General features: G+C 36.0%; 6 protein-coding genes and 1 pseudogene across 6 annotated transcripts; 4 read left to right on the top strand and 3 right to left on the bottom strand.

Moving 5' to 3' along the window:
• Positions 1-2,964: 2,964 nt before the first annotated feature.
• LOC132932498 (uncharacterized) lies at positions 2,965-4,780 on the top strand. The gene is made up of 3 exons (XM_060998886.1): positions 2,965-3,474; positions 3,552-4,096; positions 4,183-4,780. The coding sequence occupies exons 1-3, from the start codon at positions 2,965-2,967 to the stop codon at positions 4,778-4,780; spliced, it is 1,653 nt and encodes a 550-aa protein (XP_060854869.1).
• Positions 4,781-11,559: 6,779 nt separating this feature from the next.
• On the top strand, positions 11,560-15,264 carry LOC132932496 (uncharacterized; annotated as a pseudogene).
• Positions 15,265-19,942: 4,678 nt separating this feature from the next.
• On the bottom strand, positions 19,943-21,081 carry LOC132937389 (uncharacterized). The gene has a single exon (XM_061004208.1). The coding sequence runs from the start codon at positions 21,063-21,065 to the stop codon at positions 19,992-19,994; it is 1,074 nt and encodes a 357-aa protein (XP_060860191.1). The 5' UTR covers positions 21,066-21,081; the 3' UTR covers positions 19,943-19,991.
• Positions 21,082-30,668: 9,587 nt separating this feature from the next.
• Positions 30,669-31,598, bottom strand: LOC132932494 (uncharacterized). Its single transcript, XM_060998884.1, has one exon. The coding sequence runs from the start codon at positions 31,596-31,598 to the stop codon at positions 30,669-30,671; it is 930 nt and encodes a 309-aa protein (XP_060854867.1).
• Positions 31,595-34,290, bottom strand: LOC132932493 (uncharacterized). The gene is made up of 3 exons (XM_060998883.1): positions 34,248-34,290; positions 32,385-33,222; positions 31,595-32,315 (listed from the first exon to the last, which is right to left on the bottom strand). Exons 1-3 carry the CDS (start codon positions 34,288-34,290, stop codon positions 31,595-31,597), a joined length of 1,602 nt encoding a protein of 533 aa, XP_060854866.1.
• Positions 34,291-42,699: 8,409 nt separating this feature from the next.
• LOC132932492 (proteoglycan 4-like) lies at positions 42,700-43,428 on the top strand. Its single transcript, XM_060998882.1, has one exon. It carries the CDS (start codon positions 42,700-42,702, stop codon positions 43,426-43,428), a length of 729 nt encoding a protein of 242 aa, XP_060854865.1.
• A 3,153-nt stretch (positions 43,429-46,581) lies between these two features.
• Positions 46,582-47,385, top strand: LOC132932491 (zinc finger MYM-type protein 1-like). The gene has a single exon (XM_060998881.1). The coding sequence runs from the start codon at positions 46,582-46,584 to the stop codon at positions 47,383-47,385; it is 804 nt and encodes a 267-aa protein (XP_060854864.1).
• The last annotated feature ends 15,163 nt before the right edge of the window (positions 47,386-62,548 follow it).

The following is a 62,548-nucleotide window of genomic DNA, read 5'->3' as shown; positions in this document are numbered from 1 at the left end:
TTGCTGTACTTTAATATCTAGATACTACAATAGCATTACAAAATAAATTTAATGTATACAAGTATTGTTCATAGATACCTAACCTACCTATTATAACATAAGTATACTGTGTATAAAGCTTCGTCGGTTTGATGTTTTTTTCTTGATTGTCCATTATAATTTTAATATTAATTATGTAATGATTGATGAAAAAATAACAATTAAGAATGTACGTTCGGAGTTTAAACACAGAATAACAAATAAATTATGTGGTTTAAGTATACACAATAGATAATATTTCATATTTCTGCGGTTTCAGATTACACCATAGATTATATTATAATAACCTATTAAGTTTGTTCGTTTTGAAAAAAAAAAAGTGTACCCTAATTTTAGTGTAGGGTAAAGGGTGTGATCAGAAATCTGTTTTCGAAACAAACGTTTTTGGTGTAGATTAATCAGCTGAATTTATTACGGAATCAACTATTCACTGATAAGAAATGATAACGATCACCCACACCGGCTATACCTGCTCTTGGGTCAGTGTGAAAAAAGTGTACACTGATGTAACACGTTTTTAAAACAAACAGCGTGTACGAATGATAAGCACTTGTCCGGAAATGATAAGAATGTGTCACCGGTGTATGCTCAGCTGGTATACTTCTAGGCACGATTAAAGATATACCCTTAGATCATATACAATGGATGGAGCCATGTGTGTATTTCTCGTATACCGAGCTGTGTCCAACATATTCCCCCACTACCTATTTAATTTCAAGGTACAACGAGTTATTGCGCATGCGTTGCGCCTATGCCGCTTTACATTCCATCTCCACCATCCATTTGATTTCAAGGTACAACGAGTTATTACGCATGCGTTTCGCCAACAATCACTATAAAATAACTAATAAGCGAGGGGTTATGTTGGACACAGCAAATGATTAAAGTAGCGCCATCCATTGTATATGATCTAAGGATATACCTAAATATCTTTAATATATCTTTAATCGTGCTTCGAGGTATAATCCATCTTATCATTTTTCGGACAACCAACTCGGCGTGCACGACTACACCACAGAATTCTGTGACTACACCATAGATAATATAATATATATTCTTATATTATCTATGAACTACACTATTTATAACGGACATACGAGATATTACGTACCTATTATATACAATATTATCTATTTTTAAATTATGACTTATGCTATAGTTTCTACTTTCTTTGCGGCTCCTTAAGTTACCAAAGAATATAAAATAATATTATAATAATAATACATCAATGTATAAAAAATAATATTTCTGGAAATCTATTATTTTTTAAACCCTATAGTTTGTAGTAAATATGTAGGTACGCACCTTCGTACCTAGGTGATTTTTCCAATGCATTTTAAAATGCTATGAAAATCAAATTAAAACAAATAAATATGTAACAATAATACAATCATAGTATTAAATAGTATTCAATTTTTATTTGATATTATGTTTTAAAAAAAATCTACTGTGATATTTATTAAATATATTGTATAAATAATATGTAATATTATGCTGTTGTTTTATACATAAAGATCATTTTGAGTTTGTTAGTTTGTTTAGGTACCTACCTTCCTACTTTCTAAACTCTGGAACTACTTTTCCTAATTTGGGTGTGTTTAGATCATTTTTTTAACGTGAATATGTAGCTAATTACTATAGGTAGCGTGGCTCAAACATGAATTTCGTTTTAGATCACGAAAATCTAATACTATTTTGTTAACGTATATGGTATACATGTATTTATTAGGTAGGTTAGGTTAGGTTGCTACTTGCTATTGGTTAAGGTACTATACAGGGTGTCCCACTGAGATCTGACAGATGAAATAACTTTTGTTCTAATTAATAAAGAAAAAAGATTACATTTTAAATGTTGTTTTGTGTATTAAATATTTAAATATAATAATACACTATAAAAGTTTCATATATACACGAGTAATATTTTTAAATTACATCTAAATAACTAAAATCGTTATTCTTAGTTTTAATATGTAATTTCATAGAAATTTGAATTTGAAATGTCTCTAAAAAATAATTGTGTTTTTATGTCTTTTATATATTACATTTGGTTTTAGCATGAACTATTATTAGGATCTTTGTTTTAAATTTTCAATACTTAGCTATAAAAATTGAATATTTTATATTTTTTTAATTGGGTACAATAATGGTTATTGTCAAAATTCAAAGTTTAAATACTTATAAAAAAAATTGTGCTTATGCATTAGCATTTTTAATGTTTTTCTGTTGATATTGTAACAATATATCAGGAATCTTGTATTAAATTTTCAAGCTTTTTAACCCAACGAATAAAATTTTATGGACATAATATTATATAGAAAAAAAACTAAAGAAATTGAAAACTGAAGATGTCCGTAAACAGCCCAAAACAAGTTAGAATATTTTGAAAATGTATAGTGTATAGAAAATGATAATATAAACATTGAGTGAAAATGTCATGTATCTGTAATTTACGGTAAAACAAAGAGTTACACCAAAAAACAAAATCAATTTTGCGTAGAAATTTTCATTTTTCCTTAAATTTTATTTTGTTTTTTCCTGCGCTGTTTAAAACTATTGGAAATTTTCAATTTCAACCCCTTGATTTATACCAACTATAGATTTACTTTTCATCGATCAAGATACTGTTGAAGAAAATCGAAACAGTTTTACGCCCTAAGCCCCAGTGGCGCCAAACACGAGTATCAACTGAGAAAAATTCTCCAGAACTATTTATGAGTGGGCTAGATGAGTGGGTGGTCCCCCCCGACGGGACCCACCTTGTCGTGGTGGGGGGGGCTCACGGGCTAACGCCCGTGCCAAGAGGTTCCATCCTGGGGTTCGCCCCCGGACTACATCGACTTATCCCTGGGCTTGGCTGACTGGGGATAAGAGGCCTGAGCATGCCTTTCGCAATGAAAAACCGGCTCCCTCAACCCCCAAACCGTGATGGGGGTGTCACTTGGCACAGAGGTAGTTGTGTCGGCGTGGAAACACTGCCGCACCCAACAGTATATAGGCTTACCACTGCACCGGGCTCTGCAGTGGTGGACGACCCTTTCCTGTGTTTGCGTGGGACCAAATATGGAGGACAACAAACAGAACCCAGATGCACCAGCTGGCCAATTGGTGCAAAACAGCGGAACACCCACCGGTCAAAGGGTGAATACCTCAGAGGTGAAGAACAAGGAAATAGGAAATGCTGGAGAAATTAAGACTGCAGGGAATCTGGTGACGAAGTTGTTGGCCTCGTCAACTTCAAGTCAAACAAGCCAGAACGACGTAAATATGGAAGAGGCAAATGCACGTTTTTTCAAGTACCTCCAGCAAACATACTCGGTGGCTAAGAGCCTGGATGATGAAGTTGCTATTGCCACCAACATCAAGAGAGAGATAAAAACCCTCATAGTCCAGCTATCGACCAACGTCAAAGGGCGATACAGTGGGGAAGGCTCACGGGTAAAGTGAACGTCAGTACCTCGAGTAGAGGAAACCAAACTGACCTTGGACCCTCTGTACTTCAACCCACAAACGAGGTGCCTCCTGAGCCAAAGACGACAGGAGTACCGTCAGGTCTCCAACCACGGTCGACCCCTGCAGGCAAGATCCCCTCTCCGGATCGCACACGCTTTGAGCTCCTTGCTGCCATCGAGGGACTCCGACAACAGCTGAAAACTCAGGGGGAAGCTGTTGGGAAGCTAACAGAGCAGGTAGAGAGGTTACAGAACCAAAATCAACGACAGGAACTGCCACAACAAAAGTCGCCGAAGCAGCAGCAGCAGCAGCAGCAGCGAGAGCCACAGATGCAAAGAAATCTACAATTTCAACAAAAACAGCGGACAGACGACTCTCAGGACCGCAGCAGTGATACCGGAAACTGGGAAACGGTTGAGAACCGGCGAAAGAATAGGCGTAGGGTCAAGCCACCGCACCAGCGACCATCAAATAGTGAGGCGTTGGAACCACATAGCGACCCCCCGCGAAGACAGCAACGAGACAAACGCCAAGTCGAAACAGGAAACGAGAACGAGAACGGCGAACGAAGGGGAGGTAACGGTAGCTCAGCGGGAAAAATGGCCAGGTAAATCTAAGGAAAAAACTGCCCAAAAACGAAGCAATCATCCTTAATGCACCAACGACCGGGTCAACCTACGCTGATGTCATCAGGAAGGCGAAAGAAGCTGTACCAAACCTAAAAGAGCTCGGCATCGAAGTGGTCGGGACTAGAAGAACAGCAGCAGGTGACATTCTCCTAGAGGTTGGCAGCAAAGAGGAGGCTGAACTCTTTGCTAAAAAACTAAAGGAGAAGCTCGGGAATGAGGTAAGCGTAAGAAGGGCCATGAGAACGGCACCAGTGCTCATCTCAGGACTTGACGAGTCAACAACCATAGAAGAGCTGAGGGCAGTTCTTGCTGAAAGAGACCCAGAGCTAGCAGACATCAAACCCTTCACCATCCGAACAGCAGCCAACGGCTGGAGCACTGCAAAGATCGAGACCTCGATACAGCCGGCATTGCGGCTAGCTGCTGATCCCAAATTGAGGATTGGATGGAGCAACTGCAGGATAAAGCTGCTCGGGGAAAAGAAAAGGGTTTGTTTCCGATGCCTAGAAACCGGGCATGTAGCAGCAGGATGCCAGGGGGAAGATCGTTCCAACCGCTGCATCAAATGTAGGAAGGATGGTCATGTGGCCAAGAATTGCGAAACGCGAGCCACGACTGGGTCAATGCCGCGTAATGAGGCCGGAAGGACCAGGAGGCAATGATTAATCTTCTACAGATTAATCTCAACCACTGTCGAACGGCTCAAAACCTGGTGGAGCAAACAGTGGTTGAAAGAAACATCGACGTGGTTATCGCATGCGACCCCTACGGGATCACAGACGGCAACGGAGGATGGCTAACAAGCAGCGGTACAAATAGGGCCGCAATTAAAGTGTTTGGGAAAAACGCCACGATAGCGAAAATCGAGACCGATGACGAGTTTGTACTGGTAAGGGTAAACGGAGTATTCATTCGCGGAAGCAATGCGTAAGCAGTTCCCGCGGCGTCGTCGGCTCAAAACTGGAAAAAAAAAAAAAAACGGAGTATTCATATATAGTTGCTACGTGTCACCAAACTCCACAATAGCAGCATACCGGGAATTCCTACTACGGCTAGAAAGGAGCGCACAACTGCTAGGACGCCAGGAGAGAATTATCATCGCCGGGGATTTTAACGCGAGATCAGCCGCATGGGGCGACTGGCAGAGTAACACCAGAGGAGAAGAACTCCTAGAGCTCTCTGAAGCAGTGGCGGTTCTGGCATTAAAATTTTGAGGAGGCAACAATTTTGTTCCTACCCATCTGGACTTATTAAAGCGAATCGCACAGTCCTAAAAACTCATTTATTTTGTTTAAATACAATTTTTTTCTTTAAAAATCTGTCAGAGAACGGTTTCATTTTCACTATAACACATAATTAAATGCTAACTACTAAGTTACAATTTGGCAATAAAATGCATGGCCAACAGAATAACCTCTGTAAATAAAAACTTCCACATACCCAAGGATGTTTAGTATAAACGTTGGAATTGAAAGACCTACAAAATACTTTTGAGCCATTTTTGTCTGCAGACAAATACGTCAGAGAAGGAGTTGATTTACCTTGCCTAAGTAAATCGTTTTTGTCACATGTACTCCAACGTCTGTAAGGATGTTCTAAAAGCAATACAATCGGATCATAAATTGGATTCATTTTTAAAAAATATGAAAAAACAACTTGAAACAAAAAAATACTGATCACTTTAATAACTTTAATTTGAAATTAGAATGCTTTATTTTGTTCTCAGAAGACACAACCCACAGTACGAACTTATAATAACTTGATAATAACTCATTTAGTGATAACGTGGAATAAAGTAGGGATTAAATAATATAACTTGTACCCAAAAGTTATAATAATAATTATCGGTCAGCCGCTGTGAGTCACAGCCTGTGACGTTTTCTGACGGAGGCAACGGTAGTGTGCAGCTCCGCGGAGAATCGCGCATGCGCTATTAGCATATTTTATGTGCGTTTGTGTGTGTAAATTTGTGTACACATGTAACGTATCTATAACTGTGGCTGCGATTGCCTCCTGAGAAAGTGGGGAACCACCGACACGGGATGTATGGAGGGGCAGCCGTAGCCTAGTTTATTGTATAGTAATACAGTATGTCAAATTATTACTATATTACTATAAACAATATTATATTCGTCTGTTGTGCACGCGGCAGTGCGGCACGCCGCACAGGCACTTGGGCATTCTCTTACCCATGACTCAAGAGCTGATTAGCACCACGGACTTGAAAGATCGAGACCATGCACGGTATACTCCATAGTCCATAGTTCGTTCAATACATAATTTAAATTTATATTTATATTTATTTTTATTAATTTCCCTTTTATTAAAGTGTCTATGCTTGAAATTATAAGCAAAACATATTTAATAATTTAAATAACATTAACCGTGTAGTTTCTTTTACTTTCAAGGGAGGCACTGCCTCCCTTGCCTCCCCGGGAAAACCGCCACTGCTCTGAAGGACTAGGTCTGGTCATAATCAACACGGGACGAGAGCCCACATTTCATGGTATAGGAGCAGGCTCAACTGTCGACGTCACGTTTGCATCAGAAGGATTTTCCCGCAACATCAGAGATTAGACAGTACTAGACGAAGAAAATTACTCAGACCACCATTACATAACGTACACAGTACAAACGGACGCAAGCTCTAGCAGAGGAAATGACACTCCGCGCAACGATAGGAGCTGGATCACATCCAAGGGCATCTGCGTTGAGGAATTCAAAGCAGGCCTTATGCTAGCGGATTGGATTTCCCCACGGCAAGCTGACATGGGGGAGTACAATTTAGCTGATGCCTTCGAAAAAAGGATGACCGTCGCATGCGATTTTGCACTCCAGACGAACCCGAAATGCGATGTGGCAAAAAAGCCCCAGCACTGGTGGAACCCGGAGATAGCTCAACTCCGCTCCAGCTGCACTGCAGCAAGAAGAGCATTAAAAAGAGCAGTGACCAGGCGGACCAGGAACGGCGGAGAAACAGCGGCGACAGAAGACCTGCTGGAGAACCTTAAATCCCGCAAAAAGTCCCTCAGGACGGAGATAGCAAAGAGCAAAGAACGCGCGTGGAAAGAACTACTCGAAACCGTAGAAAACGACATATGGGGCAAGCCGTATAAGCTGGTATTGAGGAAACTGCAAGGCCCACCAGCGACGGCGAACATGGAGCCCACGATGCTAAAGGAAATCGTCGCGACGCTCTTTCCAACGAAGCCACCACCTAGCCAAATAGAGTACAGCCGTGACACCCCCATCCCATTCTTCACGCAGGACGAGGTCTGTGAGGCCTTCAAACGTATGGCCCCCAGGAGGAAAGCGCCCGGCCCGGATGGACTTACCAACTGCATACTCACAGCAGCCCACAGAGCAGAACCAACCCTCTTCAGGGGAATGTTCAACGAGTGCCTGCGAGTAGGTGACTTCACCACGAGATGGAAAAACTCAAGGTTAGTGCTACTCCGCAAGGGACAAAAACCAGTAAACGAACCATCGTCATACAGACCCTTATGTTTGCTGAACGATGTTGGAAAGCTCTATGAGCTACTCCTAGTGCAGAGGCTCGAAAGACACTTGGAAAGCACACAAGGCCTCGCGGACGAACAGTATGGTTTCCGGAAGGGTCGCTCGACCGAGGACGCAATAAGCACACTGGAGTCGACCGCAAATGCGGCACTCGGAAAATACGAACTTTGCGTCGCCGTAAGCCTCGACATTAGAAATGCGTTCAATTCCATTGGCTGGGACCACATAAAGACAGCGCTGCAAAAGTGTGATGTCCCCAAGTACCTGCTGCAGACATTCCAAGCCTACTTCAAGGAGAGATCCGCAACGTTGGCACATTCCCACTCCGCTACTGGTCAACTAGAGATTAACATAACATGCGGCGTGCCGCAGGGTTCGGTAGTCGGTCCGACGCTGTGGAATGTAGCGTACGACAGAGTATTAAGAGCCCGGTGCCCGGAATCCACAAAGATATATAAGAGGATTTAGGATTCACCAACGATACGCTCGTCATGGCTTGGGGCAAAACAACCGAAGATGTGGAAAGGCGAATAAACGAGGCGTTAGAAGTGGTAGCAGAAGAGATCAGCATATTCGGACTGTCATTAGCGATGGAGAAGTCCGAAGCCGTATTATTCAAAAGGCAATACAAAAAAAGGAAACCCACCATCAGACTGAACGGCGCGGATGTACCAATAACGAAGACAATGAGGTATCTTGGACTGACAATAGACGAGAAGCTGATGTTTAGAGAACATATAAAGGAAGCAGCTAAAAAGGGACAGCGGGTGCTGACGTCACTCAAGAGACTAATGCCGAACATAGGCGGACCCACGGAACCACGCAGACGACTGCTGGTAAGTGTTGTCCAGTCGGTGATGCTGTACGGTGCCCCGATATGGGCAACCTCGCTGGAGTACTCCAAGGTCATCAGAGGAGAACTGCTAAAGGTACAACGGCAAGCGGCACTTCGCAGTATCTGTGGGTACCGCACAATATCATACGACGCGACATACATTTTAGCGTCGACCCCTCCAATTGACCTCATAGCAATGGAGAGGAGGAAGCTGTTCCAAATCAGAAGAGGGTTGACGAGGAAAACAGTTCAAGAGGCAAAATGTGACACAATGGTGGAATGGTTGCAGAGGACGGAAGACGCCAAAAAAGGGGAATGGACGCGGACACTAATTCATGACGTACGAGGCTGGGTGATGAGGAGACATGGGAGCATGGACTTCCATCTCACTCAAGTATTATCTGGGCATGGCTGCTTCAGTTATTACACCCACCGAATAGGGAAAAAAGAGGAGCCAAACTGTAGGCACTGTCCATCAACACTAGACAATGCGCACCACACGCTGGTTGAATGTAGGGCATGGGCAGCTGAAAGAGAGGAGTTAGAAGCAGAGATCGGCCAGCTGGACATCGGCACTCTGATCGGGAAGATGCTCAGCAACACTCAGGCTTGGGAAGCAGTGTCCGCATTCGCGAAACGGACGATGAAGCAGAAGGAGGCGTTGAAGCGTGCCTAGCAGCTGGAAGAGAGGAACATGACAAACTAGCTAGTTAAGTTATACCTTTGTGGGTCAAAGACCAAAATAGGGTGGTTAGAGGCCCCCATAAAATGTAATAATCAATAAATGTATTGTGTTTTTAACTAATATTTCCACAATAAACGATGGGTGACGGGGAGAAGTAATACCTTAGGGTTAAGTTCCTCCCCCCCACTCGATAAAAAAAAAAAAAAAAAAAAAGGTGGGTGGTGATAATAAGTCATCAGTTATTACTTATTAGTGGTAATTAATACTTAAAGGCAGTATATAGTGATTTTAATGCACTATTTGAGAGTTGCTAAACTTTTTTTAAGTAGGTAGGTCTAACACCAGTATTTTTTCCTCATATCATGAAATTAATAGAGATCAGCGCCACTGCTTAGCCCCCAACGGTGATGACAGACACAAAAATTAAAAACTAAAAATACATACATCAAATGTTAAATAGTATTTCTATGACAAATAATTATGTATGCTACTAGATAGCGCTCATGTCGCTTTAGCAAATTCCGGATATTTACGGTCCGTGATATTTCAGAGCACGTATTTTTGCTTTCCGGGATTGAACGGTCCGGTAATTTAAAGTCCAGGACATTACAGTCCGTGATATTATGGTTCAATATTTTTGAATTCCGTAAATTTACGGTCCGTATATTTACTATCCGCGGGATTTTTTTTCCGGATTTTTACGGTCCACCTTATTATTTTCCGAACATTTACGGTGCCCCATATTTCTTACTGTGGTTTCACCTCTTAAAAAGTAATATGATAATGCTCTCATAGAAGAGTCACCAGCATAATATCTGAAATTGTATATGTATAATCGGTAATTCTATAATATATACCAAAATTATTTATAATTAATTTTACAATCATGTTTCCAAAAAAATTTTTATTTTAAAAATGTATACTCAAAAAGGGGTCAAGTGGATGTCGCTTCGCTGTACAGTAGGTTACAAGTGAGTTACTGTAATGGATTGTATTAAATTTGAATCCAATGATATAGTATCCAACTGACTCTGGAGACAAATACCATAGATAATTGATACATTTTTTTAGTGTAACTTCAGATAACTTTTCATATATTGTCTTATAATCATAAAGATCACGCAAAAATTGTAAATCTTGGCGTGGTGCAAAACAAGCATTTGGGGCATTGAACCACGCATTAACATAGCAACGAACAATAAATATACAAATATCACGAACTGAATCGTATTCTCTTTTGTTTAATTTATATTCTTGACGATGTATAAATATTTTTAAACAATATATGGCCTTCGACATCCAGCGAGCATGATGAATTGCTCCTGGAACTCGAAAAAAGATTCCACGAGCAGGAGTACCATTTAAAAATATAACAGTTAGTTCAAGAAATTCTCGGTAATCTTCCCTACATTGAATCTTAGTTAATTCAGTCATGCAAAATTTTAAAATACATTCAGTCAAATTATTTAAATGTTGACTAACTTCAATGTCTTGGAGTCCAGGTTTGAAGTTGTTAAGATTAAGTTTTGGCCACGCTGATTGAAACCGTTGAAATAAAGGGACGTTTGGCCCAGATGTTGAACCGAATTTATGATCAAAAACACTTCTCAAAATTATCTCATAAATGTGATGACGACAGGGTAAATACAATAAACTTCTTTCCAACCATTGTTCAAGTAAAACACATGTACCACCGTTCGGCCTAAGCATACAAATTTAAATGCTTGAATTATTAAAATAAATATGTTATGATAAAATTGTGTATTTCTATACTAACTCGTGTTTGACGCAGTAGTATCAAAGCACATTGCTTTTACGTGATCCATTAATCCCCACTCAGCTAGGTATTGGTAAATAGCTTGTGCTTGAGCTTTTGAAGTGCCTTGTAATAACTTAGGTACACCTAATAGTTGTTCACTACCATTATTAGTTATAACAATTGGCAATCTATCAACAGTTTGTTTTCCAGTTAAATCAGGGAGCAATTTACCATCCCAGTGTAAGACTATTGCATTTAATTCAGATGTTAAAAATGTTTTACGAATATTGTTTGCTAAAACAATACGCGATTGCTCGCGATACCGTTTTATGGAAGATCTGTTCACAACTAAATCGCTAACTTCAACTTTAAGGCCAAGCGCACACGGTGCAACTGTTCTGGGACAAAAGTTGCAGATCAGTTGCAAACGCAACTGTTTTGTGACCTTGGTATCGTACAGCTTTGGCGTCCGCACACGAGGCGATAAAACTAAAATTAGTTTGCAATCAGTTTACAATCAGTTGTACACAATCGTTTCCCGCGGTTGCAGTTGCGTTGTTAATATAATTAACCACGTGTAGTATTCGTGCTAATATACCTAATATATTCAATTTGTTGTTTACGTTTCTTACGATTTCTGAAAATGAGTGACCAGGAACTTAACTTAAAATTTGTCAAGGAGGTTGAGAAGCATGAGAAGCTGTATAATTATAGACTTCCTGCGTATTTCCAGGAAAGATTTGACGGAGAAAGCATGGCAAGATGTGGCTGCCCAAGTTAATATGCCAGGTATGAAAAGTTCAGTAATTTATTACTATTTAAAATGTATTGTATTTGCAGGGCCGGATCTTAGCTTTTTAACACCCGGGGAAAATAAAAAAAATACGCCCATTTCAGGGAGATAACCAAAATTAGTATTTTTTTATATGAAAAATCAAGCACACACACAGTATTGTGAGGACCAACCATTTACAAAGCCTTTTGCAATATACTTGACCAATAAATTATTGGTCACACATATATCTCTAGGACCTCTCAAAAAAAAAAATGCAAATGCTAGAAGTTATGAGCCCTAATAATAATATTAAATAATATATAATGTGCAAGAAAACGATGTCATTTACCAAACTTTATTATATCATTAATCGGAGAGTAGGTACCTACATTAATCTATGATAAACCATAGGCGTGTACCTACCCAGGGCATGTACCAGTTGCCCCCAAAAGTACCTTTTTTTATACCGATTCCCCCAAATTACTAAGAGCAAAATGTACCAGTTGCCCTCATATGTAAATATATAAACGATTAAAATATATAGCCCGTAAAATAGGGGAGGTTTATATACAAATAATAATTAAATATAATTATTATAACAAAAACATAGTACATAATATTATATCTAATTTATTTACTATTTTTTTTTCGACAAATTATCACATTGAATATGCCGCTTTTCATTTATAATTATATTATTTATTATGAATTTTTTCTATCATTTTAATACTATTTTTTTGTGAAAAATTATTACATTGAATGGCACATAATTATAATATTTTTATTTTATTGACTATTGTATTCATATTATTTGTTAGTGGGGTTAGATCATTCACTGTAGTGAGTCCCTCCCGGGCTGGCGATGGCTGACGCGACCCGTTCTATCATTTTATGCTATTTTAAATAATTTTATTTATTATTTGTATATTTACCTCCCCTATTTTACTGGCTATATATTGTAATCGTGTATATAGTATATATTAACGCTGCCGTGGGGGGCAACTAGTCAACACCCCCTACACACCCGCTGACTGTTGCAGACGGGGATTTTGTCCTTTTTAATTTGTTAACCAATGTTATTAGTTATTATTTATTAATTATCTCGTATAAAAATAAAATAATTTTATTTTTTAAAATATTACACAATATGTCCTTTAAAATATTATTTTGTAGTTTTGACTTTTGTTTTAAAGTCCACTTTCAATTTTTAATTTTCAAATTTAAAACCTTAAAAATACGCCCACGAAAATTATACGACCGGGGATAAATCCCCGACTTCTCCCCCCCCCCCCCCCCTTAGATCCGGCCCTGTGTATTTGTATTTTGTAAACGTGAAGAAAATTTGCATTAAAATATTACCTATATAGTTACAAGACTGCATTGTGGTATAAATATTGTATATCGTATATACATATTACATAATATTTATACGAAATTTCAACTACAAAATTATTTGCAAATTTACTATGGTCAATAATAAATATTGTAGATGGCAAAAATAAGATTTATATTTTTGATATTACGCTTATATTTTAAAATAATCTTTAAAAATAAAAAATGTAGAGTAGGTAGGTTATACGATTAATTAAAAATGAATGAATTATAATATTTTTTTATGCTAGTGAAATACTCGCATTTAATTAGATTATGTTAAGAATGTTTTAAAAAATTAAGTCATAACTGTACAATTATTCTGGATTCCCTTCTGGTACTGCGAATTCCCACTGCCAGGGTAGACTTGCACTTGGAGAAAGGAAATAGTTTGCCAAATAATTTCTCAAAGTAGTCGCTGAAGAACCTTCGTGTATCGATATATCTCGTACTCGTATGTTGGTCGGTACTTCCGCTGTCTCGTTCATTTGTGCCGTGTCGTGGGGTCTGTACTCAATTCCTTCTCGTTTCCGTACAAAATTGTGAAGGAAGCAGGCAGATTTTATTATATTATTCACTGTCGTTGGATCACGACATCGTATGGGCCCATTCAACACTGCAAACTTTTCTGCTGCCATACCAAACACACATTCAATAGATTTTCTTCCACGGCTCAATCTATAATTAAATATTCTCTTCGTATTATCGAGGGTTCTACTTGAATAGGGTCTCAATAAGTTTCGAGACAGTGGAAACGCTTCATCTCCGACAAAGTAGTAAGGAAATGGAGTGTTCCTTTCATCATGTCGTAATGGGGAGGGTGAAGGGATGTTAAAACCTCCATGGGTTATCCAGTAGTTCATTGCACATGCTTTAAAAATTCCTCCGTCACTGTTACGTCCGGCAAAACCCGGTTCAATAACGGTGAAAAGGCCATCTGCGTCACAACATGCCATAAGTACTGTAGAGTGGAAGTGCTTATAGTTGAAATTTTCAGAACCTGTGTGTGGAAATTTCTCAATTCGGATGTGCTTCCCGTCCAATGCACCAATGCAATTGGGAAGGTTCCATAGCAGCTCAAAACGATCAGCAATGTGTTTAAATTGATCTTGTGTTGGTACAGGCATATGAATATCTTTCAGTACATTCCAAATGATCTCTGTAGTTTCCTTGATAATTTTTCTGACTGTGCTTTCACCTCTTGCAAAATATAACGAAAGCGCAACAAATGTTCCACCAGTAGCCAAGTACCTGTAATAATACGAATTTCAATACAAAGTTCTACAACTTTATCGATGATAAATATTTATTTATTTTCCTACATATCATATATTATTTCGTAGGCCATATTCTAGAACATTATATTTGGCATCACCTATGCATGGTATAACTTTTGAAAGATAAGGAGATTAGAACTTAAACTAAAACCAAAAATTTTTGAGATAGTAAAAATTTAAAAATTTAAAAATTCAAGCGTAAGGTTAGGTTATATTATATATTATAGTGACCTACTCTATGACCGAGGTCCACTTCACCCCAACTGTACAGCAGAGCAAGTTTTCGATTTCTTTTTTTGATTTCAGCTGCTGAATGCAAAGAGAAGTGGCGAAATCTACGTACAGTTTTTATGCGTAAAATTAAACCACCACCAAGTGGAGCTGGAGCAAAAAAAAAGGCATACTATTTGGAAAACGCCATGCATTTTTGTTTGCCATTTATAAAAACATCCGCTCCTCTATCAACCGGAAATTTGCCACCAGTACCACTCAACTCGCCTAGTGAAGATGTCGAAAATACGGAAATATTTCAAGATAGTGGATCCCAAATGGATTTATCTCAAGCATTTGTACATACCCAAACATTATTCCCTAACTCTCCAGTACATTCACCGTCTCATCTTAGTAATTCAACCGAAAATTTAACACCATCTCAACAAACAATTGATCCACCGGTACAGTTTTCATCGTCCAATCAAGCAAAGAAAAAATTGACTTTGAAAAAAAAACATCAGCAGCAGATGCAGATCATTCTGTAGCTGAATATTTTAAGGCAAAACGAGCAAGGTTGCAGATAAATGAGGCAGAGAATGGCTCTCAAAAAATTGATAGACAACAGGGTATCAAAATGTTTCTACTCAGTCTAATACCAGAATTGGAAGATCTAAGTGATTCTCAAATCAAATTATTCAAGCGGCGTGTTTAACCAGCCACAGGCATCAACATTCCACACAATGATCCCATCAGTGTCTGATTCCTCTCACGTGTCGCAAACAGCAGATTTTTACAACGATTTTTCACATGGTCTACAAGATTCAGATATATAAATTGTATTTTTAAAAAAAAAAACCGTTTCTCTAATTGTAAATTTAAATAAAATTGATTTGCTTACCTATTTTTTTTTTTGTATATCTAATAATTTGAAATATTTTGTAGAATAAAATTAAAAATGAACTTACCGCAATGTGATCAATATTCTTTCACCAGCAGGCACACATTCCCTCATATTTGTGTTCATTTTCTCCAGGAAAGGGCCAACCATCCTAGCTAATTCCTGATAAGTTTCTTTCGACATTCTGTAGAAAGAAATAAACTTTCTATCCGTCTGAGATAATTCCTGTGCTGCTACAAATAGCCTTAAGTTCGCATTTTCTTTTATGTATGGATGTACCCAATGCTCCCTCTGTATTCTGCGTAGCTTGCGGTATTGATAATAATCAATGATGTCTTCTTCATTTGAATCTGAATTTGACATAGCAAAAAACCGAAAAAACAACTGCACTGTTCGAATAGATTAACACCAACTGATCTAAAATCAGTCATGTCCATGTGCGGACACCAGTTTTGTACTGGTTTCAAACTGGTTGTAAACTCAACTGATCTGCAACTTTTGTCCCAGAACAGTTGCACCATGTGCGCTTGGCCTAAGTGCTTCAGCTACTGCAATTATTATGTGCATTGCATCTCTGTCACTAATTTTACAACGGTCAAGGGCTGAAGATAATTTTGCCGTCATGATTTCTTTTCTACCTCGTGTTTTGATAGTGATTTGAGTTTGTGAAATATCCATTATATTAGAATTAGATTCTGTAGAAGGCCCTGGTAAACAGTCAATTTCAGTAGTATTTGGAACTTCGTTGGAAAAATCGTCATCACTGAAATCAGTAGATTCTACAAAATTAAGTAAAAAAAAAAAATAAACAATTTAATAATTTATTAAAAATAAAGGTATAATTAAAGAAAATGACAAACTTACGTTTATTAAAAGTAGCAGCACATTGTTCGTAATGACGTTTTTTTCTAGCATTTAGTTTCTCTTGTCTTTCTTCTTTATCTTTAACCTTTCTCATAAATGCGTAATCTACACCAGATAAATAACCAGGCCTTCCCTTTTGGCGTTGTAAAGTCAAAAACCTTTAGTCTTCCTCCAAACTAATCATCTGCATAGCATTGGCATGAGCTATATCAAATAAATCTTCTAATTGATCTGTAAACTGTTATTCCTTATTTATTTGGTTTTCATTCTTTCTTGTTGCATGTTTCTGTAAATTTCTCCATTCATTATACATTTTTTCTAATTTGTCAACACAACGTGGAAAATCTCTTGTTGGTATTCGCGCTTTTTCCCAAAATACAATTGTTTCTTTTAAAACTAAAGAGCAACTCTTTCTCACATTAAGCTTAACTTTTCTGAGATTATAAAACAAAACCTTTAACACTTGCATGTTTGATGGTAACTTACTACCTATAACTTGATTTGCATCGTCTCCGATCAAATATATTTTTGTTTGATCACGAAGTTCGTATGCTAGTGACATTATAACAACTATTTTATAAATGTACTTTGTAGTAACGACACCAGTGACTTTACAATGACTAATGACAAATACGAACATTCACAGTCACCGAGATTATAATTCACATTAGATATCAAACGTAATTAAGATAAAAACGGACTATGTACGATTAAAATATAAACCGTATCGGTGAGGTATTTTTCTATTTACATCCATGACTACGGTATATTATAGTAGCAACTTTAAGGGCTTTGGGGCACGGGTTAAATTTATCCGATTATATTAAAATGTTGTATACATAATTTTTATACACATTGGAACCTTTTTGGAGGCATCGGTCATAAATAATCAAAAAAAAAAAAAATCCCTGTAAATAAGAACCACCCTAATCCACATTGACAGATGATATATTTTAACCTTACTAAAAGTAAAAACAATGAAGTTAATTTACTAAAATGTATTTATGTCTTTAAGCTAAGGTAATTTTTATAAGATAAGGTATTACTACTTACGCTACAAAATGATGTTCCAATACACTGCCTACTTAATAAAATGTTAAAAAGTGGCAATACTTTTTCCTAGTTTTTAAATATCCATAATTATGTTGATTATGATTGAACATTTAAGTATGAGCTTCACGAAATAGATTATAGAATTTAGATTTTATAGATTAATTTCACATTTTAAGCTTGTTGGATATCAAAAGACTTCAATTTGAATGATTGTTTTGTGCCTGAAACTAAATATAAAAATTGAGACAACTTAGGCCCAGTTGCACACAAATCATCCAATATTTATTTTATTGGCCCAATAATATATTGGCTCCATAAGTTTTATTGGTTATAGGTACTATAGATACCTAGTTAAATATTAAAAATCGTTGCACAAACCATTATTTAAATTATTATTATATTGATAATATAAATGTGTTGATAACAGAAGATATTTGACATTAATTAGTTTTATTTTATCGAACCAGAAACTCTCAACAGTCATTGTAATTACATGCAAGTTTTGGGTAAGATAATAGCAATATCCATGTTGGCAGATAATATTTTACATTTCTGAAAGTAAAAACGAATTTAAATTTAAAAATAATGAAATAAATTTACTAAAATGTATTCAATCCAGTTGTTTTTATAAAATGTTGTATACTAACTTACCATTCAAAATAATTTTGCAGGTAGGTCGTCTAGGTACTCTAAAAAAAATGTTAATGAATACATCTAACAATTGTTTCTAGTTTTCGCATAGTTGTAAAATTATTTGAACATATCCAAATTTTGACACGTTATTGAAATAACTCAAGTTAAGTTGAAACGTTAGTTTATCATATTGTGTTAGTTATTAATGAATGACTTTTAAGCAACCGGGCAAAAGACTGTACATAAAACACAGTAGTATTCATCACAAAATAATATAATATCCATAACATTATATTTCATCATGGTAATATTTAATATCTATAAATTATAATCAATAAAAAATTTATAAAACCTAACCGTCTCTATTGACTTCTGATAAGGACAAATAAAAATTGTCTACATATTGCACATTACTAGCAAATTTGAGGTGTAGCGCTTGAGAGCTTCAAGCGGAAATATTCTAAAGAAATATAGTTCTAAATGTTAAAATATTAGCGCTAGTAGTTTTTTTTACAGCTGTTTTATATCACTGTTTACAATCAATATTTGTCCTGTATAATATTTTTAGGGCCGTTCTTACAATATTCGGTAAAGTGTCAGTTAATTACTTCATGATATAAATAATTGGAGTTACTAATTTGTAGGTGTCTTGCAGTCTTGAAAAGAATACTTTTATTTTGTATTCGGAATACATATCCGAATAAATGTATTCAGAATACGTATTCGAATACTTTAAAAAGTATTTGAATACTATTAGAATACTTTCACAACTAGTTTTATGTTAGTTTTTGAATGGTTGATAAAACATAGTAATATGATACGGTCGATATGGGCCATATAGGACAAATGGACGGAGTTCATGTAAAGGGGGACAAGTCAATTTTTGACATTTTCGGTTTATATGTTAAAATTATAGGAAATTTCACCCCGGATCTGATGGTCAAACTGTCGTTTGCATGTGACCATTTGTTATCAAATTATTTCCAAATGCGTCAAAACATCGTTACATGCATCAGGACAAGTCAAAACATCGTTATGCGGAAGGGGACAAGTCATATTATAAATTATTATTTTCCATAAATAGCGTTTGTTAACATTGTTATTAATAATAATTATTATATTCAACTATCATTGTTCCAAAAGCATACGACTAAACGACTTGACATGATTAATAATTTGTGAAGTAAAAAGTATTATTATTTTAAAAAAAGCTTTTATTTACGTTGATTATACACAATATTCATACTATGTCAAAAAGAATTCAACGAATGATGAATCTGGCCAGTGGTAAGTGCTATTTTATTACTTATTACTCATATTAATATATTGACATAAAAAATGAAACAATATGAAGTAGGTAAATAAATTATACTAAACAATTATAATTCATTTTCACTTTCATTTGACTTTAGATATAAATAGATTTCAACCAGTTAAGAGGAAACTGCTGTTTACAAAAAATGTAAATCCTACAAAAAAACATGTACAGGTAATAAATAGTTTTTTATAATTATTATATTGTATTAAGTAGTGTATTTAAAACTCCTAAAAATGTATGAAGTCTTATGAATTATTTTTATTATTCATAATATTATACCTATTAATACCCATTAAATTTACCAATGATTTATTATATAAAAATATTTATATGTTTTGTATTTATGTTTCTAAAGGAATGGGTGAATAATAGTGATCCATCCTATATTTTAAATGAAAATAATCATGAAGTTGATCCATGTTATAATAATGTATGTAGTATGTTATATTATCAATTGATAAAATAATTAAATAGGTACTTTCATTATTTTAGATTAAATAATAAAATATATTGTTTTAATTTTGTTATTTAGGGTATAGACGAGTGTATAGATAATAGTGTAGTGAACATCAATGGTGAAGATTTTTTTTTTTTTTTTTTTATTAATGATAAGGCTTCAACAACTAAGGTTATTAGCCTGCAGAAGGTTATAACAATGAAAAATTATAAATATTTACAACTTATTGTTTAAATGTGTATAATAAAAAAATTTGTATATAGCTTCTGTGTTTTCTTCGCTGAGGGCAAGTCGGAGAGAAGATGAATTTTTGAATATTTTCCGAGCTACGGCGTATTTTGGACATCTAGTGACAATGTGGTCGATCGACAGGTCCACGTTGCATGCGTCACATTGTGGAGCAGGTTCCTTGGTGATGAGGAATGAGTGGGTGAGATGAGTGTGGCCTATTCTGGCGCGGGTTATAATGACCTCATCCCTTCTTTTGAGGTTACAGGAGAAGTTCCATTTTTTTATAGAGGGCTTGATATTTCTCAGTTTATTTGAAAGAGGGACGCTGGTCCATTTTGTTTGCCATGTGTCAGAGATTTTGGTGTTAATAATGTCGAGCAACTCTGAGGATGTAGTTAGGTTTATTTTTAAGGCATTATGAGGAAGTGTGGCTTCATTTGCGGATTTATCTGCTCTTTCATTGCCAGAAATGCCGACGTGAGAGGGGACCCACATGAAAGAGAAAGTTTTGTTAGAGATAGATATCAGTTTTTGGATGTGTTGTACTAGTTCATTCTTGGAGTATGGATTCGAGATAGATATTAAAGCACTCAGAGAGTCACCTATGATTGTGAAAGAATCCGAACTTGAGGAGGAGGCGATTTTCAGTGCTTCAAAGATGGCGTAAGTTTCTGCTGTGTAGATATTAGTGCTAGGAGGGAGAGAGAATTTATGATTTTCATGACCTATGATTGTTGCAAAGCCCACTCCATTAGAATTTTTGGATGCATCAGTGTATATGTGTGTGCTGCTGGAGTATTGTTGGGACATTATTTCCGAGAAGAGATTGCGGATGATAGTGCTGTCAGTGGAGTGTTTGCAGTAGTTGGTGAGTTGAGTGTTGATATTCGGAGACCACAGCCAAGGGGGCGACGGATGTTGTACTTTGCTCAATGTTTGAGTTTGAAGGCCGAGGTTATCACTGATAATTTTGAAATATTCAAAAATAGTTTTCCTGTTGTTGGCTGAGTTGTAGGAGAGAGGATTATGGAGTATCTTACTGGCTATATGATTGGGCATACTTTTGATTCTTGATATGAATTTAAGTATCTGGGTATGACGTCTAAGTTCAAGAGGCAGTTCACCAGCATTACACAAGATACTATCTACCGGGCTACTCCTAAAAGCACCAGTTGCCAGACGTATACCTTGATTGTGTATAGGGTTAATGGTGTTGAGAGCATTACTTTTTGCGGAATTGTAGATTATAGCACCGTAGTCGATTACCGAGAGAATAAGAGACTTGTAGATTCTGAGAAGGCTTTTTGTCTCAGATCCCCATGTATTGTTTCCGAGTGTTTTTATAATTTTCATTCTTGATAAACAGTCTGCTTTGAGTTTTTTCAAGTGCGGGCGCCAGCTTAGTTTATCATCAAACGTGAGACCCAGAATTCGAATATTGCTGGTAAATGTCAGAGGGGTATTCATGAAAGTGATAAGAGGTAGAGGGTCTTTTCTCCTTTTATTGAAGATGATGCATTGAGTTTTAGAGGGAGAAAACGAAAAACCTGATTCTGTTGACCATTTGGTGAGGGCGTTCAGTGACAGTTGAAGGAAATGGGAGGTTGTTTCGATGTGAGACCCACTGCAGTAAATATTGCAATCGTCGGCGAAAAGAGTGTATTTCACGGGTTTAGGGAGACTCTTACAGATGTCATTTATGGCGACTAAGAAAAGAGTCACGCTAAGCGCAGATCCTTGAGGCAGTCCATTAACAATATCATGAGAGGAAGATAGGTGGTTATTGATTTTTACACAAAACTTACGATTGGCTAGAAAATTTTTTATAAATTCTAGGAGGTTTCCGTTGAGGTCCCAACTGTGAAGTAATGATAGCACTCTGTTTTTCCATACCGTATCATATGCTTTTTTTATGTCAAGGGCTATTGTAATAAGGTGCTGGTTGCTCCTAAAGGAGGAGCAGATATCTGTGTGTATTAAGGATAGCGCATCAAGTGTCGAGTGGTTACGTCTAAAGCCACATTGCTCTTTGGCGAGGTGGTTTTCTGATTCTAGGACCCAAATTAAACGTTTATTTATCATTTTTTCAAGGAGTTTGCTTAAAGTGCTAATCAGCGATATTGGTCTGTAATTTTCAATTTCAAATTTGGTTTTACCCGGTTTAGGGATGGGTATTACATTAGCGTTTCGCCATTGATTAGGAAAGAAACCTTTTGTCCATATGGTGTTGTATATATGAAGAAGTGTTTGAGTTCCTATTGCAGGTAAGTTTTTGAGGAAAATGTACGGTATATTGTCAGGCCCGGGGCTCTTGCTGGTGCAAGATTGTAGTGTTGAGGTAAATTCTGACATATCGAAGCAAAGGTTGTAGTGTGCATTTGTTTGACTAAGTTCTGGAACCTTATTGTTGGCGTTTCTGTATGAAATGAAGTCGAGGTCGTAGTTTTCGTCGCTATTGTTCTTTTGAAAGAAATGTGCAAAAGATTCAGAGGCCTTGGGGGTAGAGACAATTTTATCTTGGTTGTAGTATAATATGTCAGGAATTGTTTTGAACTTGTTTCCTTTTAAGGAGTTGATTTTGTTCCATATTATTTTTGGTGGTGTTTTTTGATTTATGGTGGAAGTGAACTCTCGCCATGAAAGAGTTTTGCTATTCTTGGTAATAAAGCGAGATCTGGCTCTAGCATTTTTCAAGAGTATATGGTCTTGGGATGATTTGGTTTTTTTATAGCGGTTAAGTTTCTTTTTGTAATTTAGTATGGCCTCATGACAATCTTTATTCCACCAAGGAACATTTTTCTTTTTAGAAGAAAGGTTGGTTTTTAGTCCGATTGATTTATTGGCTGCTTCTATGATGATGTCCGTGAAAAGTTTAACTATTGAGTCAATTTCAGCCTGATTATCAGAACAATTGAAATCTATTGGATTGTTGATTAGGTCATGTTCAATTAATTCAGAGTAGAGTTCCCAGTTGGGGTTCTGGAGGTTCCAATGGGTACTTAATTGGGAGGGGGGAGAATGGTCAAGGAATTGGATTCCGATTGGCCAGTGGTCGCTGCTGTTATACGATGTTAGTACTTGCCATTCAAATAGTGATGCAGAATTTAAGTCTGTGATAGAAAGGTCGATTGCAGAGAAGGTTCCGTTGGCAATGTTGTGTCTGGTAGGCTCATTATTGTTGAGGAGAAAGAGGTTCTCGTCATCGAGCATCCCGTGGGAGCATCCCCAGGAAATATTTCGGCTGTTAAAATCGCCTAAAAGTAAGAAGGGTTTGGGAAGTTGCCGTATGATATCTATGAGATTCTGTTTTGTGAATATCTTACTGTCAGGAATATAAATATTGCATATACATAAGTGTTTTTGGAATTTAACAAGTGTAGCAACTACTTCAAGATCAGAGATAATGGGGATGTTTTCGCTTTCAAGAGAATTACTAATGAAAGTAGCGACACCTCCGCTTGCCCTGTTGGCAACAGATCTGTTTTTAAAAAAGGCCGAGTAATTTTTGATGTGAGCAATATGTGTATCCTTGAGGTTGGTTTCTTGGAAGCAAAGAATTAGGGGTTGAAAGTTGTAGACAATACGGTTAATGTCAACTGAACGTTTGTAGAAGCCATTGATGTTCCATTGAATAAATGTGCTCATATTTAAGTAAGTATTATTTGCAAGCATATTAGTGATGTAGAAAATTGGAAATGTTTATATTGATTTGGTTTAATTATATGGGAGGAAGGGTCTTAAACAATAGGTTGGTTAAAATTTTTATTTTGGACTTCATTGCACGGTCTGTAATTAGAGGGTATATTTTTTCCGTTAATTCCAACATGTCCGAAATGTTGGAATTAATTTCGTTGCATAATGTGTATATATTAATATTAGGGTTTCTAATATTTTCCAAAAAGTATTTAAATTGGTCCAGGGTGATTGAGGTATTATCACTGTCGCTGAAGAAGGCGGCTGTAGGTTCAAGCGAGGTGTTGATTTTGTTGTCGTCGGTGGAGGTGAGAGAGTTGGATCTGGAGCGGCTGGTTTTGGCTTTTTTTTTTTCAGGTTGAATGAAAGGCATAGGGCTGCCTGGTGCTGTAGGGGAGGTGGGAGATTTCATTGTATTTGTGTCCGATAGAGGTCTTTTAGCTTGAGTGGTGATTGGTGTTTTCATTGTTACATGGAGTGTTTTGGTATTTGCTACGGGTTGGGATGAAGTTATAACATTGTTTTCCTGATTCCAGTCCATGGTACTTTGAGGTTGGGTTGTGTCTATTGAAGGTAATTCGGGAGGCTGAATATCTTCTAATTGTTCTGTAGTATGATCATCGATGGTTACAATAGGGCTGTTATGAAAGGTTTGTTTTTTACATGACGCAGAAGTGTGACCCACATCTTTGCATAGGAAACAAGTGATTCTGTCATCAGTAAAAAAAATTCTAAATGAGGTTTGGTTAAAGTTAATAACTAACGACCCGGGTAATTTGGTGATATCTTCTTGATTTATAAACATTTGGCGGCGGAAACTCAGGATATGTTCGTATCCCGCGATATTGATGCCGGCTTTTATATGGTTTAGTTGTGAGACTGGAGATATATTAATGTTTTTTAATGCGTTGAGAATTATTATGTTAGGTATGGATGGACACACATTTGATATCGTGATCTTTTTGGCTGGATTAATCAGTCTGCGAATAGGGATAGAGTGTTCGTTTATTAATATCGTTTTGGATTTTTCAAGAAGTGTATCGAGTACTTCTTTGCTTGAAAAAAAAATACAGAAACGATTGTTGGATATCCTTGAAGTGAATATTATGTCCCGAGGGGAGATAAGTTTTCCTATTGCAAGTATATATTCTATTTGTCTGATGCCGTCTATAGAGTTGAAAACAATTGCTTGTTCCCTGGATGGAGTTTTTTCGTTTGCCGTAATCGTAGCAAAACTGATAGGTGATTCTGAGCTGCATACTGAGTGGGGTTGGGCGTTGTCGTCGTTGGAAACGATAACGTTTTGTTTATCAGAAGTGGAGAGGTTATCGTGTTGATTAGCTGCAGCGGCAATTAAGAGAGCAGCGGTAGTGGCAGAGGTAGGAGTAGGGCGTGGGGGTGGCGGTAATGTATCAATATTATCTACAGAGACATTTGAGTTTGACTTGTTCGAGCTAAGATTTGTTTTTGAACTGCTTGATTTGGTGTAGGTGGGAATTTGTTTAATAGAGCTTGTGGGTATGTTTTTTACAGAAGGTGTTTTAGAGTGGGTGTTTGTGATATTTTTGTTTAATGTTTTAGTAAGAGGCGGTTTGCCTGTTGTATTTTTGTCGCTCATTACGGCGAGTGTTCCACGTCAGATAATAAAAATAATGATTATATTACCTGTACGTTGGTCGCCGGCATAATTAACGGAGTGCTATCGGAAGCTATAAAAGCGCACGGTCGCGGAAGATGTACACGTGCTGTTCGGTCGGAGGTCGTGAAGATTATACTATAGTATTTGGAAATCAATCCACAGACGTTCTACATGAGGTAAAAACTACAATATTATATCTTATAGCCTTTGTTAAAAAAACTAATTAATTGAAAAATCAATGTTTATTGTATATTATAGATAATTTGTAGGTATAATAATATTGTGTAGGTATTTTTTTAATTTTATAATAACATTTCTTTTTTTTTTCTTTGTTTGAATGTCTTTAATGTGAGCAATAGTACATCTACCTATTTTATATTACAATATAAACTTTTCAGGAGTATATTAATAGTTTTTGATCTATAAATTTTATATTTTTAAATAATAATAAATTAACAACTCTTTATTAAAAAGTATAAACTATTAGGTAACCTCGTATTATTGATTTTAGAATATTAATATTAATATTTTTTTTAGTTTATTCTATAATCAATGCTCGTAGGTAACTATAAGCTATTGGTGAGTCATTTAGTCACACAAAAGATAAAAAACTAGCAATATAATCATTATTTTAATTCTAATATACTAATACAATGACAACAAATATTTTGTTCAATTTCAGGTTAATAAAAATTGGTTATGTTTATTGAAAAAAATATAAGTACGGGTACCTATTAAGTTATAATTTATTAATTCAAATTTAATATTCATGAACAGATTAAATTTTATTTTGGGAATTTTTCAATAAGACACACATGTAAATTTAACAAATAAATTGTATTATAAGTGTTATCTATTTTATACAGTTTAATTAATATTTTTTTTTAGATTTAATATATTAAATGCATTTATTGTATTTATTTTGTATTGATTATATTTTTTGCATTGAGCTTATATTTTAAAATTATTTAAGCATAGGTGTTTCATTCAGTTTGGGTTTATAGAACTTAAAAGAAAGGCACATTTTAAACTGTATAATAATAATTAATCTTATATTGTTTATAAACTCATTAATATTGACCCTACTGTACCTATATGTACAGAATAATAATATTATTTTTTTTTTCTTAATTTCTGTATTAGATTGATGACATCAACAAATGTAACTGCAATGAGAATGAATATGAGTTAAAAAATCCACTATTAATACCCGATGAAAGCCAGAAAAGTCCCAATAAATCAGATACAATAAGTGTGATTCCCGGGACTCCAGATCATAATATTATAGTTGGGCATAAGGAAGGTTTAAAAGGTTTGATCAACGATGAGGAGATTGATAATAATTTCAATGCAAGAAAAATTAGAATTAGTGTTAAAGGTGACACAGTCGATTACCGAAAATATAGACAGTTTAAAAGAAATTCTGGTCAAGAATATACCACTAATAAAGGTAAAAAAGTTAAAAGTCGATCTTCTGAGCCAATACCAAACTGTCGAGCCAAATGCAACACTAAAATAGATGATGATTTACGTGAAAAGTTATTTGCTTCTTATTGGTCAATAAACAATTTTAACAGAAGAGCTGCATATATTTCTAGTTGTATACATTTTACTGATACAAAAACTACAAGAAAGCGCAGGAATACACCAGAGAAACAAAAAAACAGAAATAAAACATTTCATTATGTTGTTCCAAAAGATGGGAACTCAATATCTGTTTGTAAAAGTTGTTTTTTAAAAATTTTTGGAGAAACCAAAAATTTGTTAGCAATGTGTGTACACAAAAATTAAATTCTCCCATTAATAAAACTTCACCAGATAAAAGGGGTAAAGCCAGTCCACCCAATAAAATAACACCTGGTGATATAACATTGGTAAAACAACATTTAAATAGCCTTCCAACGTACGAAAGCTACTACTGCCGAAAAGAGACAAGAAAAAAATACTTACCACCATACTTCACTCTACGTGCTGCTTATAACGAATATATAAAAACCGTTGAAACTCCAGTCAGTAGAACGATTTACGAAAAATATTTTAGAACATCTGGATTAAAGGTAAAAAGTCCAAAAAAAAGACACATGCGCACAATGTGACAGACTACATATGCAAATTAATTCAGACAGTTCCTGTACATTTAATAAGAAAAATGAGCTCATCGCTGAACAAAAAAAACACCAAGAAGAAGCGGAAGAAGCATATTGTGTAAAAAGAAAAGATTCGTCTATACCAACAGAAAAAACCTGCGTTTTGGCATTCGATCTCCAACAATGTCTACCTACACCATGTTTAGAACCTTCAGTAGTATTTTATAAGCGCCAATTGTGGACTTATAATCTCACAGTTCACAATATGAAAACTTCTACTGCATCCTGCTACATTTGGAGTGAACCAATTGCCAAAAGGGGTGCAAACGATATAGGATCATGTGTTTTTGATTTTTTAAAAGAACTCTCGCCAGAAATTAACCATGTGATTATGTATAGCGATTGCTGTTCTGGCCAAAATAAAAATAGTATCTTAATAGCCATGTGTCTTTGGTTTTTAGAAAACCAGGAGTCAATCGATGTGATTGACCATAAATTTTTGGTTCCTGGTCATACGCGCATGGAATGTGATTCAGACCATGCAAAGATAGAAAAAGCACGTAAAAGGTACTCAGCTCCTATAAATCATCCTAATAACTGGACAGAAATGATTCGTTGGGCAGGAAAAAATAAATTTTATGTAAAAGACATGAATCAAAATGATTTTTATAACTTCGACAATTTACTTAAAACAAAATATAAGATGGCAAAAAACAATACGATCGGAGAAAAATTTGTGTTTAGAGAGGTAAAATGGCTTAGATATGTGAAACAAGAAAAAAATATTGTTTCTTACAAAACAACACTAAAAGAAGATAGCGAGTTTTTAAAACTTGACCTGTTTCGTAAAAAAGTAATACATAATGATCTACTTATGGCCTACAATGAAGAGTTACCAATTACTAACGAAAAAAAAAAGATCTCATATCTCTATTACCATTAATACCTGAAGTGTTCCATCAGTTTTATATTAATTTAAAAACCAAAGCAATTACTGATCCTATTATTTCTGACGAAGAAGACATTTAAATTTAGCATTAGATATTATATTTTATAATATTTTTAAATAATTAATTTTTATGTAGGTACCAAAGTAAATGTTGTGCAATCAAGCGATCCTATTATTTATACATATATAGGTAATATTTTAATGTTATTTGATTTTAAAATGTATATTATAGTTATTATAATATTCTCAAAGGTTGGAGATAATATTATTACTATCTACAAAGAAAAGTTGGTAGTTAATAAGTATTTACTATTTAGTATATTATCCTTATACTTTTTATTACAATTTAGTTAAAGTTTGTTTTTGTTTTTTTTATTTCCTTATACTTTTTATTATAATTTAGTGAATTTAGTAAAATTATAAAACAAACACAGACAAATCACTTTGACATTATATTATAATCTTTATAATTTAAATTCTTTATACCTTAAAAATGTATGCCTTTTTATGTTTAATTACAGATATTATTAATACACCTACACATAATCATAATACTAGGTTCAATAATTATATTGGTATTATTGTTCCAAAACCTATAACTAATTTTAATAGATTCTATATTCTATTTGTGTTTTGTAAAATTCTTACTACTTTAAAAATTAATTTAATTTCTTTTGATGATAATTATATTTATATATTATTTAAACAATACACTAATACTATTGACTTTGAAAGTCTCTCTTAAACTGTTATAATCTAAAAAGAAATGCATAATTTATTGATGTTACACACCTTATATTGCTCCAACCATCTAACTGAACTGCATAAACTTTAGCTTCTAAAATTTTTTCATAGACTTTGTTATAAGTTCTTAAATAATATTCGTTTTCCAATAGGGTAGTGCCAGGTATGATTTTGTTACTGTGCGTGTACGGATCCCAACAGGTTTGGTTGTTATTGGCCTAGCAAAATCAACTCCAACTCGTGCGAAGACAGGAGCCATGGTGACACGGGCAGCAGGTAGATCAGTGTTGGGAAGGAACGCGTTCCTTGAGGAACGCGTTCCTTTTATAGGAACGAAGCTCGGAACGCGTTCCATTTAAAATATAGGAACGAGGAACGGGAACGAGTTCCTATTTTGAAGGAACTTGAACGAAAATTTCCGTTCCTCAAATAATGAAAAAATTTTAACACGTTGAGTGCCACAGTATATTTTATGAAGCGCATATAGTGTGTTTCCGCGCCAAAACTGAGCCGCGACGCCGTCGGTCGACTACGTGTCGTGTTCCGGGTCGTTTCCGGTTCCGCGCGCCAAATTAGTTCTTCTCAAACAAAACAAAATGTCAGTATAAAAATATTTTTTCAAATAAATTGAATTAAAAAAAAAAACAGATTGTTGTATCATACTATGTCCTATACTCCTATGGGCTATAAGCCTATAACCTATAGCATATCTCTATGTGTGGTGTATCGTGTATAGTACACACTATACACTGTATACTATACTACTATAGTAATATACATGTATAATATTATGCAATTATGCAATATGAATGTATATATATAAAGTTTCAAGTCTACGCTATACAACTTTTGAATTATAACAAAAAAAATCTAAGACAAATCATTTTTGTTAAAAATCGGTGCTCCTAGAAAGGAGTGAGTTAACCGATTTCAGTGGTGGTCAATGGTGTTTTTTGCGAAAAATTTTTAAGTCAGAAATAATCGGTTAACTTTCTCGGTTCGATTATTTCTGACTTAAAAATTGTTCGCAAAATACACCATTGACCACCACTCAAATTGCAAAAAAAGGAACATGAAGGAACGGGAACGCGTTCTTTTTTCGGGACAGGAAAGAGGAACGGGAACGAGTTCCTTTCTTACAGTAGGAACGAGGAACGGGAACGAGTTCCTTTTTAAAAGGAACTTTCCCAACACTGAGGTAGATTAGCCATCACTTGTTGACATAGTTCTTTGTGGGAACGTACACATGGTATGCAGCTATGTATGACCCTTTTGATCGTACTGCGACAGTGAATCACCCAATATTTTTGTCTAATCACTGACATGGTGACTTCTAGACTAGCATGTAAGTAGTACAAGTGAACTTGTTTTATGATTAAATAAGTGTATATATGATTTTTAGGTAACAATATTGGATACTTTTGACCATAAGAGATTTCTGCATGCCGAAGTCTTCCGCCAACGCGTAACAAACCTGTATCATCAATGAATGGATCAAGACTGGCTAATACACCTATTCTTTGCAATTGGTTTGAATGATTTGAGTCGTTTCACTTCATCGATGAATACAGAGTGCTGTGCGATGCGGATCCAAAAATATATATTTCTTGATTGTATTCTTGGACAGTAATATGTTCTGACAATCGCTTTGGATTTCTACAATTGTGACAGAACCGATAGATGTATGCACCAATGCGATTGAGGCGTTCATAATTTGAACATTTGGTCAATAAGTCTTCCCCCATTGGTTCAATGTTGCTTAACAGTGATACAGAAACGGTAGGATGATGTCGACGTTCTTCATTTGTATCTGACACTGATGTAGTTTTCAATTTGATGTCTGGCCATTGGTTTTGGTCAGAAAGCCAATCAGGTCCATGCCACCACAGATAGTTATTTATGAGCTGATCACCTGAAGCACCTCTGGAAGCCAGGTCTGTAGGGTTGTCAGCGGAACGCACATGTCTCCACTCAGCTGCTCGAACTAGTGACTGTACTTGACTTACTCGGTTTGATACAAAGGTGGTCCATTTATAGGCATCACTTTGTATCCACTGCAATGTGACGGTGGAATCCGTCCACATTGTTACTGCATCGACTTGCAGTTGAAGTGACTCCATTAGTGAATGCATCAACTGTGGTAGAAGTGTAGCGCCACATAATTCCAGCCTCGGTATTGTGACTTTTTTCAGCGGGGCAACACGAGTTTTGGATGCCAATAAATGTCCGGTGTTATTTGAGATAATGTAGATAGCTGCCGCATAGACACTTTCTGAGCTGTCTGAAAAACCATGTAGAATACAACCTTGTTGGTTGTCCATTATGTTGCCAATATGACATATAATTTCAAATTGCTGTAGATGGTTGTACGATGTTCGATGAGGAATCCAATGTTCATGAAGTTCTTTTGACACAGGGTCATCCCACTCGGTGCCTGTCTGCCAAAGTCGTTGCATGAGGATCTTAGCAACTATGATCATTGGTGCCAGCCATTCACATGGGTCATAATGCGTGCAATTTCTCCTAATAATTCACGTTTAGTAATGCGTTCCAAATGTGGTGTAGGTTCTACTTTAAATGAAAACGTATCTCTTGTGGTGTTCCACAAAATGCCCAACACAGATACATTATGTTGATCAGGCATAGAAATCTGCAACAGTTGATGCTCGGCTGAAATGTTTTCCAAGAGTGTGGGTGTATTACTGGCCCATTTCCTTAACTCAAATCCACCACGTTTAAGTAGATCGTTCAACTGCTGTATTTGAACCTCGGCATCATTGACGTTGTAACAGCCTGACATGACTTCATCGACGTAGAAGTCATTCTGGAGTATTGTGGATCCTTCAGGATAATTGGCTTGTTCATCAACAGCAAGTTGAGATAGTGTGCGTAAAGCATGAAATGGTGAAGTTATCAATCCATAAGTCACCGTTTTCAATTTGTACATTTGTATTGGTTCTGATGGGTGATTTCGCCACACAATACATTGATAACACTGGTCATCAGGGTGCATCTCAATCTGCCGAAACATCTGACTTATGTCAGCAGTGTAAACATATCTGTGCATACGGAATCTGGTGATAACTATTACTATGTCACGCTGTAGTTTATGACCTCGATGTAATGTGCCGTTTAGTGACTTCCCATTGCAGACAATAGCAGATCCATCAAAGACAACTCTCAATTTAGTAGTGACACTAGATGGACGTCAGATATGATGATGCGGTACGAATATAATCTGCCTCTCTTCCGTGGAATGTACACACTCCATGTGGTTCTGTTCAAGATAATCAGCCATGAACTGTCGGTACTGGTCGTACACTGATGGACTTCGAAGCAGTGACCTCTCCACCTGGGCGAGTCTTCGTACAGCAACGTCGTATGAATTGTTCACAGAGTGCGGCGTCTCCTTAAATGGCAACCGTACAGCGTAACGCCCACTTTCATTGCGTTTAAATGTTTTGAGGAAATGGTCTTCGCAGAGTTGATCTTGTTTTGACATAGTTGTCACTCTAGGCACCTCTTCAATTTTCCAGAAATTTTTAATTTGGCTCTCAAGTCGCTGATGAGTGGTACTGGTACAACAGGTGATTACACTGGTTGTGGTCTGTGTTGGATCAGTTTTAGTGATGTTGTTACCACCAGTAACAATCCAACCAAATCTTGAATTTTGTGGTATAGGGGCACCCTCTGTTACAAACTGTTTACCATCTTGCACAATATCATAAAAGAGTTCAGCGCCTATGAGAATATCAATTTTTCCTGGTAAATGGAACGTTGGGTCAGCTAGTTGTACGTCTTGTAATTGATGCCAATTTGATGTATCTATCTTACCAACAGGTAGATCAATAGTGATACGTGGTGCAACCAAAGCAGTAATTTGATACTCCTTATTGTTTACGCGTGATGACACCGTGAACTCTGCCTTCTCGCTGACAGTTGTCTCTGCCGAGGATGTACCGTTGACGATCACTTGAGCATTTATTCTGTCAATGCCTAGTTCTGTTGTCAATGATGATGTTATAAAATGCGATTGTGATCCAGAATCTAGTAGTGCTCGACATAACACTGTTTGGCCATTTTTGCCACTTACACGTACTAATGCTGTTGACAGTGACGCGGTACGCAGCGGCCACCAGTACAAAGTACAGGTACCGCAGCGACCAGTCAACACTTTTCGTCAACCGCCACTACGGGCTACAGCGCGACAACGCCAACTCCCCCACCGCGCCACAAAGGCACAAGGTGGGACGGGAAGGCGAGTCGCGTAGAACGAGTACCGGCCGTCGTAAACTCGCCAGTGGTAATACCCCTGTCTTTCCGACATCAGTTTTTTTCACGACAGCCTTACACGCGCCGTATACACGTACCACGACCACCGAGATAAAGCTAACTATATTTTGTCATAAAACAATTCACCGTCCGTTGTTCTTTTTTTTTGCTTATTATACATATTTATATATATACGTGCAGTCCGTACGGGACAAAATAAAAGTAGTTCTCCACCATCTGAATTGTGTTTGATTTAAAACGAACGAGTGTGCCATCCACGCACCCAACCAACGACCGGATCACCCGCCACCACCGTCGTAGCCGCGTCAAATTGGCTCCCCGCAGAGGAATCATCGCCTCAAGACAGCGTAAAGGTAAGAGTTTTTTCACGCTGACACATACCTCGGTAGATTGCTTATATTAAGTTAATATTAAGACTTTTAGCCAGGAGTGTGTTTGCCGGTTAGCTAGGATTCCCAGTGAACATTACGTAAGAATTATTTCTAGCACGTAACAGGGAATCCCGCGCAGCCGTGCATAACCGTGATACGGATTGGGAAGTAGTTATATAACAACCGCCACCCCTCCGCAACGCCTACCTTTCGTCCCGCGACATTACCGTCGATAACAGCACAGCGCGCAGGCCAAAACCGGTTTCAGCCGCTGCAGCCGTCAACTGCCGCCGCCGAGTACGTCGATCCAGTTCTGCTATTCTGGGAACGCAACGGCGGCACCGTCAACAGCTGACCTACTAACGTAATCGCTGATAAACTTCCGTAAACAGCGCACAAAATTTACGTCAAAAAAAAAAAAAAGTCTCTAAACCACGTACACACACCAAACACAAGCTACCTCACCGACCAACTGCTTAACGACAACATTTGTAATTAAATCATACATAATGACTGGTAAAACGTTACAACAGTTATCGTCGGTGGAGCTGCGTAGCGAGTGCACGGCCCGCGGACTCAGCGTGTCCGGGTCGAAGTCGGATGTGTATGTCAGGCTAGAGGAGCACCTTAGGGAAAGCGGACTAGTTCCCGAGAACGTGAGGTTCGAACCAGTGCAGCCCCCAATCACAGGATTAGGGGACGGTACTGGACAACAACCACACGTTCAATCATCGCTTTTAAGCACGGACGTCAGTCGGATCTTCGAACCATCGACTAGGGGTACCTCGACAAGCCATACGGCAAGTCAAGGACCAACGGACGAACGGCCAGAGGACTGCGACAACCAGCTGACCATGCAACAGGGCCAGTCCGCACACCCATTAGATACCGACATTTTCAAAACCGCAGCGGAACAACTGCAAAAGTTAAAACTGGCGTTGCCACAAACGAACGACACAACGTCGTTCGAGGCACGCCTAATGGCGCTCGAGGCAAGCATGACGCGGTTCTTTACGGAATCGCGCACAACCGCCACGCAGCAACCACACGACTTTGCAGTCCCGCGGTACACCAACCACCCGTCACCCGTACACATAACAACTCGTACACACGATAGTTACCAGTCGGGTAGGTCGTATGAGCGCAACGAAGGCGGCGCTCAGCCGAGCGCCAGCCACACTGCCGCCACGAACAACCGACCGTTCTTCACGCGCGACGGTCAACACGACTATACGGGTCACACCACACACGCGTCACAACACGCGTCATACGAAGCACGCGTACATGAACGTTCGGTACTAATACCGTACGAGGACTTGCGTACAGCAAGAGCCTCGTTACCCGAGTTCACAGGAACTAGGGCCGAGGACCCCGTACGGTTTATAGACAATACCGAGTCGATTTTGACGCAAGCGCGTATACACCCATCGGGTTGGTGCAGGGCGGTCGAGCCGCAATTAAAAGGAACGGCGAGTACATGGTATAATTCTATCAGGGCACTCGACCTATCCTGGACAGAATTTAGGGAGGAATTTTATGAAAATTTCAATAACGCCGAAATTCAGTCTCGATTGCGCGCCGACATCGTGTCAACACGTCAAACGCCCAGACAGTCGTTAACGGAATTTGTGCTGATTAAAAACCAGCTGGCGCGCCGCGTAAATACCGGCCTATCCGAATCGGAGTTGGTAGGTATTATCGCCGGACTAACGCGTGACACTTTCCGTACACACATACGTCTACACCGGCCATTGACGTTCAGCGAGCTGCGACGCATCGCAGGCGTTTTGGACCCGGTAACGGACAACACCAACCCGCCCCCACAACAATGGGCCCCTAAAACTAAAAAAGGGGTGGAAACCCCACAAACAGCCCCCCCGGTCAAAAAAAAATTTTTTGCGAAAGCAACTGATCACTGGCGTTTTCTTTGGGTGTGCAAGTTGTGTGTTAACGCCCTATAATATTGATGTCATAACATATTGTGCATGTGTAATATTGTAATTTGGAAATTTGTAATGCATATTACATAGTAATATAATTTTATTTACAAAATCTTAAAATAATTGTTTTGTAGGTACTCTTCTCTATAAATAAAAATAATAATCAACAAATAAACTATTTTTAACTCGGGATTCGACCAGCGGTATGCACCGTCTGCAGCTACGACGCGCGGGCGCGATGGTGTGATTGCGGAATATTATGTATTGTGTCGTGTAGGACGTTAATGTTTTGAACAACGACTCGTGGTATCTAATATCCCACATTCGTAATTTGTCGTGATATTGTCGGCTAACTTCGGTGCAATGTTAATACTAGACCAAGTCGTTGAAAATGAAATTAACGACCAGCCGCTAATCGGCTATTCGGCTAATGGCAATTAGTAGTGGGGATCATCGCGGCTGCACGTTGTACACTCGTACTGCAACGCCGATCGACAAAAACTTATTGTTTATTTCTGTGCATCACTGCATCAGTATTGTACTATTGTTAATTAGCATGTACTACCTATTCTATCTTTTATGAATTTTATTGCAATTGATTGATAATTCAAGACAGTTACCAGGTATTCACTATTCTATTTATTTTTGTTTAAGATACTCTTGGTACTGATTATTTACAATACGTATTACGTGTCGTATAGTTATTAAACTTATTCCATATTAACAATAGGTATGTGTAACCGTAGCGAAGTTGTAAATCAATTAAAACAAAATTGCTTTTCAAGACTTTCATTTGCTGAAAAAAAAGTTTTAGTTCAAAATGGTAGACCGTGTCCAGATCTTGACATTTTAACAACAGTAAAAATTAAAAAGACGACAGATAATACGTCATGCACTCGGCATTTTCGTAAAGAGCTTTATAATATATCTGATTGGTTATGCGGTTGTGAAATTTCGAATAAATTTTTTTGTTGGTCTTGTTTACTATTTTCTACGAAAAAAACTGTTTGGAATAATCAAGGGTATGATGATTTAAATCATTTAAATACAGCTGTTAAAAAACATACTGAATCAGAAATTCATATAGCTGGATATTTTAAACTTAAGACATTTTTATCATCATCAACTGCTAAAATTGACACATCATTAGATAAACAAAGAAAAATAGATATTCAATTACATAATGAAAAAGCAGCAAAAAATAGAGAAATATTAAAAAGATTAATAAATGCAGTATGTTTTTTAGCTAAGCAGGAATTACCTTTTAGGGGACATAATGAAAACAAATATTCAGTAAATAGGGGAAACTATATGGAGTTATTGATTTCCAGCCAAGAATTTGATCCATTATTACAAGAACATTTAGATACATCTACTATTTTTCGAGGCACTTCTGTTTCCATACAAAATGATTTAATAAATTCTATTGCTGATGTTATTAAACATGAGATTTTTAATGAAATTCAAAATACACAATACGTGGCAATTATGCTTGACGAAACAACTGATATTAGTAATAAATCACAACTATCGACAGTACTGAGATATTTTTCAAAAAACGAAAGCAAAATTGTTGAACGTTTTCTTGGATTTGATGACATGAGTGCTGACAAAACAGCAGCCTCTCTATTTAATCACGTAAATCAAGTAGTTGAAAAATTTAAAATTGAAAACAAATTAGTGGCACAAACATATGACGGGGCAGCAGTAATGTCTGGCCATTTAAACGGGTTGCAAAGTAAAGTTTTAGAGAAATATCCTAAAGCTATATTTACTCATTGTTATGCGCATGTTATTAATTTAATACTTCAACAATCATTAGAGTGCAACAAGGAACTTAAAATATTTTTTCGAGGTCTTAACTCTTTACCTGTATTTTTTTCTCATTCTCCTAAAAGACTAAAAGCACTTTCAGAATTTATGACCAAAAAGTTACCCACATTGGCTACTACTCGTTGGAACTTTACTTCACGATTAGTTCATATAGTTCATAATCATCGAACATCATTGGTTGATTTTTTTATGTTTGTTTATGAAAGTGGTGATTTTGATAATGTTACTGGAATGACAGCAAAAGGGTTTGCAAATTTCCTTCAAGAAAATAAAAACATTTTTATTATACAAATATTATCTAATCTTCTTATTTTTACTGACGTATTGTTCAATATTTTACAGTCAAAACATTTTGATATTTTATTTTGTAGTCAAAAAATACTTGATTTTCAAAACCAATTATATCAAGAAAGGGAAAATTTTGATACTTTATGGGAATCATTTACTGAAAATGCTAACGAACTTTTTGTAAGCAATCGCAGGGTTAGTCAAACAGAAACCGACAGAAAAGATTATTATAGACGTCTTTATTTTGAAATTATCGACAATATACATACTCAAATTAATATCCGTTTTAAATCGTTTGAAAAATTGCAATATTTTAATTTACTTAATCCTACAAAAACTAAATGTTTTGCGAAAAAAGATAATTTTCCATCTGATTTACTTAAAAATTTACAAGATATTTATGGCGATTTTTTCAACTATGGTAAACTACAAAATGAACTTCATGTATGGTACACCTTAAAGGAATCATCCGATAAAAGTCCTATTGAAATTATGAATTATCTTTCTGAAATGAGCTTAAATAGTGGATTTTCCGAAGTGTATAAGTTGGCTCAATTAATATCTACTATACCAACAACAACCGCTTCAGTGGAGAGATCATTTTCATCTTTAAAAAGAATCCATACATATTGTCGCTCAACTCAAACCCAAGAAAGAATGAACAACTTAAGTATAATATCAATAGAAAAAGAATTGGTTTTCAAATTAAGGGCAAACAGAAATAAATTTTATGAAGATGTTATAAACAAATTTACTGAGAAAGAAAGAAGAATAGAATTTGAATTCAAATAAAAATCAATATATAATAGATTATATTCATTAAAACATTGTCAGTTTGTGTAATAATTAAATTTTATAAATATTTTTATGTATTTTTAAAAATTTAAAAAGTATGTAAAATAAATAACTTTAATAATAATATGTTGAATTGGGAATTTATTTTTCATAAGGGGGGGGGGTTCCTAATCAATCACACATTAACGCCTAACGTCGAAAGTCAGGAAACGCCACTGCAACTGATAATACACCACCGGGGCCGTGCAGATATTGTGGGGAACTCCATTGGAACAGTAAGTGTCCAAACAGACCGACCACGTCGGGAAACGGCGGGGGAGTCGACGAGGACTAGTCCCCCTCATCGACTCATCACCACCCCCCCCACTCATCACCACCCACTCTCGGTAGTACACACGGAAAAAATAAGCGTAATCGAAAAGCGCGTAGTTCGGTAATTCAACACACAGAACAACCAACTACGAACATTTTTTCCGTCCAATCACCACTCGGCACCCGTTCACAGACCCCCAACCTACACCACCCCACCATTGAACACACTCACCTCACCGGTGACACGTGTGTTCAACAACAACCGGCTTATGGGGCAGCCACAGGTGTAGGGACAAAGGCAACAGAGACACGGGTGTTCACCCGCACAGGTGACGGGGACACAAGCACACACACCGCGCTTATCCCCGCATTAGGTCAGTCTGCGCACGTAAGGCAACAGGCGAGCAACGAGGCAACCGATGTTGACAGTATGGTCATGGCGGTTAACACCACCGACCAGACAGTCTCCATCGCGGTTCAGAACCAGTTGTCCCGCTCGACCAATTGCAATACGACTAATAACGGTACGCGAACATGCCAAGACAAAATTCCGACCCCCGCGGTCGAACTCGAATTTCCGTCAGGCTTCGTAACAGCCCTATTAGATTCGTAGGCACAAAAATCATACGTAAACCCGACAGTAGCCCGTAAATACGGCAAAACACCCACCCACGGACCAACAAACACAGTCCGGATGGCGGACGGTCGCACTGCAACAACCAGTGGCACCTCCACATTCGAAGCTAGGATAGGTGCACTCGATATAAAATTCGAAGCTACCATCCTAGACAATTTGTATTGCGACGCGTTACTAGGACACGACTTTCTTGTTAACAACGAAGTCTCTTGGGATTACGCCGCGTGCACAATTCACATGGGTAAGCAAATTCGTACGTCGACATGTTGGAAAGGGAAATCTCAACCACCCGCCACTCGTCCCGACCTGTCACAATTAGAATTTGGAAACGACCCCAAAACACGCGCGAAACTAACCAAGATTTTAAATAAATACGCGGTAGTATTCAGCGAAAAAGTAGGACGTACCAAATTGATTGAACACGAAATTCTGCTAAAAGACCCGTCCCCAATCGCGCTCAAACCATACCCATATCCGCAGCAGAAGCAAACTGCTATCGACGAGATGGTACGCGATATGGAACTCCAGGGGCTCGTAGAACCAAGCACCTCACCATGGGCCGCACCAGTAGTAATGGCAAAGAAAAAAGACGGAACTTTTCGTCTCTGTGTCGACTACAGGAGGCTGAACGACGTTACGGAATCCGACGCGTACCCTATGCCAGATCTCAACAAAATGATTAGGCAAATGCGGGGCGCGAACATTTTCAGCATTTTCGACCTTAAGTCGGGGTACTGGCAAGTGCCGCTACACGAAAATGCACGAAAATACACGGCATTCCGAACACGTAGAGGTCTATTTCAGTTCAGAGTCCTCCCTTTCGGTCTAAAGAATAGTCCAATGACTTTCGTGAGACTCATGAACGAGGTCATGAGGGGGTACCAGGATGATTTCGTACAAGTTTACCTGGATGATATTGTAGTATTTTCAAGGGACGAGTACGAACACCAGGCCCACTTAGACAAGGTTCTCGAGCGGCTCAAGAGGTTTGGACTAACGTGCAACACAAAAAAATGTAAAATCGGTCTACGCGAAATTTCATTTTTAGGGCACATCGTAGACTCGGAGGGCATACAAAAACAACCGGAAAAATTGGTATGCATTGACAATTTTCCGGTTCCCAAAAAGTTTAGGGACGTACGTAAATTTTTGGGCGTGTGCAACTGGTACAACCAGTTCGTAGATAATTACGCGGATACCATAGCACCTCTCACTAATTTATTAAAACAGGGAGTACGGTGGAAATGGACAGAGGTAGAACAACGCGCGTTCGAAACAATAAAAAACGCGCTAGTCACATCACCAAAATTGTCGCCACCCGATTATAGCAAACCGTTTTGTCTGCAAACAGATGCAAGCGAAATAGGAGCCGGTGCGGTACTTTTCCAACGGGGTGACAGACCGGAGGAAAGACGCATAGTGTCCTACGCAAGCAAAAAGTTTAGCGAAACGCAAACAAGGTACGCCGCGGTCGAACGCGAGTGCCTAGCGATAATCTGGGCGACAGACAAATTCCGTCCATACCTAGAAACCCGACGTTTCGAACTCCTAACCGACAACTCGGCACTAACATGGTTACACAGGGCTAAAGACAAAAATTCAAAATTAACACGTTGGTCACTACAACTAACTAATTTAGATTTTAGTACGGTACACGTCCCGGGAATACAAAACGAAGCACCAGATTTGTTATCTCGTGACCCGGCACCGGGCACACCTGTAGACGAAGATCGACTTGAGGAAAAATTGGTAGGGGCGCCCACAGCGCCGACAACCAGTGTTGACCTCGAATCTGACCGAATATTTTCAATGTTCGATAACCACGTTAGTGACGACACACCACTCACCGCGACGACTCTCGAAAAATGGCAGTCCGAAGACGCCACAATCCGCGAAGTAGTCGCCGGTCACAGGTGGGACGGGCCAGCGCGGAACACTAGGAGCACAAAATCGGGAACAAACGCATACGTTTTTTCCGAAGGTCTCTTACGCGTAAACGTAGGCACCCACACACCCGTCGTGATACCAAAAACCAAAGCACAACATGCAATTTGGAGGTGTCACGATCACGTCTTATCCAACCACCCGGGCTGGAAAGAGACGTACCGGGTGGTTCAACAACGGTACTATTGGAAAGGTCAAAAAAACGACGTCAGGTTATATGTCGGTGCATGCCACGTATGTGCGTGCACGAAACCACTAAACTCACGTCCAAACGACCCAATGCAACCAAGAACCTCCCGTGAACCATGGGAAGTTATCAGTGTCGATCTCATGGGCCCATACCCACGTTCTGGTAAGGGAAAATCGTATATACTGGTAGCAACCGACTGTTTTAGTAGGTGGACCGAGGCTTACCCCTTAGGAACAGCAACCTCTAAAACAATAATCGAAACGTTAGAACGCGAGTTCTTTTCGCGTTTCGGTTACCCCCGCGTGTGTCTCAGTGATAACAGCCCACAGTTTGTGTCAAACGAAATGATGAACGCGCTAGAACGCTGGGGGGCACAGGGTTGGACGACCCCAGTCTACCACCCGAGGGCCAACCCAGTCGAACGCCGTAATCAAGATTTAAAAAAAGGGTTACGCGCACAACTAGTAACGGGCAAACATAAATCTTGGGACACGAAACTACCCTTAATCCTATTTTCGATACGGAACAGGTGCAACGAACAGACATGCTACCCACCCGCGGTCCTTGTTCTCGGCAGAGAGTGCAAGAGACCCGGAGATTGGGCGCTGTCTAAAGCGTCGCCGGTACACATCAAAAAAATACAGGAAGAGAGGTTAGAGCGGGAGAAACGTATTTTAGGCAAAAAGGTAGTGGTAAAACCTAGCACGAACACCGGCACACAGGTGAAGTTCGGCAAGGGCGACGTAGTCTACTACAAAGCACACCACTTATCTAAGGCACACAAAGATTTTCATGCCGGTTTCGCACCAAAGTGGTGGGGACCGGTAAGACTGGCGAAACAGGTCGGGAAAGGAGTCTTCCAAACCGACCAACAACCGCCGCGGAAAATACATGTGTCATGCCTGAAACGGGCGCCATTGGGCCAACATTAAAAAAAAATAAAAAAATTGTCTATAATAACAATCATTTACAGACAACATGACCGGCCAACAGCAGGAGAAGTGGCAGCAGGTTGCCGAGCTGATACAACGGCTGGGGCTGGTATCCGGTGGCCAGGAGGAGCCGCGAACAGCCGCCCAGGTCGCGAGGATGACTACCCGCCAACTCCTGCAGGACCCAGTGCGGGCGGCCATCTACAACCGGGGCTGGGCGGACCGTACGATGGACATACAGCGGAGGTTGCGGCCACAACGACCACCATCAACAGCAACACCCAGCAGCCGCACACCGTCCCTGACAAGGCCACCACCTCCAGCAACGACACCTGCCCCCGTAACACCTGCGGAGCCGGCACCGGTACCCAGGCCAACGGGGGTAATCCCCGGCCCAACGGGGAGGGTAAGGACGGAGGCGCAGCAGGCAAGGAACCGCCGGAAATTCCAACAGCTGAAGGAGAAGAGGAAGGCCAGGGAAATCGAGGCAAGCCAACAACGTCGGCTTGCCAAGCAACCCGCGCCAACCTCAGAACCGGAAGCAGCCGGCACGCCTCCGACCAACCCTACACCGATGGAGGTTGACAAACCGGCATCCAAGGACGGCAAGTCCGAGGAGCCGGGACAACCCACCAGCCAGGAGTCGCCAAACCAATCGGAGGCCACGGTAGAAATTACCGAGGCAGATTGGCTGGTGGCGTTCGAGGGGATGCCGGAGTTGGACGAGAACCATTCATACTACACTCCGGTAGGGTCCCCAAAACACCCCCAATAACACTCACGGGCGCGGGCAAGTCTACCTCAAGCGAAAGCCAGAGGTAGTACAAGCCACCCCGTCCTGTAATGACACACGGACACCGGTACAAGTGTACCCCGTGTGACGGTTTGGCGGGGGAGTATAACGCGGTACGCAGCGGCCACCAGTACAAAGTACAGGTACCGCAGCGACCAGTCAACACTTTTCGTCAACCGCCACTACGGGCTACAGCGCGACAACGCCAACTCCCCCACCGCGCCACAAAGGCACAAGGTGGGACGGGAAGGCGAGTCGCGTAGAACGAGTACCGGCCGTCGTAAACTCGCCAGTTGTAACACCCCTGTCTTTCCGACATCAGTTTTTTTTTTCACGACAGCCTTACACGCGCCGTATACACGTACCACGACCACCGAGATAAAGCTAACTATATTTTGTCATAAAACAATTCACCGTCCATTGTTCTTTTTTTTTGCTTATTATACATATTTATATATATACGTGCAGCCCGTACGGGACAAAATAAAAGTAGTTCTCCACCATCTGAATTGTGTTTGATTTAAAACGAACGAGTGTGCCATCCACGCACCCAACCAACGACCGGCTCACCGCGGATCACCCGCCACCACCGTCGTAGCCGCGTCAACAGTATGACACTCTGGGATGTGGTCGGGTGTGATGCTCCTAGATGATATGTTGTACTTTGTGAACACTGTTCCGTTCCCTGACAATTTTACGTATCTTCACCCTCTGTTGTACTGACCTTACTCATGTTGAGATGTAAAAGTGTATGGTGTTTTAATCCACAACTTTTACAAATCTTATCATTAGTACATTGATTTGAACCGTGGTTTGTGCGCAAACAGTTGAAACATATATTAGCTCTTTTAGCTAAATTTAATCGCTCACTTGGTTTTGCTGTCATGAATGTATTGCACTTGTAAATTATATGTTTCTGGACACTGGACACTGATTTAATGTGTTGGTCTGACTATCAGTCGCTACATGCGCTGTGGTTCTAACAAACTGTTTCGTCTTACCAACATTATTTGCATTATTGGGTTTGTATTGTAACATGTTTAATGCTTGTAATCATCGATTTTCGATGTATTTCTTCAGTTGTGTCCATGTAGGTATTCCTGGGTAAGCAGCAGATTCAACTTCCCAAGCTTTTCTAACTTCTGCGGGTAAACGAGTCGCAACAATACCAACGATAATAGCATCCCACTTATCGACTGGTTGATGCTATACTGATAGCGCTCTAAGATGTTTATTTGTACCGTTGAGCAATGACTTCAGGCCCGCGGTGGTCTCCGTTTGGTGTATGGTCTGTGTTAACAACTGTTGGACATGACTCTGGACGATAAGACGTTCATTGTCGTACCTTTGTAGTACTAGAGTCCATGCTTCCTAGTAGTTGTTACCAAAAGATGCCATTGACTCGATAACTTGAGATGCTGACCCTTTCAAACTTGATTTGAGGTAATACATCTAGCGTGTGTTGTCAATAAAATCATTGGAATGAATGATTGACATGAATTGGTCTTTGTATGTGTACCAGTCATCGAAATCCCCCTCAAAAATTGGTATATTAATTGGTGGCAGTTTAATTGCTTAACTTTTACAATTGTCAGAAGCGCTTGTCGCAGCTGAACGTGCATGTAACCGACCAATTAGCAAACTCCTTACCATTGTGTAGTAGTAACTTACAGTTTCCAGGTCTTCAATGAGCTTGTCCATTTTCTCATCGTTGGCTACTGCAGACTTCTCTTCGTAAGCCTCATTGTACTTAGTGAAGGCATCTTCCAATAGGCTCAACTGTATTTGAGCTTCCTCATCTGAATACTTGCCAACCACGTCTTCGGTCAGCTTCTCACGTTTTTTCAGAATAAGTTTGCCTTTATTTTTGAGTACCTTTAGGTCTATTGTGGATGTATGAGATTGAAACCGACGTGAACGTGTTATGTGAATGCAGTGGCGCCGAACCCTATGTCCATGTGTTGCGGCCGCAACACATGTCTTGGGTGGGTGGTGGTACCTATAGGCTTATTTTTGATTTCGTACTTGAATAAAATAGTTGGGATACCGTGTAATATACTTAAGGCTCAAGAGTAACAACTAACAACTAGTAAGTTGCACACGTGCAGTGTGCACACAGGGGTATAATACAACACAGTTACAGAGCACACTACGAGCCTACAATGGTCAACTTAATTTATTACACATTTCTACATTAGGATTGTTTTCTCTCTCTGACCCATGTGCAACTGCAACATGCTAAATCAATTAAATAGACAAAACGCATTTTTGAATAATGTTGTATTCTTATACTTTGTAGAGTAAACTTACCTAATGTACAAGTTATAGAGATTAGAGAATAATATTTTTGAAGGTATTGTGACCCCCCCACCAGCTTATCCGTAGATTAGGTATCCTAAGAATTATGAATATGTGTGATCTATTTTGGTCTTATGACAATTATTGTGTCAATATAATTTAATAATATATTATAGACTCGTTTGTATGGCTTTGCGTGTAACCAGTTTTATTATCAACAGAAATAATAAAATATACCAAAAGATACGAAAACATCTATTTTTATTTTATTATTGAACGGTTAATATTATTGTGATAATGTTATGTTATTACAATTCACTCGATACGACTGATACGAGCTATATAAGTTAAATATAACATATATTAGATTTCGCACGTATCTCGCATTCTCGCATCGGTCACATTTAACTGCGTCAGTGCGTCATTAATCGTCATTTCACTGACATTTTTAAAATGAATTCTACTTCTACAACTTGTAAATGTGGAAGAATTCGTGGTGAATTAAATAAAACAAATTGGACTCGGCATTTGGAGTCATGTGGTAAAAAAAAAAAAACTAAATTCAACTTCAATAACAACTTCAATAACTTCATTTTTTAAACTACCAGTTAAAACTTCATCAACAACAACATTACCTTTGCCAACAAGAAGAACAGGTATGTCACTTTATTTTTAATACCTACTTATTCAATATTCAAATAGGCAAATAGGCAAATTATATCATAACTTATTGACATTATTCTTTTTTTGGCTCGACATAACTTAAGTTTTCGAGGGCATAATGAACAATGGTCAAATCCATTATCAAGAGGAAATTTTAAGGATTTGATCATTTTAATGTCCAAAAACTCTGTTTCTCTTTCAGAACATATTACAAAGTTAAAATCTAGAGGCAGACAAGAATTATCTTTTATTAGTTGGGAGAGGCAGAATCAATTAATTGAATGTATAGCCAAAGATATCAGCACAACTATTCAATATCAAGTAAGAAATACAAGATTCTTTAGTATACCCATTGACTCGACGTTCGATGCTTCGCGTAAAGAGCAAGTGTCTTTCATTATTAGATATACTTGTTTAAAATCTGGGAACGTATTGGAACGATTAATAGCAATGAGAGAATCGCCTAATACCTGCGGCGGTGATCTTTTTAATTTATTTAAAAACATAATGGAAAGTGAAGGTTATGTTTGGTTAACTGATCTTGTAGGGCAATCTTACGATGGTGCATCTAACATGCGAGGTGCTTATAAAGGTCTTCAAGCATTAATTAAAGAGGAAAATAAACATGCTACGTTTGTATGGTGCCACGCACACAGACTTAATCTTACTGTGAAGCAAATAGTATCGTCTAATTCAAATTCTGCTGATCTATTTGGTAACTTGGAAACTTTGTATTCATTCGTTTGGTGTGCAAAGAAAAGAGTAGCTATATTTCGTCAATTTCAGACCACAGATTCTTCAAAAAGTCATCAACCTTTGGCTTTAAAGCGAGTGTGCACGACAAGGTGGTCATCACATTCAGCAGCGTTAGATACAGTACTAAAAACGCATAAGTGTATTATAAATACTTTGACAACAATCCAAACGCAAGAAGGACCAAGTGACCCTAAAGTTAGTGCAACTTGTAGTGGTTTATAGTGATGGGCAAAATTGTCTTGGTCTTGGTCTTGCAGCAAGACCAAGACCAAGACCAAGACCAAGACCAAGACTACGAATTGCTTTGCAAGACCAAGACCAAGACTGAGCCTGCAAGACCAAGACCAAAACAAGACCCACACTGCAAGAGTCTTGCAATATTTATTGTAATTTTTTTTTAAAAATTTTCCCAGAAAACACGTCATTTAGTGTAGGTTAAAAGAAATAATTTATTAGGAATATAATAAAAACGTAATATTTCATTTGATTTACAACACGTTCCAGGAATTGAGAAAATAATGAATTATTGAATTTTTGAAAACAAGATAATAAATATTGGATACCACGAATATAAAGTGGTTTTGTGACAAATAGCAATACAAAACCTTAATGGAATTATTTTTAGCTGCCGAATACGACACAAATGTTGATGTGCGAGCAGTGAGCACAAATATATACCTATTATAATAATAACATCAGTCACCGTACGGGCAATACGGTATATTAATTATAAACCGCAAATATTTATTTAGTGCTGTAAATAGCTCTCTTCATTGAATATAATACTAATAAGTAATAACAGTATTTAATTAAAGTTGGTACTTTGGGTATTATTATTATATTGTACGTATTTATTTCGTTTCCTATTCGTGTAATACTGTGAAATTGTAAGTGTATGGGTAATAACTACTAATGTCGATTGTCGTATTTCCGCCACAACGTTTAAACAACTGTAGTAGCCTATACATTTATTATAATAGTTAGGTAACTATTATTTATTAAAATGGATATAACTAGTGTGAATCTGGATTCAACATCAAATCCACAATCCCACAGTAAATTTTGTGACTTTTTTGAAATCATCAGTAATAAAAATCTTATATCCGGCAAGTGTTAATTGTGCGAAAGAAATAAAAAGACAATTAATATTAAAATGAAGAAAAGAAACACTTCGGGCTTAAAAAAACATTTGATTTCTGCACATAGGAAAGAGGCACAAATACTTTTTCCGATAAAGCAATCGTCAAAAAATGCAATTGACAAGTTCTTTAAGGGTCCGACTTCTGAACTACAGGTATGTACAATAATGATTGATATTAGGATTGAGCCCATATTATTAATTAACAAACCCTACACCGCCAACGTTTTACAACTGAAGACTGAAAATGTATTGTATATTGTTTATATTAAAGTAATAGGTACATTGTACATAACATTATAACTAACTATATACTATAATTTATTGATTATTAGTAAGTGAAAGTAGGTAGACGCCAGACGGTACTGATTGATGTTAAAATAAATTTAATTTGACTATTATTCTGGTGTAGATGAGATTTATTATTCTAAAACCAGATATAATTTTTCTGCTAAGCATTATGTAATTAAATTAAAAATACTATTTTCATGATTCAGCAGGTATTTTATTTGTACCATTTTATTTGTACCAAGTAATTTAGTAATTGTTATTATTATATTATTATGCACTATTAAATCAAGGGTCATTTCAAGTTTGTATAATAGGGTACAAATATTTTATGAATATAATATATTATACTGATTTAATAAAATAAAATACATTTGTATTACTTACATATTTTTATCTGTGCTTTTATTTGATTTAAAATATAATGTTTATTCTATAATTATTGTTTTACAGATTAGTATGTGCTTTATCATCATTGTTCATACAATGATATTTTAAACAATTTATAAAATAGATTTGTTGTAAATATACACTACATGAATAAACAATATATTTTAATTACTTTTTTGAGCCTAAGATTTTTCAAAACAATATTCGTGTAAAAAAAACAATGGTAATAAAGATGTTTCAAATTTCAGGTAGCAAATGGAACCATTAGTACTACAGATTTCACAGTATCTACGGTTGATTGGATAACTCAGAAGTATCTTCCATTTTCGTTTTTTGATGATAAAGAAACACAGGACTATTTTAAATTGATTTGTCCGCATTTTAAATTTCCTAAAAGATCTACTCTCCGACGTCAGGTTAAAGACCGATTTGAACAACTCAGAGCTCGTGTTAAAGATCAGCTGCAAAATTGCTCTTCCAAAATGTCATTTACAATTGATGGCTGGACATCTATAGCTTGTAAAAGTTTCTATGGTATTACAATTCATTTTATAGACCATAAATGGAGTTATCAATCAATGGTCCTTGATTTTATACCCTCTCATGGTAAACACACAGGTCGAGACATCTCTTATATTTTTCACAAATGTTTGGTAGAGTTTAACTTGGAAAACAAAGTTCAAGGCATCACTGTTGACAATGCATCTGCTAACACTACATTTATGACCGAACTTGAAAAATTGCTCCCAGATTTCGATCCAGAAAATCAACATTTTCGATGCATGGCACATATTTTAAACTTAGGTGTTCAAGACTTGATGAAAAATTTAAAATTACAAACTGATTATGAGAGTGAACATGAAATGGGTAGTGAAAATGAAATGGAAGTGGACCAGGAGATTGATGAAGAAATGGAGAGTGTAAATGAAATAGAAGTTGGCCAGGATAATGACGAAGCTATATCTGAGGACTATGTAGTACGGATAGAAGACTCAAGCACTGCTATAATGAAGTTACGTTCTATTTTTAGCAAAATAAAAAGAAGCTATAAATACTCGAAGCAATTAAACTAGCGAATTCGCTTCAAACAAATAACTTTTTGATTATCAGCGATTCCCTCAGCGTCCTAACAGCACTAAAAAACCCATGGCCTAGTAGTGAAATAACTCAAATTACACAATCTGAGCTAATCAACACCCAGAAAACCTTCGAATTTGTGTGGGTACCCTCCCATGTAGGAATTAAAGGCAATGAAACGGCCGATGAAGCAGCCTCACTCGCCTCTAATATTCTACTCAACAGTACCATTGACAAAATATCATCCTACGATATTTTTACGTCCGTCAAAAATAAAATCCTTTTGTCATGGCAACACCACTGGGACTCCATTCCGCCTACCAACAAACTTAAACACATAAAATGTTCTGTGAAACAGTGGTCTACACCTCCGGACCTCAACCGACGTCAAAATATTGCCATCACTCGCATTAGAATCGGTCACACCTTTCTCACACACTCCTTCCTCATCAGTAAAGATCAACCCCCTATATGCAACACATGCCAAACCCGTATCACCATAAGACACATTTTTGAAGAATGCCCAGTACACGAACCAACCCGCACTCTTCTCAACCTACCACCCAACATCAAAGAAGCTCTAAATGAAGAACACACTTTAAAAACTATCGAATTCATCACCAAAGACAACCTTATCAACAAAATATAGTTTTAATATAAATCAAATTGTAAATCTATTTAAACAAATATTGTAATCTACTTTTCTTTTTTCCTTTTTTTTTGCTTTGTTAAACTAAAACATAAATGTTGGCTAATAACCTTTGTAGTTGAAGCCTGTAAAACTTTAAATAAAAAAAAAAAAAAAAAAAAAAAGAAGCGAAAAGATGAAAAATAAGTTTCGTTCAATATGTGACACAATGGGTGTATCAACAACTTTAAGCCCCATACTGGACTGCCCAACCAGATGGAATTCAACTCATGATATGCTTGGGGTAGCATTAAAACTCAAAAAAGGCATTATTACATTAAGCAGTATTTTACCTGAGTTAACAGAATTTCAAATCTCTAAAGATGAATGGTTTATATTTGAAAAAGTTCACAAGTTTTTAATCAATTTTAAAAGTCTCTCAACAAGACTTGGTGGTGAAAAATATGTAACTCTACCACAAGTTGTTGTTTCTTTTAATCTTTTAGTTGACAAGATAGAAACTACCATAACACAATTACATGAAAACATTTTAAGTACTGCAATAGACGAGCAACTACTTTTGAGTTTTCAAGCGGCACGAGATAAAATCCTAAAACATTATAAAAAAACAAACTGGATTTACTGCATCTCGCTTATTCTAGATCCAAGGCATAAGGCAGAAACATTTGATTTAACGCCTTGGGGAACAGAGTTAAAAGAAAGTAGTCTGAGGAAATTTGAAGAAATCTATGAGTTATACTTTAAAGAAGAGCCAGTGTCAGAAGTGCCAGAAGAAGAAGACTTAATTGGTAACGATGAAGATATTATAGACTTCAATGCACTATATTCGACTCCGATCAATTTCACAAATTCTCAGAATAGTAAGCAAGAATTGGAAAAATACCTAAGTCAGCCGAGGAGTGCAAGCAGTGTAGACATTTTACAGTGGTGGAAGCTAAATCAATTACAGTTCCCTGTATTAGCTAAGATGGCAAGAGACTTTTTATCGATTTCAGCCACTTCAGTTCCTGCAGAGAGACTATTTTCTAAGGCATCATTAGTTATACGTAAGCACCGGAATAGATTAAGTAACGAATCTGCACAATGGCTACTTTGTATTAACTCATGGTAAAAAAAGCTTTTGTAAATTTACTATTATATTCATAATTTTTTTTTTTAATATTTCTCTTTAATTACAGCTTGTTATATTACATGTTTAGAATTTTGAAGCAACATTTTTTTTTTTTTAAATTAAATATGTAAAATAATTTTTAGACTATATTATCTTATAATATATTATAATTACCTACTATTAAAATCATTATTTAAATTGTTTTTACAGGATTGGTCTATCATCAATATATTATATCAAAAGGAATTTATAAATTGAATACTACTAGTAAATATATGCATAAAGAAAAGTTTAATTATGATTGACGATTGTTAAATTTTAAAGTAAATATTCTAATTAATTTTACTTATAACTTGTAAGTTATAACAAATACCTATAACTTTTGAAAAATGTAATATTCTTTTTAAATTAACCATAATAAATTGATAATTAGGTACTATATATTTGTTATCTGGTTCAATAAACATTCAACCAAGTAACAACTTACTTAAAAAATAAAATTAATAAGATTTTTAGATTATAATATAATGGTCTATTGGAAATATTTATTATTATTAATTAATAAACATTAAACATCATATAAATATTTTTTTGTCGAGTGTTGGCTTGCAGATTTGATCCAAGCTGCACAATCTAGATTGACTAGTAACTTTATTCAATAGAAACTTACAAAATACATTTATAAAAAGTTTATTATTATTATGAAAACAAAATGAAATAACTGTTATGTTAGAATTTTATATATAAGATAAGCTCTCTCTCTCTATATATATAACTGATATAACTATGTACTAATATAATTATATCTTAGAGATAATAAACAATTAACAAATTCTACAAACTCATAGCATAAATAGGGAAAAAATTTTTTTTTTAATATTGCAAGAGTCTTGCAGCAAGACCAAGACTTGGGGTGCAAGACCAAGACCAAGACCAAGACTATAAACGGGTCTGCAAGACCAAGACCAAGACTGAGTCTGCAAGACCAAGACCAAGACTGCCATAGTCTTGGTCTTGGTCTTGGTTTGACCATCACTAGTGGTTTAATTCAATATTTTACATCTTTTCGATTTTTGATTACTGCATTTGTATTTAAGAACATTTTTATCATTTTAGAACCTGTAAACAAAAAATTACAAACAAGGGACATGGATTTGTTAGCAGCTACTAATTTATTGGACAATGCAAAATCAAAAATACATGAATTGAACTGTAGGGAGAATGATTCTTTTTCTGAAGTTATAAAAGATGCAGAACAATTTTCTGTAAAAAGTAGTATAGACTTTTCTTCTTTGCCTGTTCCTCGATATAAACGCATTCCAAAAAAATCTGGAGAATTAGTCAACGATAATCCAATAAATGATCCTATTAAAAAAATTAAAATAGAATGTTATTATGGAGCTTTAGATCTTATACAAACGGAATTGAATTATCGTTTTGGTGATGAGTCTTCGGGATTATTGAAAGATCTTTTTCTTCTTTCAAGAAAAAGAATCCTTGAAGTTAGGCTCTTGCCTAATTCTTTACCTAAAGATGCTTTCAAACAAGTTGTTGAGTTGTATGGAGAATTTTTAGAACATGATGCACTTCTTAGAAACTATATGGATTTTTGTCAAAACTATTTAGAACTTGAAAATACAGTAACATTACCAGAATATATTCATAAAACTCCCAATCAGGGTTCTGATGAATCTGAAGAGTTTTTTGATGATTTCGATCAAGATAAAAGTGACAATGAAGATGAAGCATCTATGAGTGATAGAACTAATATTGAAAACTCAGGAAGTATGAATAAATTATTTCAATTATGTTGTGTACTTCAGTTAAAAACTGTGTTTCCAAGTCTTTATACATTGCTACAAATTGCTGTTACATTACCCGTGTCCAGCTGCAGTATCGAGCGATCGTTTTCGAAGTTGAAACTGGTTAAAACCAAATTAAGGAGTACTATGACAGAAGACAGGTTGGAAAATTTAATAATTATTACATGTGAGCAAGATTGTGAACCAAACACTGAAAGAGTTATACAATATTTTTCAACAAAAAGTACTTTATTATCAAAATCTTTAACATTAATTTAATTTTTAATATGAATTTAAAATTTTTTATTTATGTTATTTTATTGTTACATCTAAAGTATGTATTATGTTTAATGTTTATGGTCCAAACTCCAAATAAGGTATTTGTTGGATTCAAGAATAAATATTGATGAATACATACATTACATTTATATAAATGATAAATATACTTGATAAATATATGAATCATTACACTTATATAGTTTTATACTTATATAAATGATTTAAATCTCCCAAATCTAAAACAAAACATGTTATAAAGAAAGCAATACCAAGTCCCAAGGACAACAGTTTTAGCTTGTCTATAATCTAGCTATAATAAGTAAATACATTAGTATGTGGTGAAGATTCAAGATATTATACATAATGTATTTTTGTGGGTCTATAAAATAAATTTAGGTGGTGGGTGTCTCAATAAAGATGTATAATTTCGCAACATGATTTGGAACAAACCTCGGCGCCACTGTGTGAATGTAATTAATGCGAATTAGAACTATGCATTTTTATGTAACGAAGCGATGTAACTAGATGAAAAATTGATATATCCGGGTCGTGGGACCATTAACGTGACGTAATTTTTATTTCAATGTAATCAAGCCATGATGTTTTAGTTGTTTAGAGTGGACTGTATATTCTTATTAAAAATCATCAAACGTATATCGTATTACATAAAACATAACCGTAAAGTATATAAAGAACATAACCACGGTCATAGTCACGGCCGTTTACAAATTGATACAAATGATAATATCGCTTTCCCGGTGGAACAACGACATAAGTGCAAATATTTGACTTTTTGACATAAGTACGAAAACAGTACGGTTCTAGTGTAACTGTTCTTTCTATCATTGTTCACTCAATATTTCTTTGCTTTTTGCCAATCCACAAATTTATTTTTATTTTGTAAACCGTCTTTAGAGTGTTATAATGAGACGAACTAAGCTACTAATACAACTAGCTACTCAAAAAGCTGAAATTGAGAAAAATACTGAGCTGAATAATGAGATTTTTCCTAAGAGTAAGTACATATTATAATAATACATATTATTTATAGATTAAAATAAATTGCATTGCTTTTACCCAGGGTTCGGGCATTTGATTAATTTTTTGGTTTGACATAAAATATATTATTTAAGTGCTATGCAAATTTATTATTATTATATTATGCTATAATATTGGGAGAGGCAAAAGTCAATTGACAGATTGCATGAACGACAATTATTATTGAAAATAAATAATAATTCAAAAATGAATGAATTAATTAAAATTAAGTTGTAATAATATTATTATGACTTAAGCCACTCCCGTTATAACAATTTTTTGCACTTTATTTTGTTGCTTATGCTTATTGCTTGTTGCTTTATGCTTGTTTAGCTGATTTTCCCGAGATTTCGACCGACGCCCAACATTTTCAGCCTAGTACTTCATCTAAAACATCGAGTTGCATTGTCGAACAAAATGTGTCACCAATAAAGTTATAACTTCGTAGATTGTCCAATCCAATTAATTTTAAAATAATTGTTGATGACTCAGAAAATGAGGATAACCTTTCTGGGGATGATAGTGACAACTATATTCCACCAATAAGTGAAACATCTTCGGAAAGTGAAAGCACTAACCAATTGACCGATCTCCAAACAACCGATATCCAAATAACTGATCTCCCAACAACCATTTCACCCATAAAAAAAGGAAAAAAGAGATCGAGAAACCCTGATCAATGGAAAAAAACTAAAGCTAAATTATTGAAGAACTCAGGTAAGAGCTACACTTCTAGAACGGGAAAAACTGTCAACGAAAGAGTTATGGGGCCAAATTGTTCTGATCGATGTATACTTAAGTGCTCATCAAAATTATCTGAAGAACGTAGAACTGAACTCTTTAGTAAGTATTGAAGTTTGGCGTCTTTACAGTGACAACGGGATTACTTGGCTTCATGTATTGAGCCCCTCCAGCTCAAATATCGTCGTATATTTACTACAGAAAATCCCAGAAGGCAGAACTGAGCATTTTATTTACTTTCTGATGGAAATAAAATTCGGGTATGTAAAACCTACATGATTAATACCTTTGGAATAACAGAAAGAATGATTCGCACTGTCATTGAATCAAGAACTTCTGGTTCAGGTATTACTGTAGAAGACAATCGTGGTAAACATGGCAATCATTCAAAAGCTGATCTAGACATGATTATTTCCGTAAAAGAACACGTCAACTCCATCCCTAGAGTTGAAAGCCACTATCAAAGAGCCAACACAACAAGGGAATTTGTTATGACGATAACAAATTACATTAACTGTGATAACAAGATAACATTTTAGTATTTTACAAAACACCATTGATGAAGAGTACAATTAAGGAGGCTAATAGCAGAGATTTGTTAAACCAAGTTGAAAATTGTTGTGATACTAATCTAGGTAAATAATTATTTGAGATCGAAAAGTTAATATTATTTTTAATTCTTACAATTAATTCTTACAGATAAAAGGAATCTATTAATATTAGATTTAATGAACTCATTGTTGGTTCCCACATGTAGAACAAGTATAAAAGACAAAATTACAAATAAAAAGAGAATTGTTAAGACATCAATTGCTGATGGCCGCAAAGCATTTTTACTCCAAGTGTCATTAATGAATGATCTTCATATGCAAATTCAAGTTCAAATTGATGTTTGCTACAAAAATAATCAATCCTTATAGCCGTTGATTTGTGTTGTAAGTACAAGTGGTGATGAGATATCAAAAGAGTATTTTGTTTATTATTTCGATACTTTATACAAATTTTCTAATATTGTAAAAGCATTAGATATATGTTTCAAAATTGTTCACACTTTTAACTTACAATACCCTTCACAATGTGTACTGGTGTGGACATTTTTTCAAAATTCATCACTTAAACAACTCATATCTGATCTTAAAAATTAAATGGTTACTATGTATTTAACCTGTTTCATTTGTAAAAAAAAATTTTCAAATTTAGATGCATATATATCTCATTTGAAGTATTATCTTTCCCTGACATCTACTAGTATTTACAAATGTAGTAGGTATTGCTCATTGCTCTCAAACTTTTTCGTCATTCAGGTCATTTTCCAAACATATAAGAAATGAATTTAAACATACATCCATAGGCCTATCTTCAGAAGTAGTTTATAAAAATAGCTTATCAAATAATACTGACACATATTTGCCCAATAATTTAAAAGATCAGATTACTGATGTACCTACCTAATATTTTAAATAATAATCCAGCTATTAAAAATTACAATGTAGATTTAAATGGATTAAAGAAGGCTGTCTTACAATTTTCTGTTCAATATTATGGTTAATTCAATTTCTCTAGAAAGGATGCTACAGAACTTCAACAGAATATAACTAAAATTATAACATCTTCAATTTCTAAAGAAATTAACAAAATAGTAATTCATTATAATATATTAGACAAAGAAACTAAAAATGCATTTGAATCAATAATACATTTCTGTAATGATCCATTTGAAGGACTTGATACAGAATACAAATTTTTAAATACTTTACAAACTAGTGATTTATACGAAAAATCTAATATTATAACCTTAGATAATACTATACAAAATGTCGTTTAACATAATGTAAATACTGTTGATGAAAAAAAAACTAAGGGTGTAATCCTTCGTCTTAAATTTCAGTTTAGGAAATATTTTGAAGCACCTGATGTGAGTAATTTTATTAATACACAACTTTGGAAAGTCAAAATGTTGTTATTAAATAAAGGAGATTCAATTTTAATACCATATTTCCTATACGATTTTGAGATCAATAAATCTCTTGGGTCACATTCTTCAAGTGTATTAGGTGTTTACTATTCATTCCCCTCGGCTCCTAATTTCTTGAGGTATAGCTTAAATTCAATATTTTTTGCTGCTCTTTTCAATACCAAAAATGTCGAAAGTGTTGGTAATGATAAGACATTTTTTAAGTTGGTTGAAGAGATAAATGAATTAGAAAATATTGGTTTAAAGATATATTTGTCAGGAAAAACCATTAACATTAAATTTGTATTGGGATTAGTTGTTGGCGATAATCTTGGAATAAATTCAGTTTTAGGGTTTTCGAGGTCATTTTCATCTTTATATTTTTGTCGATTTTGTGTTAATGATAAAAAAAAACTCAAACAATGGCTACTGAAGATCATAATTCACTTAGAAATAGAGTAAATTACAACGAGCATGTAAATAAAAATGATTTGAAACAAACTGGAATCTCAAAAAATTCAATATTTAATTCAATTAAATCTTTTCACGTCGTTGAATATTTTTCCGCCGATATTATGCATGATATATTTGAAGGAGTTGCTGCTTATAATAAGTGTCATTTAATTACCAATTTTATTAGATTAAAGTAATTTACTTTAGAAACATTAAATATCAGAAAAAAAAGTTTCAATTATTGAGAATGGCGCAGTCTCGAGGATTATAAAGGACAGCATTTGTTTCAGTAAGTGTAGCAATAATAATAAAGCATGGAGTTCAGACCACCGAAAGAGATGTCTTTTGTCGATAACATTTCTGAACAACGGAAAGAATGGTATCAACAGTTCAAGATTTTTCTAATAGCATCGGGTAAAGATAATGAAACTGATGAGAGGAAAATTAATATCCTATTAAATCTTATTGGCACACAAGGTATTAAAATATATAACAATTTTATGAAACCTAAAAAGTCTACTGATATTACATACGATGATGTCGTTAAGTGGTTCAGTGATTATTGTGAACCTAGAAAAAATATAATTTTTCAAAGGTATAAATTCGGTAGGTAGTTGTGTTCTAAAAGAAGGGCAAACATTTGACGATTTTGTGACAGAACTGAAGACATTGTCATCGTTATGTGAATTTAAAGAAGAAGATAATATGATACGTGACCGGATTGTATTTGGAATCAGAGATGCAGAAACCAAAAACAAGTTGCTGAGCTTGGACAACTTAAAACTGGAAAAAGCAGAAACGCTATGCAGAACTAGAGAAGTAACGGTCAAGAACCGGACAAGGAAATACAAGAAATGACAATGGATTTGGCAAATATTCATTATATGGGCAGAGAACAGAAGACAGCGACAAAAAATAAAGGTGGTAAGTTCATGAATAATAATAATAAAAATGTTGTTAAAAAGAAAATTAATAATAAGTTTAATAGAGATAATAAAATGTATAAGACAACAGAAAATTATGATTGTAAAAAGTGTGGTACAAATCATAAACCAAGAAGTTGCCCAGCTTTTGGTAAAGAATATAGAGTATGTCATAAATTAAACCATTATGAGATAGGGTGTAAAAATAAAAACAAAAAAGTGTTTAAGAGATCTGTAACGCATGAGATAACTAATAATGATGAAAATGCATTTGATGAGTTTTCTGTGAATGAAATAACTGAACAAGTATGCAATATAGAGGCTAATCAAAAAAGTTGGATGGAAGAAATTAAGATTGGGAAAATGTGGTTAAAATTTAAGCTTGATACGGGAAGTGATATAAATATTTTACCATATGACAACTTTATTAAGATAAAACCACAACCAAAATTAACTAATTCTAAGTATAACATTGAGGCTTATGGTGGGTTTAAAATTAATTCTATAGGCTCGTGTGTAATTAATTGCTTATTTAAAAAACTTAATCGGAACTGCTCATCGGAATTTTTAGTAGTTAAAATTGAAAATAATAAATTGTTATGTCCAATATTAGGTCTACCAACTTGTGACAAATTTAATCTAATTAAAAGAATAAATGAGATAGAAGTCGACACTAAAAATAACTGGATTAGTAAGAACATGGATGTGTTCACAAGGTTGGGTCAATTTCCTGAATTGTACAATTTAGAATTACTAGATAATTTTCAACCTAAAATTGTTCCTTATCGGAGAATACCAATAGCAGTTAAGGACAAGTATGAACTAAAATTAAAGTCATTAATTGATCAGGGAGTGGTGGATTATGTAAACAGGCCAACGGATTGGACAAATCATGTGGTAGTAATAGAAAATCCAAACAAAACTTTAAGAATTTGTTTAGATCCACAACACCTAAATAGGAACATAAAGGATGAACAATTTCCAATACCAACCTTAAATTAAATTGTACCAAAGCTTAAAAATAAAAAGTTTTTTACGGTTCTTGACTTAAAAGATGGATTTTGGCAAATTGGATTAACTGAGTCAAGCAGTAATCTATGTTCTTTTACAAGTCCTTTAGGAACTTGAAAATTTAAAAAATTACCATTTGGGTTAAAAATTGCACCATCAGTTTTTCAAAGATACAATACTAAATACTTTGGTGATATTAAAGGTCTTATTATATACTTTGATGATTTTGTAATCGCAGCTGATACTAAAAAAGAACATGACAATATTGTAGAAGAATTACTTAATAGAGCTAGGAAATATAATGTTAAATTTAATAAAGAAAAAATTCAGTACTGCCAAGATCAAATAACATTTTTAGGTCACTTATTTGACCAAAAAGGTATGTCGTTAAATCCAATTTGTATTGAGGCCATTAAAAATTTAAAGCCTCCTAATAATGAAAAAGAACTTCAAAGATTGTTAGGATTTATCAATTATGTAAGAAGCTTTATCCCAAATTTTTCAGAGCTAACTGCCCCATTAAGAAACTTATTAAAAAAAGATACTGAATGGCAGTGGACAGATAGTCAAATGCTTGTTTTAAAACTCATTAAAGATAAATTAATGAATGCACTAGTGTTATCTTCTTTTGATCCAAATAAAAGTATTACAATTCAGACTGATAGCTCTCAATCCGGATTAGGATGTTGTTTAATACAAAATAAACAGCCAGTGGATTATGCTTCTCATAGTCTAACACCTAATGAAATACAGTGGGCACAAATAGAAAAAGAGATGGCAGCAATACTTGTTGCATGTAATAAGTTTCATGAATATATTTATGGTAGACATGTACTAGTTCATAGTGATCATAAGCCATTGGTTTCAATCATGTTAAAAGATTTTGACAAAATTAAAAATAATCGTCTCAGAAGGATTAAAACTAAATTGGCTGTGTATGATATTGAAGTACAATATTTACCAGGCAAAGAAATGTTTATAGCAGATTATTTGTCTAGAGACTACATTGATACTGGTAAAGTAGATGATGAATCTATAAATGATTATGTTCATGTAATAAATACTAAAAATGTAGAATTCAGTAATGATAAACTTGAAGAGTTTAAAAAAGAAACAATGTCTGACCCGGTATTAGATAAGGTTATGGAATATTATATGTCTAATTGGCCAGCTGATAAAACTAAACTTCCAAACTTAGATGAACTTAGATATTTCTGGAATAAAAGAAATGACATAACTATTAATAATGGATTAGTACACATAAATGATAAAATAATAGTTCCATTTAATCTCAGAAAATTAATATTAAATATTTTACATGAAACTCATTTGGGTATTACAAAAACAATAAAACGAGCAAAAAACTTTTATGTATGGCCTAATATGACAAAATATATTGAAAACCATATTAGCAATTGCTATTTATGTGCCAAATATCAAAGAAAAAATAGTAAAGAAATTTTATTAAGTCATGATTTACCTAAACGCTCATTTGAGAAAATTGGTATTGATATTGCTGATTTTGGTGGTAACTATTATCTGATAATTTGTGATTATTATTCACGGTGGCTAGAAATCTTAAAAATTCAAGATAAGTCTGCAAATTCAATTGTTTCTGTACTAAAACCCATATTCAGTAGTTTTGGTATCCTTAATTATTGTGTTTCAAATAATGTTCCATTTAATAGCTCTACTTTTAAACAATTTTCTATTGATTGGAATTTTAAAATCATTACTACAAGTCCTAATTATCCGCAGAGTAACGGTCTTGTAGAAAAAGTTGTTGGCATAGCAAAAGATATGATGCGCAAATGTTTAGAGACTGGTCAAGATCTTGAATTATACTTATTAAACTATTGCCTATTAAACTTGCTGGATTAAAATATTCACCTGCTGAAATATTGCAAAGTCGAAAAATTAAAACTAAACTACCTGTTAATGAAAAACTTTATTCCCAAAAATTCCTAATAATTTGTATAGCCAAATGAAAGTTAACCAAAGCAAACAACAAAATTATTATAATAAAGGAAGTCAACTGAAAGAAAAAGTATTTAAAATAGGAGATTCTGTTCTATGGCTTAAAAATAATGTCTGGGAGGTTGGTGTTATCATTGGTAAAGCAAATACTCCTAGTTCATATATTCTAAAGGATGTGAAAGGAAAAATATTCAGAAGAACTTCAGTACACTTAAAAACAAACAAAACTAATGTGATCAGTGGTACAAGTAAACAAAAAGAGAGTGTGGTGAAAGGATTAGTGAAAGAGGACATTAGGAAAACTAGGTATGGTCGGTTGATTATCAAACCAAAAAAATATTTAGACTAATTGAAAATGTTGCTTTGTAATTAACTAAATATATTATTATTATTATTTGTATAAGAATCACTATTAATATAAATTCTCACTGTTTAATTTTTATTATTAAGTACAATTTTATTATCATTTGTTAAAGAGTCATTATTAATAAATTATGTTTGTGACTTAATGTAAACTTTAAGTTTTAATTAAAATCTGTTAAATTGCTTATTAA

Source organism: Metopolophium dirhodum, chromosome 1 (genome assembly GCF_019925205.1).
Source record: "Metopolophium dirhodum isolate CAU chromosome 1, ASM1992520v1, whole genome shotgun sequence".
Lineage (NCBI taxonomy): Eukaryota > Metazoa > Arthropoda > Insecta > Hemiptera > Aphididae > Metopolophium > Metopolophium dirhodum.
The sequence above is the reverse complement of the archived record's forward strand: the minus strand, read 5'-3'. Positions and strand labels throughout refer to the sequence as shown.

Coding starts and splice junctions, on each gene's coding strand:
- LOC132932492 (XM_060998882.1), top strand. CDS start 42,700: ATGACCGGCCAACAGCAGGAGAAGTGGCAGCAGGTTGCCGAGCTGATA.
- LOC132937389 (XM_061004208.1), bottom strand. CDS start 21,065: ATGCCCAATCATATAGCCAGTAAGATACTCCATAATCCTCTCTCCTAC.
- LOC132932491 (XM_060998881.1), top strand. CDS start 46,582: ATGTCCAAAAACTCTGTTTCTCTTTCAGAACATATTACAAAGTTAAAA.
- LOC132932498 (XM_060998886.1), top strand. CDS start 2,965: ATGGGGGTGTCACTTGGCACAGAGGTAGTTGTGTCGGCGTGGAAACAC. Junction 3,475..3,551: donor ACAGTGGGGAAGGCTCACGG/GTAAAGTGAACG, acceptor CCCACAAACGAG/GTGCCTCCTGAGCCAAAGAC. Junction 4,097..4,182: donor TCAGCGGGAAAAATGGCCAG/GTAAATCTAAGG, acceptor TGATGTCATCAG/GAAGGCGAAAGAAGCTGTAC.
- LOC132932493 (XM_060998883.1), bottom strand. CDS start 34,290: ATGTATGATTTAATTACAAATGTTGTCGTTAAGCAGTTGGTCG. Junction 33,223..34,247: donor TGTCGTTAAGCAGTTGGTCG/GTGAGGTAGCTT, acceptor CACTGTCAACAG/CATTAGTACGTGTAAGTGGC. Junction 32,316..32,384: donor CTTGAACAGAACCACATGGA/GTGTGTACATTC, acceptor ACGTCCATCTAG/TGTCACTACTAAATTGAGAG.
- LOC132932494 (XM_060998884.1), bottom strand. CDS start 31,598: ATGATCATAGTTGCTAAGATCCTCATGCAACGACTTTGGCAGACAGGC.